This window comes from Apodemus sylvaticus, chromosome 1 (assembly GCF_947179515.1).
Source record: "Apodemus sylvaticus chromosome 1, mApoSyl1.1, whole genome shotgun sequence".
Classification (NCBI taxonomy): Eukaryota; Metazoa; Chordata; class Mammalia; order Rodentia; family Muridae; genus Apodemus; species Apodemus sylvaticus.
The window spans coordinates 121,983,003-122,055,091 of record NC_067472.1 but is presented as its reverse complement, the minus strand read 5'-3'; the positions used below and the strand labels follow the sequence as shown (position 1 = coordinate 122,055,091).

Here is a 72,089-nt window from a genome sequence, read left to right as displayed (position 1 = left end):
TTGGGACATAGCATGTACTTTGTCATCCCAGTCTCATTCACTACCCAAGGTATGATGTCTCTTGTGCCAGTCCTACTACCCTTCTTTATTTCTCCAGTGTCCCATCTGATATTTCAGGATTGTTTTAGGATTCTAGAAAATGCAAGCTAAAGATGATATGTTTTTATCCTTCTATGTATTGCTTATTTTTTTAGTATGATGATTTCTAGTTGCATTGATTTTTTTTTTACCAAGCAGCATAATTTCATTCTTTTTTGTGATTAAATAAAACTCCATTGTTCATATAAACCATCTTCTTTTCCATTAATTCATTGAATGATATCTAGGGTCATTCCATAAATTGCCTTCAGTGAATTGTGTGACATTGAGCACAATTAAGCAGTTATCTTTTTCATAAGTAAATATGAATGCATCCAGAAGTAGTATAGATGAGTTATGTGGTAGTTTGTTCATAGAATTTTTGAGGTACCTTCATATTGATTCCCATAGTAAACAAACTAAATGCACCCCAACTACTATTGTATACATTTCCTCATCTCTACATATCCTCTCCAGCATTTGTTCCTGTTTGTTAGATCCTGGAGAGAGAAAAATCCCAAGCCTTATAATGAATTGAAAACAATAATGAAAGGAGAGAAACTACACACTAGAAAAAGCGAGAAATTAATCTTCTTTCAACAAATGCAAAAGAAGAAAAAAACACCCAAACATAAAAATTACATCAAAAATAACAAGAAAAAAAACTATCATATTCCTTAATATCTCTTAACATCAATGGACTCTATTCCCCAATAAAAAGACATAGGCATGGGAAGGGAATATAAGGACAGAGAAAAAGGAGGGAGGTGATTGGAGAAGGGATGGAGAGAAGAAGGTTTATGGGACATATGGGAGGGGGAATCCGGAAAGGGGAAATCATTTGGAATGTAAACAAAGAATATAGAAAATAAAAATATTAAAAAAAAAGAAATAAATGCCTAAAAAAAAAAAAAAGACATAGGCTAACAGACTGGATATGTAAACAGGACCCAACATTTTGCTGCATACAGGAAAAATATCTTGGTGTCAAAGACAAGTAAAAGGCAGGAAAAATTTTTGCAAGCAAATGGTCCAAGGAAACAAGCTGAAGTAGCCATTCTAATATCCATTAAAATAGACTTTTAACCAAAAGTCATCAAAAAAGACACAGAAGCACACTTTATACACATCAAAGGAAAAATCTACTAAGAAAAACTCTCAATAATGAACAACTATGCTCCAATACAAGGGCACCCTCATTCATAAAAGTAAATTTGCTAAAGCTTAGAATGCAGATTGCACCTCACACAATAATTGTGGGTGACTTCAACAACCCACTCTACTCAGAGAAACACAAAATAAAAAGAGACAAAGGGAAACTTACAGAACTTTTTGAGCAAATGAATTTAATAGATATCTATAGAATATTTCATCCTAAATCAAAAGAATATATCTTCTCAGCACCTCATGGTACCATCTCCACAATTGACCATATAATTGGTCACAAAACAGACCTCAATAGATAGATATAAGAAGATTGAACTAATCCCATGACTTCTATCAGATCACAGTGGAGTAAGTGTGGTCTTCAATAGCAACAAAAACAACAGAAAACCCACATACACTTGGAAGCTGAACAGTGCTCAATGATACCTAGGTGAAGGAAGAAATAAGGAAAGAAATCAAAGATGTTTTAGAATTTAATGAAAATGAAAGTACAACATACCCAAATTAATGGGACACAATGAAAGCAATGCTAAGAGGAAAACTCATTGCTCTGAGTGCCTACAGAGAGAAGCTGGAGAGAACATGCACTAGTAACAGCACATCTGAAATCTCTAGAACAAAATAAGCTAATACACTTAAGAGAAAGCAGGAAATCATCAAACTCAGGACTGAAAACAACCAACTAGAAACAAAAAGAACTCTACAAAGGATCAACACAACCAGGAGCTGATTCTTTGAGAAAATCAACAAGATACAAGTTTTCAAATTAACAAAATCAGAAATGAAAAGGGAGATAAAACAAGAGAAACTGAGGAAATTAAAAAAAAGTATTAGATCCTACTACAAAGGCCTATACTCAACACAACTGAAAATTCAGGATGAAATGAACAATTTCCTTGACAGATACCAAATACCAAAGTTAAATCAGGATCAGATGGATCATCTAAGTGGTCCCATAACCCCTAAAGAAATAGAAGTGGTCAGTGACAGTCTGCCAACCTAAAAAAGTGAGGAACCAGATGGTTTTAGTGCAGAATTCTATCAGATCTTCAAAGAAGACCTAACACCAATGCTCCTCAAACTATTCCACAAAATAGAAACAAAAGGAAAACTACACAATTCATTATATGAATCCACAATTACACTGATACAAAAACCATACAAAGATCCCCAAAAGAAATAAAACTTCAGGCCAATTTCCCTTCTGACTATCAATGCAAAAATACTCAATAAAATTCTTGCCAACTGAATCCAAGAACACTTCAAAATGATCATTCACCATGATCAAGTAGGCTGCATCACAGGGATGTAGGAATGGTTCAATATATGGAAATCCATCAATGTAATCCACTACATAAACAAACTCAAAGGAAAAAACACATGGTCATTTAATTAGATGCTGAAAAAGAATTTGACAAAGTTCAGCATCCTTTCATGTTAAAAGTCTTAGAAAGAACAGTAATTCAAGGCTCATACCTTGATCTTCGGTATGTCAGCATTCATTGGAGACTAGCTCTCTCCAGGCAGTACTGGGTTGCAGAGACCTGTGATGTTAGGTGTGTCAGTAGTCTTGGGAGATTATTTCTTTCTGGTTGTGATTTGGGTGCTGACAGCTATGTCACAGTGTTAGGTCTGAGGCACAGATGCAAAACAGAAGGATTGCTTGTGAAGTTCCTATGCCCTGTGGGCTCTTGACAGATCTCTCTTTGGTCAGATATTGGAGCAATTGTGGTGTTCTTACCTGTACATAAGTGTAAGAGTACTTACTCCTGGATGACCAGCTCTCTCTGGATAGGATTTGTATATGGAGAGCTGTGGCACAGGGCTAGCTCTGGGGCACAGATATATTATTATTGTTGTTGTTGCTGCTGCTGTTGTTGTTATTAATATTATTATTATTATTATTATTATTATTATTATTATTATTTGACTACTTGTTGACTTGAAATACAAGCACAAAACTTTAACACATTATAATTCACTGTGGTCCCTCAAGTCTCATGGTTTTGTGAGGTATCTACCAGAGAAGGCCACTTGGACATGGCTTTAAGCTAATAACCTTATTATCTGACCTGTGACTATACTTTTTGCTCAGGAATCACTGTAGCTCCATGCCTTTCTCAAGGTGACCTTTTAAGCACAAACCACATATTCTGTATATATAATGGAAACCTATAATACTTCTGTATCCTAGTGAACCTATCTCCTTAGTTTCTTAATATTTTTGTCTCCCATTATAAAGATTGATGTGTCTATGGCAATTGAGATGTCTAAGCCTAATCCAACCAAGAGTATAATGTGGATACCTTCAGCTATCTTTATCATTGTTGATGTTTCATTTTGCTTTTGTAGTGTAAGATCCATATTATTTTTTTTACATTTGTTTTTATTTTATGGGTCTACCTGGGCAGAATATGTAATAAGATGCATAAAAGTTATTTGTCAGTTTAGAAAACACTCTCGAGGCACATTTAGTCAAGTCCTTAGTGGATTAGCAACCTTATGGGCCTATTAATAACTCTTATTTGCCAGAAGAGTTAAACCATAAGCTAGAAAAACTGTCATCAGAATAAGGGAAAGTGCTTAGGTTTAAGTTTTAAATATTAGACATGTTTTATCACATTTATAGTCCTCCAATGTTAATTTGGACTTTGACAGTCAATGGGTTGACAGTTTGGCTAGTTTCTCTCTCTATGCAGTACAGGACACAAGTATATAAGCATTAGAAACAATCCTGGATGATTTATGCTTTGGATTCATTAGGTTCATGAGGGAATGTAGTTTGTTGGTTTCTAGTTCAAGTAGTTATCATCTCTCAAGTATTTGGTCCATGAGAGTCGATCTTATGTGTTCGACTCTGATCTTATCTGTACTTACAACAAAGAATAAAACACAAGACTCAGGAGGAGGGTGAGATTCAGGAAATGAAAATGTCTGTGAGCTAAATAATCCTTGATTTGTACAAGTTCATAATCTTGGGGACAGTCAATTTGGAAATGGAATCTTTCTTTCTTTTTACCTAGGTGTGTTGAATCCATACTGAAATGTCAACTACCTTAATGGACATAAGATGATCCTTCACAAGTTGGTTTTGGTGGGATCAAACAAGGGGGAGCTGGCGATGGTCTTAGTTATTGGTTGAGTCTCTTTGATAGTCTGATGAATAGCCTTTATGGAAGACTGGAAGACTTACACTGACATAAGAAAGGAATGACTTTTTTTTTTAATTAATTATTCCATTTGTTTATATCTCAATGATACAGCCTTCCTGGTTACCCCTCTACGAGCACCCTATTCAAAACCTTCTTCTCCTCCCTCCCCTTTAGCTATATAAGGGTACTCCCGATACAACCCAGCCTCTCTCACCCCACCGCTCCAGCATCAAATCTCCACAAAACCAAGGGACTCCCCTACCGTTGATGTCAGAAAATGTCATTCTTGCTACCTTTGTCTTTGCAGCCAAGGATCCCTCCCTGTATTGTCCTTGGTTGATGATTTAGTTCCTAGGAGTACTGGGTGGTCATGCCTGCTGATGTTCTTCCTATGGGGAAGAACAATGCTTCTCAGCTCCTCCAGCACCACCAGGTTGCCTGTGTTCAATCTAATGGTTGGCTCCAAGCATCCACATCTGTTTTGGTCAGTTGTTGGCTGAACCTCCCAAAAAACAGTCATACCAGATCAAAGTTTTTAACCTGGAAATGTTCCTCTTCAAAAGAAGAACAGTGACAAAAATTGAAACAGAATCTGAAGGATGGGCCATCCAAGGACTTCCTACCTAGGAATCAATCCTGTCTGCAGACTCCAAAACATTGATGTTGTTGCGAAGAGGTGCTTGCTGACAGGAATCTGGTTTGTGGCCCCATCCCATGAACATGGATCATGCTATCCACTAGAGGTGGTCTGTACAGGTACTATCTCCCCTTCTCTACTCAAATCATCCCTGTTGGGTCCTGGAAGCCTCTCATTTCCCTGGAATTTGGGACCCTCCAGTGGGTGTCTCCAGTTACTTCTCCCCCTACTACATGATTTCCCGACCCACTGTACCTCTCTCCTGTCTACTCTGGGACCTGACACTGTTTATCCACTTATATCCACCCCTCCTCTCTTCTTCCCAATTCCATCCCTCCCTCAACCTCCCACCATCATACTGTTCCCCCTTCAATACAAAACTGAAGTATCCAGACCTTGGTCTTGTCTCTGAGCTATGAAAAATTAAAAAGGTTTTCCATCATCATCTCATAATGGGTAAATACATCCCTATATGAAGCACACCAGGCAGGAAGTAAATTAAAGGAAGGAGTTCTATCTAACCTTTACTAGACTTAATAAGAGTTTTTCCTCAGAATTCTGAGAATTATATAAACAATGAAATGTTTTACCTATTCCTAAATATTTAGTTCCTAATGGAGAAGTTTGGGCTATGAATATCAGGTCATTGTTGGACACAATTATACTGAGATGAAAGTGAGGAGACCAGATCCTGAAGAAGTTTTCAAGTTACGTTTGATGATTTTATTTTATGTTGTAACTGCTTCTGCACATCTTAAAGTGATTATAAAGGTTATCAAATATTTATATACTTCCTTGGCAGGCTGCACCTCAGTAAAGGTAGTTTCAACAAGATCTCTTAGGTGTTGAGCTTTCTTTCAGAACTCTGCATTGGTAATGGCTCTCTGTTTTGGATGGACTTAAGCACAAACCTAGCATCTGACTTAGATGTAGCATGTCAAGTTGTCCAGTCTATGTTTGTCATACCATACTTTTGTCTGAGCAAATCAGAAAGTTTTGTGGACCTCTGATGAGTAGTTTTGTAAGAATTTGCAGAGGTGACAGAGAAGGCAGCATTGTAATCTTTCTCCCCCTAGGATGTAGGTTTCAGATTCTTCTGAAGCATTAGGCAGTGATTCTTTAAAAGGAGTTCCTGGGTCCAGGAATATTTCATATTGTGCACTCCTTGAAGACCCTTGATTACTGTAGTTTTCTCCACTGTCTACTGCTATGAGACCCCATATATCTTCAAATATTTTTCTTGGAATTTCACTGTGGCCTCCAGAAATGTTGTGGGGCATCTACCAGAAAAGAATACTTGTACACAGATTTAAGCCAATAGACATTCTTCTTTGGTCAAACAGAGACACTATACTAGATATTCTGAATCCTAGTGTAGTGCTTACACATTTGGAGGTAGTATTTTAAGCAGAAATTCCATATTCTAGATGGACATATTTTAGTTAACAAGAACAGTTAGCCAGAAGCAGAACTACTGAATCCAAAAATCAAGGTTAGTAAATTTATTGACTTTCCCAGAAATAGGAATTTGATAGAATATTAGTTTTTATATTGGAAAGTGGTGGTGCCCACATGCTGAGTATTTTTTGTTGTTTTGTTTTGTTTTTTGTTTTTTGTTTGGCCTGATTGTTACTTACATCATGGAGGCAGTTGTGCTAAGGTCTAGAATCCTGTTACAATACTAAATACATTTTCCCATCTATAAATCCCCCAAATCTCAAAAATTTTAACAAGTTCCTAAGCCCAAAACGTCTCTTCAGAATTTCAAAATACTATTAAATATGAATACTTGTAAATTAAAAAAATACCAATTAAATGTCATATAAAATAACCATTACCATTCCAAAAGGGGAAAGAGGAACTAGCCTATGATAGACAAAATAAAACTCAGCACCCAAACAGGGAAAACATCAAACTAACGGGCTCCATGTCTATACCTAGAGCATTTAGTGGCATCCTTAGATTAAAAGGCTCAGAGTAAAAGGCTGGAAGACAATCTTACAAGCCAATGGTCACAGGAAATGAGCAGGAGTAGCCATTCTAATATCAGATAAAATTGACTTTCAACCTAAAGTCATCAAAAGAGACACAGAAGGACATTTCTTGCTGGTCAAAGGAAAAATCCACCAAGAAGAACTTCAAATTCTGAACATCTATGCGCCAAATGCAAGGGCACCCTCATTCGTAAAAGAAACCTTACTAAAGCTCAAAGCACACATTGCACCTAACACAATAATTGTGGGGGACTTCAACACTCCACTTTCCTCAATGGACCGATCGGGAAAACAGAAACTAAACAGGGACACAGTAAAACTAATTGAAGCTTTGGATCAATTGGATTTGACTGATATTTATAGAACATTTCACCCTAAAGCAAAAGAATATACCTTTTTCTCAGCACCTCATGGTACCTTCTCCAAAATCGACCATATAATTGGACACAAGGCAGACCTCAACAAATATAAGAAGATCGAACTAATCCCATGCCTCCTATCAGATCACTATGGAGTAAAAGTGATCTTCAATAGCAACAAAAACAACAGAAAACCCACATACACGTGGAAACTGAACAATATTCTACTCAATGATACCTTGGTCAAGGAAGAAATAAAGAAAGAAATTAAAGACTTTTTAGAACACAATGAAAATGAAAACACAACATACCCAAATCTATGGGACACAATGAAAGCAGTGCTAAGAGGAAAACTCATAGCCCTGAGTGCCTCCAAAAAGAAAATGGAGAGAGCACACATTACCAGCTTAATGACACACCTGAAAGCCCTGGAACAAAAAGAAGCTATTTCATTCAGGAGGAGTAGAAGGCAGGAAATCATCAAACTCAGGGCCGAAATCAACCAAGTAGAAACAAAGAGAGCCATACAAAAAATCAACAAAACCAGGAGCTGGTACTTTGAGAAAATCAACAAGATAGATAAACCCTTAGCCAGACTGACCAAAGGGCACAGAGAAAGTATCCAAATTAACAAACTTAGAAATGAAAAGGGAGATATAACAACGAAAACTGAGGAAATCCAAAAAATCATCAGATCCTACTACAAGAGCCTGTACTCAACACAACTGGAGAATCTGGAGGAAATGGACAATTTCCTTGACAGATACCAAATACCAAAATTAAATCAGGACCAACTAGACCATCTAAACAGTCCCATAATGTCTAAAGAAATAGAAGGAGTCATAGAAAGTCTTCCAACCAAAAAAAGCACAGGACCAGATGGTTTCAGTGCAGAATTCTATCAGACCTTCAAAGAAGAGTTAACACCAATACTCTTTAAACTGTTCCACAAAATAGAAACAGAAGGAACACTACCCAATTCCTTCTACGAAGCCCCAATTACGCTGATACCAAAGCCACACAAAGATCCTACCATGAAAGAGAACTTCAGACCAATTTCCCTTATGAACATCGATGCAAAAATACTCAATAAAATTCTTGCCAACCAAATCCAAGAACACATCAAAACGATCATCCACCATGATCAAGTTGGCTTTATCCCAGGAATGCAGGGTTGGTTCAATATATGGAAATCCATCAATGTAATCCACTACATAAACAAACTCAAAGAGCAAAACCACATGGTCATTTCATTGGATGCTGAAAAAGCATTTGACAAAATTCAGCATCCTTTCATGCTTAAAGTCTTGGAGAGAACAGGAATTCAAGGCCCATACCTAAACATAGTAAAAGCAATATACAGCAAACCGGTAGCCAGCATCAAACTAAATGGAGAGAAACTTGAAGCAATCCCACTGAAATCATGGACCAGACAAGGCTGCCCCCTTTCTCCTTATCTTTTCAATATTGTACTTGAGGTAATAGCTCGGGCAATTCGACAACATAAGGAGGTCAAAGGGATACAAATTGGAAAGGAAGAAGTCAAACTTTCATTATTTGCAGACGACATGATAGTCTACCTAAGTGACCCAAAAAACTCCACTAGAGAGCTCCTACAGCTGATAAACAACTTCAGGAAAGTGGCAGGTTATAAAATCAACACAAGCAAATCAGTGGCCTTCCTATACTCAAAGGATAAGCAGGCTGAGAAAGAAATTAGGGAAATGACCCCCTTTACAATAGCCACAAACAATATAAAGTATTTTGGGGTGACTCTTACCAAACATGTGAAAGATCTGTATGACAAGAACTTCAAGACTCTGAAGAAGGAAATGAAAGAAGACCTCAAAACATGGGAAAACCTCCCATGCTCATGGATCGGCAGGATCAATATAGTTAAAATGGCCATTTTGCCAAAAGCAATATACAGATTCAATGCAATACCCATCAAAATCCCAACTCAATTCTTCACAGAGTTAGAAAGAGCAATTATCAAATTCATCTGGAACAACAAAAAACCCAGGATAGCTAAAACTATTCTCAGCAACAAAAGAAAATCTGGGGGAATCAGTATCCCTGACCTCAAGCAATACTACAGAGCAATAGTGTTAAAAACTGCATGGTATTGGTACAGTGACAGGCAGGAGGATCAATGGAACAGGATTGAAGATCCAGAAATGAACCCACACACCTATGGCCACTTGATCCTCGACAAAGAGGCTGAAAACATCCAATGGAAAAAAGATAGCCTTTTCAACAAATGGTGCTGGTTCAACTGGAGGTCAGCATGCAGAAGAATGCGAATTGATCCATCCTTGTCTCCTTGTACTAAGCTCAAATCCAAATGGATCAAGGACCTCCACATAAAGCCAGACACTCTGAAGCTAATAGAAAAGAAACTGGGGAAGACCCTTGAGGACATCGGTACAGGGAGAAAGTTTCTGAACAGAACACCAATAGCGTATGCTCTAAGAGCAAGAATTGACAAATGGGACCTCATAAAATTACAAAGTTTCTGTAAGGCAAAGGACACCATCAAGAGGACAAATTGGCAACCAACAAATTGGGAAAAGATCTTCACCAATCCTACATCAGATAGAGGGCTAATATCCAATATATATAAAGAACTCAAGAAGTTATACTCCAGAAAACCGAACAACCCTATTAAAAAATGGGGTACAGAGTTAAACAAAGAATTCACACCTGAAGAACTTCGGATGGCGGAGAAGCATCTTAAAAAATGCTCAACTTCATTAGTCATTAGGGAAATGCAAATCAAAACAACCCTGAGATTTCATCTTACACCAGTCAGAATGGCTAAGATTAAAAATTCAGGAGACAGCAGGTGTTGGAGAGGGTGTGGAGAAAGAGGAACACTCCTCCACTGCTGGTGGGGCTGCAAATTGGTACAACCACTCTGGAAATCAGTCTGGTGGTTCCTCCAAAAACTGGGCACCTCACTTCCAGAAGATCCTGCTATACCACTCCTGGGCATATACCCAGAGGATTCCCCACCATGTAATAAGGATACATGCTCTACTATGTTCATAGCAGCCCTATTTATAATTGCCAGATGCTGGAAAGAACCCAGGTATCCCTCAACAGAAGAGTGGATACAAAAAATGTGGTATATCTACACAATGGAGTACTATTCAGCCATTAGAAACAATGAATTCATGAAATTCTTAGGCAAATGGATGGAGCTAGAGAACATCATACTAAGTGAGGTAACCCAGACTCAAAAGGTGAATCATGGTATGCACTCACTAATAAGTGGTTAGTAACCTAGAAAACTGGAATAACCAAAACATAATCCACACATCAAATGAGGTACAAGGAGAAAGGAGGACTGGCCCCTGGTTCTGGAGAGACTCAGTGAAACAGTATTCGGCAAAACCAGAACAGGGAAGTGGGAAGGGGTGGGTGGGAGGACAGGGAAAGAGAAGGGGACTTAAGGGACTTTCGGGGAGTGGGGGGCTAGAAAAGGGGAAATCATTTGAAATGTAAATAAATTATATCGAATAAAAAAAAAAGAAATCCATGAGGCTTGTAGGTTCCAGGACTCTATTCCAATAGTTGTAGCAACTATGGTCTCAATTAGGGTGGCTTCCCACTCTAGCCACAATATTCTTAGGCACATATCTCATCGTATTGGCATCTCCATTGTCCTAGAGTCTCCACTGTAACTTGAACTTTATCTTCACAGCTTCCTACAAAGACGTCCCAGTGTTACATTCATTAAAGGAATGCAATCCTGAGGCACATGCCTAACCTCATTGATGTTCATGAACTTTGTATTCTCTACTTGTGCCCAAACTCTGACATTTCATATGCCCATAAATTAAGTATTGAATGGGTGATATATTTGGTTTATTCTACCAACTTAAGATATAACTTGGCTTCATCTGCCATAGATAAAGTGGCTTCTAGGCAGCTTAATAATGGAACCTGGGAAAATGGAATATGGGAAAAAAGTCTCTATGAAGCTTTTTGGACCAGGGAAGCAGGAAGGACCAAGGACTTGCATTCTTAGTCCTATCACATTTTTAAAACAAATCTGAATGCTTATAAAATACCACAGTTGTTAAATAGGAATTGGTTTTCAAGATACTTTTTCTATTGTATCAGTGAAAAGTTTATAAGTTCCAATTACTTTTGCTTATTTTTTTAATGATACATTTTATTGATACATTTCAAATGATTTCCCCTTTTCTGGGTCCCCACTCCCCGCAAGTCCCATTCATATTCTTTCAGTGCACTCATTTCTCTACCACTTTAATATTACCCATTCTCCTCCTCCTCTCTCTCTCTCTCTCTCTCTCTCTCTCTCTCTCTCTCTCTCTCTCTCTCTCTCTCTCTCTCTCTCTCTCTTCAAATTTGCATCCCCACTAGAAACCTGAGAGAACATGGTAATAAGTAATCATATTCATCTTTAATTTTATACTTTACTGACTTTTTCTCTATCAAACAACTTCATCCATTCCTTTCAACTTAGTTCCACTCAAGTGTGCAGTACACATGGACACAGACAGATTCTCCTTCAGTTTGCAAAACATTTTGCTGCTAAAATTGCCCCCATCAAATGTCTGTGTTTCCTTCTAAAACTTTCTGCAATAGACATGTACTTTTCATATTTTCTCTTGGTATTCCTTGTCTTCTCAACTCCCACCTGTGTTGCCCATTAAGCTCTAATTACAGCATGTTAGACCTTTTCTGGTTCAAAATTGCAAACTCTCCCACATTCTTCCCACAAACCACTTCCAATATTCAAGCAATTACTACCAAAATGGATGTGCAAAGTGTAAAAGGGGAGGCCAGAAAATATATGATTATATTTTATTTCAAATTTAACCCAATAACAAAGTAAAGCAATGCTTTCTAAATCTTAAAAATGAAACAAAACAAGACAAATTCAGACCTCCCCCTGTGAAGAAAAACTGGTGACATATCATATATTCCCACCATCTCCTTGTATTCAGTCTTATTTCTTTCAAACTGTTCAAGTGTAACTGCTTTACTGGATTTATTGTAACTTCTAATCTTTCTGTTTAAATGGGGGTGTTAGATTCATAGATATTTTACTTCCCTATATCCAACATTGAAAGATCTATCTACATAAAAAGTCTATTATTGATACCTCTTATATTTTATGGGTATGGAGGCACAGTGTTGTGAAATATTTTGTATTTTTAAATTATTTGAGTATGCTTACTAATTTACATTTGAACATAATTTTTATAAATTTTCAAAAATGAAGAAAAGGAACTGAAATGCTTATGTTAATATAAACTTATGAATCTGAAAGGTGATATTTGTATTTGAATGTAGATATTTAAGAGAGCATGCAGCTATCAGTTTCTATGTAGTGATAATAGATGTTCAAAGTCTTTCATCTTTTTTCAATTTTTTGGAATCAAAATTTATGTTTTTTCTTGTTTTTTCTTTTGATTTCTAAAGAGCATAGTTATCATTGTGTTTATTTTTGGTCTCTTATAAATTACTATATCATCTTGAAGAGAAGAGAAAATGAGAGATTGAATATCTGCTTTGTGGTAAAGCAGGGTCCTCCAGAAGTGTCATGCCCAGTTTTCTGAGGAACTGCCAGAATGATTTCCAAAGTGGTTGTATCAGCTTGCAACTCCAGCAGCAGTGGAGGAGTGTTCCTTTTTCTCCACATCCTAGCCAGCACCAGTTTTCTCCTGAGTTTTTGAACTTAGCCATTCTGACTGATGTGAGGTGAAATCTCAGGTTTGTTTTGACTTGCATTTCCCAGATGACTAAGGATGTTGAACATTTCTTTAGGTGCTTTTCAGCTATCCGAATTTCCAGAGGACCCTACTATACCACTCCTGGGCATATACCCAGAGGATTCCCCAGCATGCAACAAAAACACATGCTCCACTATGTTCATAGCAGCCTTATTTATAATATCCAGAAGCTGGAAAGAACCCAGATGCCCCTCAATGCAGGAATGGATACCAAAAATGTGGTATATTTACGCAATGGAATAGTACTCAGCAATTAAAAACAATGCATTCATGAAATTTTTAGGCAAATAATTGGAACTGGAAAATATCATCTTAAGTGAGGTAAACCAATCACAAACGAATACACATAGAATGCAATCACTGATAAGTGGATATTAATTAGCCCAGAAGCCCTGAATACTCAAGACACAATTAGCATATCAAATGATTCCCAAGAAGAAGAAAGGAGAGGGCCCTGGTCCTGGAAAGGCTTGATCCAACCTTGTAGGGGAGTACCAGTACAGAAAAATGGGAGGGGGTCTGATTATGGAATGGGCGGAGGGAAGAGAGCTTATGAGACATATGGGGAGGGAGGAACAGGAAAGGGGAAAGCATTTGGAATGTAAACAAAGAATACAGAAAATAAAAAAAAGAATATCTGCTTTGTTTGAGTTGTGAAAACTACAGATGATTTTCGTTCCATTTATTTCATGCAGTGTTTCATTATTTCCATCTTCATCTCCACACTTTCAGCTGACTCAGGTGGCACATTGTCTGGTCCTTCAGCTTGTGTCTAATGCTGAACTTTAATTGGGTCCATTCTTAATGGTTCTATGGAGACCATTACCTATCTTAATTACATCTGGGCATTTTGTCCCAATTAAGAGCTGTGTTCTATGAGTCTTTGTACTCAGGAGGATGGCAATGACTTAGATAAATGAGAACTAGACTAGTGATTTTTTTTAAATGCAAGACTGGTATTTCGCTAAAATGAAGACTTGTACAATCCATTATAGATAGAAATATTTGACCAAATATCTCTAAGATTTTCATTTGGAAAACTGGACAGCACAGAGCTTCATTCTCACTTTTGAGTGAAGAACAACACTTGGGTAAGTGCTCTGAAAACATGGCTGTTACCTGCGCTGCCCCACTCATTTATTGGGGAATTCCCCAGCAACCCCTTGTTTCAGTTTGAAAGGTTTAAGAAGAAAAAGGAATTTGATCTACTAGTATGGACCATTTACTTAAAAATTCATATTTTCACCTGAGATACAACCAATAATTTCCTTAACAGAATGTGTGAAGGCAAAGCGTATTACTTTAAGAGAAAAGCAATCTTAGAAAAATCTTGTTATTTTATGAAAAATTCATTTTAAATGTGACAGAAATATCATGGAATGTGGTACACTACAGGGTCAAACATAAATTATAATAGCTGATCATTGTGCTTTTGTCCCACTTGATGAACACTTCATAAATACAAAATTCTTTTCATAATTCCATTCTTACAAAATGTCTACAAACTAATGTAAACAAATTTCAATTATTCATATTTTAAATTTCTTTCATAGTATACAATATTAATATATATGCAACATATGCATAAAGTAGATACATATTGCCTTGCATATAACACATAAATCATGTAAAACTGCTTTCTCAATATTTTAAAAGATTTCATTGCTTTAGTTTTTGAAATTATAATAAAAGTATGTTCTTTCTGAATCCTCTATCCTACCTCCAAAACATCTTATATACCTTCTTTATATTTTTCAATTTCATGATCTTTTATTCATTAATAGATGTTAAACACACACACACACACACACACACACACAAACCTTCCTAATACCTATGTATGGATGTTTTGCCGGCATGAATGTATACATATCTCCCTCATGTAATACCCTTAGTGCCCATAAAAGAATATTACATGCCCTAGAACTGGAGTTTTGAATGTTAGGAGCCTCCATGGGCATCCTGGAATCTGAACCCAGTACCTTTGCCTGACCAGTAAATATCCCTAACTACAGAGCTAGCTCACTATTCCATCTCCCAATGACTATAAAAATATTTTGGGAAGGTGACTGAATCATGAAGTCTTTCCTTAGTGTATTTTAATATTTTATTTTACTAAAAATATATATTTAGTATATGGAAATCACATACACTTTCCTTTTTAAAGAGCTAAATTATGCTTAATATATAAAGTGTACAAACCAGTTTTATAAATACCAATGAAGAGAATGTTCATTCTTATTAAACTCACATTTTAAAATTTCATTTCAACTATACAAGACTTTCAGCAGAAACTCAAAAATTTTTAACAATTTAAAATAAAAGTAATAAAATTTAAAGTAAATTGATAAAAATAATTTGTATATTCTATCTTTATTATTCATAAACACGAAGTAATCAGCTTTAAGAATGACTTAAAATCTATCATTAGATTTATCTATAAGTTTCAAAATTACATTTATTTGTTGAATGATAGCTTGTTTTAAATGTTTCTATTTTTGATTAAAAGAAGTGTTAGTATATTTTATTACCCATGGAGAATTCATTTTTTTTCTAGGCTTAAAAAGAGCTTGACATATTTCATTTAAAGTAGATTTTTTTTATGTTTCAATCAGTGTTTCCTCCATCATTTGCTACTGAACATGATATTGACACATTTATTTGTATATTTTTCAAGTTTTTAATAGTTTGAATAAAAAATGTTAAATGTACCTGTATTGTACCAATTCTAAAAGTATGCAAATATCGATATCCATTATTGAAAGAAACATTAAGATCATCATAATATAATAAATTTACAAACATATTTCTACAGGAATTAACATAGTACCAGCTTTTTTAAAAAACATGGAAATTTAATTTTGCCAATTAAACACTGTAATATTTGAATTTTATTAATGCTAACTGGTTTTAAGAGAGACCTAGTAAAAATATTATATTGGTTGTCTAATGCTAAGTAACTATTCCTGAAAACCTATATACAAGAAATAAACAAACATACTAAGAATAATTGTGTGCATACAAATAATTTATGCATGCAACAACTAGTTGAAAATATGGGCTAAGCATATGACGAAGAGTAGGAGAGTATTTTAGAGAGGGTTTGGGGAAAAATGTAATTATAATGTAATCAAAACTTTAGCAAAGAAACAATCAATAATAAGAAAGAAACTATCAAATAATAATGTTAGAGAAGAAACACAAAGAACATATTTTATAAAAATGTAAAACAAATATGCCAATATACAATAAGGATGCTTACCACGGCAAACAAATGATGGCTTTTATCCCTTGGGAATACCACATGTGCATTTATGCTCATACATTTTAGGAAAATTTTTCATATATTTTTCTTAGATTCTATTGGCATGTATCTTTTAACTATTTTCATTGTGATATTTACTTAAAATCTCTATTTTTATAATCAGATGTTCAGATGTTGAAAGCACAGATCTCTATAATTTTAAATCCTTTTGGTGCCTTTAATTTGGTAATGATATTCTACTCTAGTAATAGTTTTCTACCCTAAATTTTGTACTGTCATAGAGCAATTGTAAAGGATCTCCCAACCACAACAATATCATAAACTTACTCAGGCTCTTAGTGGCTACTTACCTCAGCTGGTGTTGAATAATTTCTTCATAGTTTTGGTACAAACTTCTCAAGCACCTAATGTAAAACCACTTTGTACATTCTTTCTGCTTACTATATAGTCATTATTATATAATAAGTTTATAAATGGAGTTTTAAAATCTTTGGATAGTTATTGAAAATTTACAATATTCATGCAGATGACACTTTCTAAAAGTAGCGCTGTTCAATATCCTGTAGGGTTTAAATACAATACTACCACACACTTTGTCCAAAATTGTATTGCAAAATCATCCTGACGTGCTATCATGGACCTTTGCGAAAGGATGCTCTTGGTAGGTGTTTCCCACCCTTTCTTTTCTGGAGCATGCTGCAGCTATAATTAAAATGTGGTGAATGATGCTTCCCGATTTGATCCCCACTGATTTATTGCAAATTGTCATTCAACTTGGATGCTACAGGTGCCTCAGAACATATCACGAGGTTTCTCCACATTTTCAAGGAAGTTCAGAATAAAACCTGTATTCATTACCTTTTATACTAAAACTAGAAATGCATTAAGTGATGTGTTCTTTAATTTAGATTTACATTTTTATCATACTGCTCATTTTACAACAATTCTTAATTAATTTGTGGTCATTTTAGACTATGATCTTGATGAATATCTGTTGAATACTGAATAGTACAAATATGATGATCTATTCAAAGACTCCATATTAATATATGTATTAGGAAGAATACTTTTTTCTCTTTGCATTTTACAAAATATTTTATTGCCATTATTAGATACAAAAATTATTCAAATAAGTATTACATTATTTAATGTTGAAGAGCTAACCTTACTAAATGGTGTTTTCTTTAATTTTTGTGAATTTCATTCTATTAGAATTTTGAAGTTTTTAAAATAAATTAGTCAAAACATGTAACTATATCAAGGAAAAAGAGTAACTGTCTCTATCTCATCACTTTCCACTGCTTCATTATGTCTATCTATTTCATAGCTGCATCATTCAAATGTATTTTTAATTTTTATTAGTTATTTTATTTATTTACATTTCAATAGTTATCCCCCTGGTCCTGCTTCTGTAAGGGTGCTTCCCCACCCACCCACCTACACATGCCTCACAGCACTAGCATTCTCCAACACTAGAGCATCAAAGCCAGTGCCAAGTATTTGTACTTCCACTGATGCCAGATAAGACCATCCTCTGCAAAATATGCACTTAGAGCTTGGGTCCCTGCATGTGTATTCTTTGGTAGGTGGTTTAGTCTGTGTCAGTTCTGTGGGTTCTGGTTGATTTATATTGTTGTTCTTCCTATGGGGTTGCAAAACCCTTCAGCTCCTTCAGTGCTTTCTGTAACTCCTCTATTGGGGTCCCCATATCAGTCCAATGGTTGGCTATGAACATCCACTTCTGTATATGTTAAGCTGTGGCAGAGCCTCTCAGGAGACCACTATATCAGGCTCCTCTCAGCAAGGATTTCTTGGCATTAGCAATAGTGGTAGGGTTTGGTGGCTGCATCTGAGATGGATCCCCAGGTGTGGTAGGCTCTGGGTGGCCTTTTATTCAGTCTCTGCTCCACTCTTTATCCCTATACTTCCTTTAGACAGGAGACATTCTGGGTTAAATTTTTTAAGAAGAGTAGATGGCACCATCCTTCAAAGGGGGTGCATGCATGACCTCTGGATATAGCCTGCACAGGTTCTCTCTCTCCTTTGTTTGGTATTTTAGTTAATGTCATCACTGCTTGGTACTGGGACTCTCCTGCTTTCCCGGCATTTGGGACTTTCTGTTGGCTAATCCCAGTTCACCATCCTTAATTGCCACCCACCTTTTTTCAACTTCCTGACCCTCTGTAAATCTTCCCAGATTCTTCCCACACCTAATTCTGCCCCCATTTTTTCCTGTCCCACTCCTTCCTTCCTTCCAAGTCCCCTCTCTACCTTCCATAAGTATTTTGTTCCCACTTCTAAACAGGATTGAAGTATCCAAACTTAAGTCTTCTTTCTTCTTTAGCTTCCTATCATCTGTCAGTTGTATCATAGGTATGTGGATGTAGAATTTTTCCCTAATATACACTTATCAGTGAGTACATACCATGTGTTTTCTTTTGTGAATGGATTACCTCACTCAGGATGATATTTTCTAGTTCCATCCATTTGCCTAAGAATTTCATGAAGTCACTGTTTTTAATAGCTGAGTCGTACTACATTGTTTAAATGTACCACTTTTCTTTATCCATTCCTCTGTTGAAGGATATCTGGTTTCTCTCCAGCTTTTAGATATTATAAAAAGGCTGCTTATTTTAAAAATGTTTTTCCAGCTTTTTACTCTGAGGTCTATTGATATTAAGAGTTATTAAAGATCAGTGATTGTTGTTTCCTGTTATTTTTGTTGTTAGAGATCAATTTATGTTTTTGTGGCTATCTTATTTTGTGTTAATTGAAAGATTAAATTTTTGCTTTTTTTCTTGAGTGTAGTTTCCTCTGTTTTGTTGGAGTTTTCCATGTATTATCCATTGTGAGGCTGGATTTTTGGAAATATATTATTTAAATTTGTTTTTGTCATGGAATATCTTGGTTTCACCATGTACACTAATTGAGAGTTTTGCTGGCTATTGTTGCCTGGGTTGGCATTTGTGTTCTCTTAGGGTTTGTATGGCATCTGCCCAGGATCTTCTGGCTTTTTGAGTCCCTGTTGAAAAGTCTGCTATAATTCTGAAAGCTCTGCCTTTATATGTTACTTGACCTTTTCATTTACTGCTTTTAATATTCTTTTTTTTTTGTTTTGTTTTGCGCATTTGGTATTTTGTTTATTATGTGATGTGAGGAAATTATTTTCTAGCACAATCTACTTGGAGTTCTGTAAGCTTCTTGTATGTTTATGGTTGTTTCTTTCTTTACATCAGGAAAGTTTTCTTCTATAATTTTTGAGGATGTTTACTAGACCTTTGAGTTGTGAGTCTTTACTCTCTTCTATGCCTATTTAATTCAGGATCTTGCTTTTCATTTCTCTTATAGTATCTAGGGCTTGCTGTGGTGGGGAATCAACTAGCCTTTGTTTTTGTTCATGTGTTTGTGCTTAACTCTTGTCATCTGGTTATCTGGTTAGTTGTTCTTGCTGTCTCTGACTGGAGGTTGTCTCTCCTGTGATCCTGTGAGCCTGTGCTCTTAGGTATGCCAGGATTCCTGGGATACACTCTCTCTCTGTGTGCTCTTAGGTGTGTCAACACTCCTGGGAGACTAATCTCTCTCTGAGCAGGATTGGGGTGCAGATAGTTGTGGCACAGGGTCAGCTCCTAATGTCGATTCGAATGGGAAGTTTCATGTGTCTGGCTTCTCCAAGGTTCCTAATTTTGTTTCTAATTATTTTTATCACATTTTATAACATGTATAATACATAATAAAATTTTATGCCATTAATTTTTTATAGAATCTTTCGTGGCTGCCATGAGGATTTGTTAAAAGTGCTACCTTATCTCATTAAGGTAATCTGAATTTACCTTTAATTTCATGCAGATTGTACTCTTAATACTAGCACTCCTATTCTTGATCATAAATTGTAGAACTTTGTATTTCTATACCATGCATTATTAAGGGAACTTGACAGTTGATCACTACTAGGAAAAACATGCAGGAGGAATCCATAGTGTACTGTGACATCTGCTATACTTGTGTCAAATTGGCAAAAACAAAGAAGCTATCATGCATTATATACTGCTTAGCTTCATGTACAATCTTGTTTTTGTTTAAAGATTCAGCTAGCAGAGCAATATTTCAAGTGTTACTGTGGATATATATTGATATACTATTCATATAAACAAGCAATACATTTTAAGAAATTGAAATCACATCTATAGTATGAGTAAATTTCTAGAAAATGCAAGGTTTTCCCAAAAAGAGAATATTCTTCTTCAACCATGTGATGTTACCTCTGTCCAGGTTTACAGGCTAATGGACTACTCTGAAAGTCTCACACACTCACTTCTACTTTGATCATATTTATTTCTCTTTCCCAAAATGTCTTTTATGTCCATGTGTCTCACATTCTCTCCTTTCTCTCATCCCTCTCAATGTAGATATACATGTATATGTATATATGAAATAATCATACAACATAAATGCACATATATTAATATATATATAAATAGTATTTTCTTATATTGGTTACTTTATTTACATTTTCTATAATATCTTCATTTTCAGTTTCCCATCCACAAATCCCCAATTCCTTTTCTCCAACCCCTGATTCTATAAAGGTGCTCCCCCGCCAACCTACCCACTCCCATCTCAACACCAAACCTTCCCCTATGCTAGGTCATTGATCTTCCCCAGGATCAAGGGGATCCCTTCCCACTGATGCCAGATAAGGCCTTCATCTGCTACATATACAGCTGGAGCCATGGGTCCCTCCACATGTACTCTGTGTTTGGTGGTTTACTCCCTGGAAATTTTTGGGTGTCTTGTTGGTTGACATTGCAGTTCTTTCTATGGGGTTGCAAACCCTTTCAGCTCCATCAGTTCTATCTCTAACTCCTCAATTAGTGTCCCAACACTGAGTCCAATGATTGTCTGTGAGCCTCCACATCACTTCTGTATTAGTAAGGCACTGGCAAAGCCTCTCAGGAGACAGTTATACCAGACTCCTGTAAGCAATCTCTTCTTGGCATCAGCAATAGTGTCTGGAATAGTGGCTGGAATGGGGCAATTTTTAGATGGCATTACCATCAGATTCTATTCGACTCTGTGTCCCTGTATTTCCTTTGATAGGAGGAAATCTACATTATTATTTTTAGTGGATAGGTTTCCCCATTCCTCAACTGGGAACTGTGTGCATCCACTGGATATTGTCTCTAGAGGTTTTATCTCCCCTTTGTTGGATATTTCAGCTAATGTCCTCACTTTAGGGTCCTGTAAGGCTCTTGGGTCCCTGGAATTTGAGAATTACTAGTAGCTATACACAGTTCCCCCTCATCCACTTCTACATACCTCCTTTCAAATTTCAGACCCTCTGTAATTCTTCCCCATCTCCTCACATATCTAAACCAGACCCCCTTTTTCTTCCCCCTCCATTCTTCTTCTCACATCACACTCTCCTTCTACTTCCTGTGATTATTTTCTTCGCCCTTCTGAGTAATGCTGTAGCATCCATAATTTGGTGTGGTCTTCCTTCTTCTTGGGTTTAGCATGATCTGTGAGTTGTATTGTTGGTATGCTGAGCCTTTTCCTTTTCTTTATCTTTTTTTTGGCTATTATCAACTTATCATTTAGTACATTCAATGTGTGTTCTTTTGTGACCAGCTTACTTCACTCAGGATTATATTTTTTAATTCCATGCATTTGCCTACAAATTTTATGAAGTCATTGTTTTTAATATCTGTGTAGTATTGCATTGTGTAAATGTATCACATTTTCTGTACCCTTTCATCTCTTGAGGAATATCTGGGTTATTACTAAGCTTCTGGGCATTATAAATACACCTGCTATAAACAAGTTGGAACATGTGTTCTTGTTGTATTTTGGAGCACCATTTGGGTATGTGCCCAGGAGCTATATAGCTTGGTCTTCAGGAAGAACTATTTGCAATTTTCTGAAGAACTGCCAGACTGATTTCCAGAGTGGTTGTGCTAACTTTCAATCTCACCTCAAATTTCTGAATACCTCAACACACCTGAAAAACAAGATTCAGATCTAAAATTCCATCTCATGAATATAATAGAGGACTTTAAGAAGGACATAAAAATTCACTTAAATAAATACAGGAGAACACAGGTAAGCAAGTAGAGGCCCTTAAAAAAAATAAATCTCTTAAAGAAATACAGAAAAAACACAATCGAATAGGTCATGGACTTGTACAAAAATTCCAGGATTTAAAAATGAAAATAGAAGCATTAAAGAAAACACAAAGTGAGACAACACTGGAAATGGAAAACCCAGGAAAAAGATCATGACTCACCAAAGCATCACCAAAAGAACACAAGAGATAGAGAGGATATAGATACAACAAAGAAAATATGAAAAGAAAAAAACTACTAACCCAAAACATTCAAGGAATCCATGAAAAGACCAAACCTAAGAAAAATAGGGGAAGATGAGAGTGACGACTCCCAACTCAAAGGTCAGTATACATAAAGAGTTTTAAAAATATATTCAATAGCTCTGAGTGCCTCCAAAAAGAAGCTAGAGAGAGCATACACTAGCAGTTTAACAGCATACCTGAATGCTTTACAACAGAAAGTAGCTAATACACCCAAGAGGAATAGAAGGATGGAAATCATCAAACTCAAAGCTAAAATCAACCAAGTTGAAATAAAAAGAACTATACAAAGAATCAACAAAAGCAGGAGCAGGTTCTTTGAAAATATCAACAGAATAGATAAAACATTAGACAGAATTACCAGAGGGCACAGAGAGTGTATTCAAATTGACAAAATCAGAAATCAAAAGGGAGAAATAACAAGAGAAACTGAGGAAATTAAAAAATTCATTAGATCCTACTACAATTGTCAACACAACTGGAAAATCTGGATGAAATGGACAATTTCCTAGACAGATAACAATTACCAAATTTTAATCTAGATCAGATAGACCATTTAAATGGTCCCATATCCCCTAAAGAAATAACAGGGGTCACTGACAGTCTCCCAACCCAAATAAGCACAGTAACAGATGGTTTTAGTGCAGAATTATATAATACATTCAAAGAAGTCCTAACACCAATACTCTTCAAACTGTTCCACAAAATAGAAACAGAAGGAACACTACCCAACTCATTCTATGAAGTCACAATTTCACTGATACCAAACCGCACAAAGATCCAAGAAACAAAGAGAACTTCAGACCAATTTCCCTTATGAATATCGATGTAAAAACACTCAATAAAATTCTTGCCAACAAAATCCAAGAAGCTATCAAAACAATCATTCACCATGATCATGTAGGCTTCATTCCAGGGATGCAGGGATGCTTCAATATATAGAAATCCATCAATGTAATCCACCAAATAAGTAAACTCAAAGAAAAAAAAAACATGTTCATTTCATTATATGCTGAAAAAGCATTTGACAAAATTCACCATCCTTTCATGTTAAAGGTCTTTGAAAGAACATGAATTCAAGGCCCATATCTAAACATAATAAAAGCAATATACCACAATCCAGTAGCCAACATCAAACTAAATGGAGAGAAACATGAAGCAATCCCACTAAAATCAGGGAATAGACAAGGCTGTCTTCTCTCTTCCTATTCATTCAATATAGTACTTTAAGTTCTAGCTAGAGCAATTAGACAATGAAAGGGTGTCAAAGTGATAAAAATTAGAAAATTAGAAGTCAAATTATCACTATTTGTAGATGATATGATAGGATACTTAAGTGCCCCAGAAAACTCCAACACAGAACTCCTAAAGCTGATAAATAACCTCACCAAGGTGGTTGGATATAAAACTAACTCAGGCAAATCAGTAGCGTTCCTATACTCAAAGTATAAACAGGTTGAGAAATAAATCCAGGAAATGGCTCCATTCACAATAGCCAAAAACAATGTAAAGTATCTTGGTGTGACTCTAACCAAACAACGGAAAGATCTGTATGAGAGGAACTTTAAGTCTTTGAAATAAGAAATTAAAGAACACCTCAGAAGATGAAAATTCTTCCATGCTTTTGGATGAGCAGGATTAATATAGTAAAAATGAGCATCTTGCCTAAACCATATACAGATTCATGCAATCCTCATCAAAATCCCAACTCAGTGCTTCATTAGTAAGAAAGAGCAATTCTCAAATTCATCTGGAATAACAAATAACCCAGGATAGCTAAAACTATTCTCAACAGAAAAAAGAACTTCTGGGGGATCATTATCCCTGACCTCAAGAAGTAGTACAGAGCAATAGTGCTTAAACGGCATGGTATTGGTACAGTGACGGGCAAGTAGATGAATGGAATAGAATTGAAGTTCCAGAAATGAACCCACACACCTATGGTAATTTGATCTTTGACAAAGTAGCTACAACCTTCCAATGGTACTGGGTCAACTGGCAGCTAGCACCAAATCAATCCATTCTTATCTCTATGTACTAACCTCAAGTCCAAGTGGATCAAGGACCTCCACATAAAACCAGAAACACTGAAATTAATAGAAAGGAAACTGTGGAAGAGCCTTGAGCCCATGAGCATAGAGGAATTTTTTCTGAACAGAATACCAATTGCTTTTGCTCTAAGATTAAGAATTGACAAATAAGAACTCATAAAATTACAAAGATTCTCTAAGGCAGAGGACACTGTCAAAGGGAGAAAATGGCAACTAACAAATTGGGAAAATATCTTCAGCAAACCTACATCCAACAGAGAGCTAATATCCAAGATATACAAAGAACTCAAGAAGTTAGACTCCAGAGAGCCAAATAACCCTATTAAAAAATTGGGTGCAGAGCTAAACAAAGAATTGTCACCCAAGGAATATTGAATGGCTAAGAAGCACCTAAAAATGTTTAAAATCCTTAGTCATCAGGGAAATTCAAATCAAGACAACCCTGAGTTTTCACCTCACACCAGTCAGAATGGCTAAGATCAAAAAACTCAGAAAACAGTTGCTGGCAAGGATGTGGAGAAAGAGGAACACTCCTCCACTGCTGGTGGTGTTGCAAGCTGGTAAGAACACTCTGGAAATCAGTCTGGCGATTCCTCAGAAAATTGGGTATGATAGTACTGGACGTCCCCGCTATACACTCATGGGTATTTACCCAGCAGATTTCCAAGGATACATGTTCATAGCAGCCCTATTTATAATAGCCAGAAGCTGGAAAGAACCCAGATGTCCCTCAACAGAGGAATGGATACAGAAAATGTGGTATATTTACACTATGCAATACTACTTGGCTATTAAAAACAATGAATACATGAACTTCTTAGGCAGGTGGGTGGAACTGGAGAATGTCCTCCTGAATGAGGTGACCCAATCACAAAAGGACATACATGGTATGTACACACTGATAAGTGGATATTTGCCAGAAGCCAAGAATACCCAAGAAACAATTTACATATCAAATGATGCCCAAGAATAAGGAAGGAGATGTCCCTGGTCCGGGAAAGGCTCAGTGCAGCAGTATAGGGGGAATACCAGGACAGGGAAACAGGAAGGCATTGATTGGGGAACAGGGGGAGGGAAGAGGACTTATGGGAATTTCAAGGAGGGGGGAATCCAGGAAAGGGGAAATCATTTGATTTTTTTTATTAGATATCATCTTCATTCACATTGACAATGGTAAAACCTTTCCCAATTTCCCCCGTCCCCAAAGAACTCCAACCCATCTTCTCACCCCCTGCCTCCACATACATGCACTCCTACCTCCACCCCCTCAGTCTTCCTTTGTTGGAGCCTCTATTGAGACTTTACCTGACCAAGGACCACTCCTCCCACTGATGCACAACAAGGCTTTCCTTTGCCACATTTTTGGCTGGAACCATGTATACCCCTTGGATGTTGGTTCAGTCCCTGGGAGTCTTGGGGCATCTGGGTGGCCAAAGTCATTGTTCCCTTTCTCAAAGGAACCAAAGTACCTTCACATACGTTCTCCTTCTTCTTGAGCATCCTGTGGTGGATGAATTGTAACTTGTTTATTTTGAGCTTTTGGGCTAATATTCACTTATTAGTGAGTGCATACTATATGTGTTCTTTTGTCATTGGGTTACATTGCTAAGGGTGACACTTTCTAGTTCCATCCATTTGACTAAGAATATCATGAATTAATTGTTTTTAATAGATGAATAGTACTCCATTGTGTATATATACCACAATTTCTGTATCCATTCCTCTGTTGAGGGACATGTGTGTTCTTTCCAGCTTCTGGCTATTATAAATATGGCAGCTAAGAACATAGTGGAGCATGTGTCCTTATTACATGTAGGAGCACTTTCTGGGTATATGTCCAGAAGGGGGTAAAGTTGGGTCCTCAAGTAGTACTATGTCTAATTTTCTGAGGAATTGCCAAACGGATTTCCAGAATGGTTTTACCCGCTTGCAATCCCACCAACAAAGGAGAAGTGTTCCTTTTTCCCCACATCCTCGCCAGCATCTACTGCCCCTGCATTTTCATCTTAGCCATTCTGACTGGTGTAAGGTGGAATCTCAGTGTTGTTTTGATTTGCATTTCCCTGATAACTATGAATGCTGAACATTTCTTTAGGTGCTTTGGAGCCATTCGAATTTCCTCTATTGAGAATTCCCTCTTTAGCTCTGTACCCCATTTTTAATAGGGTTATTTGATTCTCTGTGGACTAACTTCTTGATTTCTTTGTATAGATTCATTATTAGCTCTCTATCAGATGTAGGGTAAGTAAAGATCTTTTCCCAATTTGTTGGTTGCTATTTTGTCCTATTGACCATATCCTTTGCCTTACAGAAGCTTTGCAATTTTATGAGGCCCCATTTGTTGATTCTTGTTCTCAGAGCATAAGCCATTGGTGATCTGTTCAGGAAATTTGCCCCTGTGCTAATGTGTTCAAGATTCATCCTCACTTTCTCCTCTATAAATTTCATTGTGTCTGGTTTTAAGTGTAGATACTTAATCCACTTAGACTTGAACTATGTACAAGGAGATAAGAATGTGCCGATTTGCATTTTTTTCCATGAATACCTCAAGTTGATCCAGCACCATTTGTTTAAAATGCTGTCCTTGTTCCAGTGGATGTTTTTAGCACCTTTGTCAAATATCAAGTGACCATAGGTATGTGGCTTCTTTTCTGGGTCTTCAGTTCTGCTGCACTGACCTTCCTGCCTGTGAGCATACCAATACCAAACAGTTTTTATCACTATTTCCCTGTAGTAGAGCTGGAAATCAAGGATGGTGTTTCGCCCAGAAGATCTTTTGTTGCAGAGAATAATTTTTGCTATCCTGGGTTTTTTGTTATTCCAGATGAATTTGAGAATTGCTCTTTCTAGATCTATGAAGAATTGATTTGGTATTTTGATGGGGATTGCATTGAATCTGTAGATTGGTTTCGACAAGATGGCCATTTTTACAATATTGATCCTGACCATCCATGAACATGGGAAATCTTTCAATCTTCTGAGACCCTATTTGATTTCTTTCTTCAGAGGCTTAAAGTTCTTCTCATGTAGATCTTTCACATGCTTCCTTAGAGTTACATCTAGGTATGAAATGTTATTTGGGACTATTGTAAATGATAATTTCTTTCTCATCTTGTTTATCCTTTGAGTAGAGGAAAGCTACTGATTTGGTTGAGTTAAGTTTATATCCAGCCACTTTGCCGAAGTTGTTTCATCAGCTTTAGGCGTTCTCTGGTGGAAGTCTTGGGGTCGCTTAAGTATACTATCATATCATCTGCAAATAGTGATATTTTTGACTTCTTCCTTTCCAATTTGTATACCTTTGATCTCCTTTTGCTGCTTGATTGATCTGGTTAGGACTTTGTAGCCGCCTGCGGCCACATGTGAACCGGATCCCTGGAAGAGAATTCTGGGGGTGAACGGGAAGGGGACGAAAGAGAAATGAGTCAAGAGGACAGTTGCCCATAGAAACTGACTTTACTATTATTTAGCCAAAATTTATAGTCTTTAGAAAACCACCCTGCCCCCCAAATGGCCTTGAATTCCTTGGATCTTCTTCTCAGCAGGTTGCCTGCTTCCAGTCCAGCAGGTTTCTGCTGGTCGCCAGGTGAGACTGCCCTGAGGCAGCCTTGGTAGTTAAGGTGAAAGTGGCTGTATTGTTCCCAACAGAACAAGGGCCAGAGATAACACCAGGGGAAGGGTGAAGGCTCCAGGCCAGGACTGTTGCAGCTTGAATAGGCCAGAGATAACACCAGCAGAAGGGTGGAGGCTGCCAGCCATGAAGGTCACAGCTAAATGCTGTGAGGGAAGGACAGGACTTCAAGTACTATATTGTATAGAGGGAGAGAGTGGGCAGCCATGTCTGGTCCCTGATTTTAGTGGGATTGCCTCAAGTTTCTCTCCATTTAGTTTCATGTTGGCTACTAGTTTGCAGCATATTGCTTCCATTATGTTTAGGTATGGGTTTTGGATTCCACATCTCTCCATGACTTTTATCATAAAGGAATCTTGGATTTTGTCAAAAGTCTTTTCAGCATCGAATGAAATGACCATGTGTTTTTTTTTTTCCCCTTTAGTTTGTTTATGTAGTGGATTACATATATGGATTTCCATATACTGAACCATCACTGCATCCCTGGGATGAAGCCTACCTGATCGTGGTGAATTATAGTTTTGATGCATTCTTGGATTCTGATGGCCAGGATTATGTTCAGTATTTTTTTTTTTTTGCAACAATTTTCATAAGGGATATTGTTCTGAAGTTCTCTTTCCTTGTTTGGTCTTTGCTTGGTTTAGGTATAAGTGTTATTGTGGCTTCATAGATCAAGTTGGGTAGTGTTCCTTGAGTTTCTATTTTGTGGAAAAGTTTGAAGAGTATCAGTATATGGATATGGGTGCCCTTGTGTTCGGAGCATAAATGTTCAGAATTAAGAGTTCATTGTGGTAGACTTTTCCTTTGACCAGTATGAAGTGTCCCTCCTTATCTTTTTTGACAACTTTTGGTTGAAAGTCAATTTTATCCAATATAAGAATGGCCACCCCAGGTTGTTTCTTGGGACAATTTGCTTGGAAAATTTTTTTCCAACCTTTGACTCTTAAATAGTGACTGTCTTTGTCACTGAAGTGTTTCTTGTATGCAGCAAAACGTTGGGTCTTGTTTACATACCCAGTCTGTTAGTCTATGTCTTTTTATAGGGGAATTGAGACCATTGATATCAGTAGATACTAAGAAAAAGTAATTGTTACTTACTGTTATCTTCTTAGTTAAAGGTGAATTTCTGGTTATATAGCTATCTTCTATTGGAGTTGTTGAAAGATTACCTTATTGATTTTTCTATGGTGTTGTTTCCTGCCTTGTGTTGATATTTTCAGTCCATTATACTTTGCAGAGCTGGATTTGTGGAAAGATACTGTGTAAATTTGCTTTTGTGTGGAATGTCTTGTTTTCTCCATCTATGGTAATTGAAAATTTTGCTGGGTATAGTAATCTGAGTTGATATTTATGCTATCTTAAGGTCTGTTTGACATCTGCTCAGGCTCTTCTGGCTTTCATAGTCTCTGGTGAGAAGTCTTGTGTAATTTTGATAAGTCTGCCTTTATATGTTACTTCACATTTTTCTCTCATGCTTTCAATATTCTTTCTTTGTTTAGTGCATTTGATGATTTGATTATTATGTTAAAGTAGGGATTTCTGCTCTGGTCCAATCTGTTTGGAGTTCTGTAGGCTTCTTGTATGTTCCTTGTCATCTTTTTCTTTAGGTTAGGGAAGTTTTCTTGTAAAATTTTGTTGAAGATATTTACTGGCCATTTAAGATGTAAATCTTTGCTTTCTTCTATATCTATAATCCTTAGGTTTGATCTTCTCATTGTGACCATGTTTTGAGTTAAAAACTTTTTGCATTTTGCACTTCCTTTGACTGTTGAGTGAATGTTTTCTATGGAATCAACAACATCTGAGATTTTTTCTTCTATCTCTTGTATTCTGTTGCTGGTGCTTGCATATATGACTCCTGAATTCTTTTCAAGGTTTTCTATATTCAGAGATGTCTTACTTTGTGATTTCTTTATTGCTTCTATTTCCAGTTTTAGATCCTGAACATTTTTGTTCAGTTCCTTCACTTATTTGTTTGCTTTCTCCTAAAATTCTTAAGGAATTTTTGTGTTTCCCCTTTAAGGTCTTCTACCTGTTGACCCATGTTCTCCTCTGTTTGTTTTAGGGATATTTTGTGATTCCTCTTTATGGACTTCTGCATGTTGATCATGTTCTCCCATAATTCCCTCTGGGAATTTTGTATTGCCTCTTTACGTGCTTCTACCTTTTGACCAATTTTCTCCTATATTTCTTTAAGGGAATTTGGTGTTTCCTCTTTAAGGATTCCTACTTTTGGTCTGTATTCTCTTGTATTTCTTTAAGGGAATTTTGTGTATCTACCTGTTGATCCATTTTCTCCTTTATTTCTTTAAGGGAGTTATTTATATCCTTCTTGAAGTCCTCCATCAGCAATATAAGATGTGATTTTAAATCTAGCCTTTGCTTTTCTGATGTCATGGAGTATGCAGGATTTGCTGTTGTGGGAGAACTGGGCTCTGAGGTTGTCATGTTGCCTTGGTTTCTGTTGGTAATGATCTTGCATTTGCCTTTGGCCTTCTCATTATCTCTGGTGTTAGCTGGTCTTGCTGTCTTCATCTTTTCTGTACTTCAAGTCTGTGTTTCTATACTCCTGGTATTCTATTTCTGTCCAATGCACTGCTAACAGCTGATTCTCCAGGAAGTATCAGGTGATGGGGTGTTCCCTGTGCCAGACTTGGCAAGAGTTGAATGCCCTGCAGGCTGCTAGTCCTCAAATGATCTGCTACTAATGTATCTCAAATGTCCTGTTGATGCTTGAATACCCAGATTCTTCCTGCTCGAATGCCCTGCTGCTTCCAGTTCTCAAATGACCTACTCCAGCCAATTATGGAATGCCTTGCTCCTGTTTGCTCTCTAGAGAATATCAGGAAGTAGGATCCTATCTGTGCCAGAGGTGGGGCAAGTCTAACACATTGGGAGGAAAGAGTCATGATGGGGGAGAAGGGAGGGGTATAAAGGGCAGAAGGCGGGTGGTAATCAGGAGGTTGTTTGGTAATGAGTCCCAGAGCAGAGCAGCTCCAGGCCTCTAGGGGGTGGGAGGTGATACTTACCTAATGCCCTGCTCCTTTCCATTCTCTAGAGAGTATCAGGAAGTAGGCTCCTCTCCTTGACAGATATGGCACAGGTCTACCACATCTGACCTGGGAAATCATTTGAAATGTAAACAAAGAGTATATCGAATAAAAAATATATTAAAAATATGTTCCACAAGTTAAATGCCTCTTAGAAGAGGAATGTACCTTATTATATAGCTTTTTATTAAAAAAACTTAATATTTATTAAGATAATAGTATTCGTGTGACAGCTATTATTATGAACATTAATTCTAAGTGCTTAACATCATACTACACAGTTTGAGAGACAACCATATATATGTATATTAATAACTCAGTATATAGTGAAAGAGACCAGCTGTGCACTTGGAGGCTGGCTGGGAGGAGGCTGAGTGCACTGGTGAGTCCGGCCCTGCAGAGCAGAGGATCCAGTCCAGAGGCCTCTGGCAGGAGACTTACAGTCTCCACCTCTGGATCAGGAACTGCCTGTGCCACAGTGCCCTGTCTCCAGGCAGTGCAAGAGGCCAGCTGTGCTCCCGGAGGCCTGCTGGGAGGAGGCAGCATGCACTGGTGAGGATCCAGTCCCAAGGCCTCTGGCAGGAGCTTCCAGTCTCTGCCTCTGGATCAGGAACAACAGAGCCCAGACTCCAGGCAGTGCAGGAGGCCAGCTGTGCACCTGGAGGCTACCTAGGAAGAGGCAATTTGCACTGGTGAGTCCAGCATTGACAATAAGACCACTAACACCAGTGAGAACTATATGGCAAAAGGCAAACATAGGAACGTTACTAACAGAAATCAAGGCAATATGGCAACGTCTGAACCCAATTATCCTTTAACAGCATGTCTTGGATACCACAACACACGAGAAAAACAAGATTTCATTTTAAAATCACTGGTCATGATGCTGTTACAGGAACACATGAAGGACATAAATAAATCTCTTAAAGAAAGTCAGGAGAAAATGGAACAAAAGTTAGAAACCCTTACAAAGGAAACACAAAAATAATTGAAAGAATTTCAAGAGAATATGGGTCAAAAGATAGAAGACAATAAAAAGGAAATGCAAAAATCACTTAAAGAAATACAGGAGAACTTTGGTCAACAGGCTGAGGTCATAAAAGAGAAAACATAAAAATCTCTTAAAGAATTACAGGAAAACACAAACAAGCAAGTGAAGGAAGTGAGCAAAACCATCCAGGATCTAAAAACAGAAGTAGAACCAACTAAGGAATCTCAAAGTGAGACAACTTTGGAGATAGAAAACCTTTGGAGGAAATCAGAGGCCTTAGATGCAAATATCAACAACAGAATACAAGATAGAAAAAAGGATCTCAGATGCTGAAGAAACCATAGAAACCATGGACTCAACAGTTAAAGAAAATGCAAAATGCAAAAAGCTTGTAACCCAAAACATCCAGGAAATCCAGGACACAATGAGAAGACCAAACCTAAGGATTATAGGTATAGATGAGAGTGAAGATTTACCACTTAAAGGGCCAGCAAATATCTTCAATAAAATTAAGGAAGAAACCTTTCCTAACCTAAAGAGAGAGATGACCATGAATGTACGAGAAGCCTACAGAACTCCAAACAGACTGGACCAGAACAAAAATAACTATGGTCACATAATAATCAAAACCCAAAATTACTAAACAAAGAAAGAATATTAAAGGTAGTAAGAGAAAAAGAACAAGTAATATATAAAGGAAAATCTAGCAGAATCACACCAGACTTCTCACCAGAGACTATGAAAAGTAGAAGAATCTGGGCAGATCTCATGCAGACTCTAAGAGAACACAAATGCTAGCCAACACTACTATACCCAAAAAAACCCCTCTCAATCACCACAGAAGGAGAAACCAATATATTCCATGACAAAACCAAGTTTACCCAGTATCTTTCCACAAACCCAGCCCAACAAAGGATAATAGGAGGAAAACACCAATACAAGGAGGGAAACTTCACCCTGAAACAAGTAAGATAGTAACCTTCTTTCATCAAATCCAAAAGAAGACAACAAATCAAATATAAAAAATAATATCAAAAATGAGAGGATATAATAATCACTATTCCTTAATATCTCTTAACATCAATGGACTCAATTTCCCAATAAAAAGACATAGATTAACACCAATACTCTTCATAGACTGGATACATAAAAAGGACCCTACATTTTGCTGCTTACATGAAACACACCTCAGTGTCAAAGAAAAACACTACTTTAGAATAAAAGGCTGGAAGACAATTTTACAAGCAAATGGTCTCAGGAAACAAGCTGGAGTAGCCATTCTAATATAAGGTAAAATTGACTTTCAACTTAAAGTCATTAAAAGAGACACTGAGGCACACTTCTTGCTGGTCAAAGAAAAAATCCATCAAGAAGAACTCTCAATCCTGAACATCTATGCTCCAAATGCAAGGGCACCCTCATTCGTAAAAGAAACTTTACTAAAGCTCAAAGTACACATTTCACCTAACATAATAATTGTGGGTGACTTCAACACTGCACTGTCCTCAATGGACCAATCAGGAAAACAGAAACTGAACAGGGACACAGTGAAACTAATTGAAGCTTTGGACCAATTAGATTTACTATATATATATATATATATATATATATATATATATATATATATATATATTGAACATATCATCCTAAAGCAAAAGAATATACCTTTTTCTCAGCACCTCCTGTTACCTTCTCCAAAATTGAACATATAATTGGTCACAAGACAGACCTCAACAAAAATAAGAAGATCGACCTAATCCCATGCCTCCTATCAGATCACTATAGAGTAAAAGTGGTCGTCAATAGCAACAAAAACGAGAGAAAATCCACATACACGTGGAAACTGAACAATATTCTACTCAATGATACCTTGGTCAAGGAAGAAATAAAGAAAGAAATTAAAGACTTTTTAGAACTTAATGAAAATGAAGACACAACATACCCAAATCTATGGGATACAATGAAAACAGTGCTAAGAGGAAAACTCATAGCCCTGAGTGCCTCCAAAAAGAGAGTGGAGATAGCATACATTAGCATCTTAACAGCACAATTGAAAACTCTGGAACAAAAAGAAGCTAATTCACCCAGGAGGAATAGAAGGTGGAAAATCATCAAACTCAGCACTGAAATAAATCAAGTGGAAACAAAGAGACCCATACAAGGAATCAACAAAACCAGGAGCTGGTTCTTTGAGAAAATCTACAAGAAAGGCAAACCCTTAGCCAGACTAACCAAAGAGACAGTATCCAAATTAACAAAATTAGAAAGGAAAAGGGAGATATAACAGAAACTGAGGAAATTCAAACAATCATCAGATCCTAGTACAAAGGCCTATACTCAATACAACTGGAGAATCTGGAGGAAATGGATAGTTTCCTAGACAGATATCAAACACCAAAATTAAATCAGGATTAAATGGATCATCTAAACAATCCCAAAATCCCTAAAGAAATAATATGGGTCATAGTAAGTCTCCCACCCAGAAAAAGCATGGGACCAGATGGCTTCAGTGCAGAATTTATCAGACCTTCAAAGAAGAGTTAACACCAATATCCTTCAAACTATTCCACAAAATAGAGACATAAGGAAGACTACCCAATTCGTTCTACAAAGTCACAATTATGCTGATTCCAAAACCACACAAAGATCAAACAAAGAAAGAGAATTTCAGGCTAATTTCCCTTATGAATATCGATGCAAAAATACTCAATAAAATTCTTGCCAACTGAATCCAAGAACACATCAAAATGATCATCGACCATGATCAATTAGGCTTCATCCCAGGGATGCAGGGATGGTTCAATATATAGAAATCCATCAATGCTATCCACTACATAAAGAAACACAAAGAAAAAAAAACATGATCATTTCATTAGATGCTGAAAAAGCATTTGACAAAATTCAGCATAATTTCATGCTAAAAGTCTTGGAAAGAACAGGAATGCATGGCCCATACCTAAACATAGTTAAAGCAATATACAGCAAACCAGTAGCCAATATCAAACTAAATGAAGAGAATCCCATTAAATTCAGGGACTAGACAAGGCTGCCCTCTCTCTACAAATCTTTTCAATATAGGACTTGATGTTCTAGCTAGTGCAATTAGACAACATAAGGAGGTCAAAGGGATACAAACTGAAAAGGAAGAAGTCAAATTACCACTTTATGTAGATGTCATGATAGTATACTTTAGTGATCCAAAAAAACTCCACCAGAGAACTCCTACAGTTGACAAACAACTTCAGCATAGTGGCTGGTTATAAAATCAACTCAAGCAAATCAGTTGCCTTCCTTTACTCAAAGGATAAACAGGCTGAGAAAGTTGTAAGGGAAATGACACCCTCCACAATAGCCACAAATATTATAAATTATATTGGTGTGAGTCTAACCAAACAAGTGAAAGATCTATACAACAGGAACTTCAGGTCTCTGAAGTAGGAAATTGAAGAAGACCTCAGAAAATGGAAAAATCGTCCATGCTTTTCGATTGACAGGATTAATATAGTTAAATGGTCATCTTGCCAAACGCAATATACAGATTCAGCACAATCCCCATCAAAATTCCAAATCAGTTCTTCACAGAGTTAGAAAAAGCAATTCTAAAATTCATCTGGATTAAGAAAAAAAAACAGGACAGCTAAAACTATTCTCAACAGTAAAAGAACTTCTGGGGGAATCAGTATCCCAGACCTCAAGCAATACTATAGAGCAATAGTGCTAAAAACTGCCTGGTATTGGCACAGTGACAGGCAAGTGGACCAATGAAATAGAATTGAAGACCCAGAAATGAATACACACACCTATGGTCAGTTGATCTTCGACAAAGGAGCTGAACACATCCAGTGGACAAAATATAGTCTTTTCAACAAACGGTGCTGGTTCAACTGGAAGTCAACATGCAGAAGAATGTGAATTGATCCATTCTTGTCTCCTTGTACTAAGCTCAGCTCCAAGTGGATCAAGGACCTCCACATAAAACCAGACTCACTGAAACTAATAGAAAAGAAACTGGGGAAAACCCTTGAGGACATGGGCACAGGGGATAAGTTCCTGAACAGAAGATCAATAGCTTATGTTCTAAGATCAAGAATTGACAAATGGGACCTCATAAAATTACAAAGTTTCTGTAAGGTAAAGGACATGGTCAAAAGAACAAAACAGCAACCAACAAATTGGGAAAAGATCTTCACCAACCTTACATCTGATAAAGGACTAGTATCTAATATATACAAAGAACTCAACAAGTTAGGCCGCAGGGAACTAAATAACCCTATTAAAAAACGGGGTACAGATCTAAACAAAGAATTTTCACCTGAAGAAATTTGGATGGCCAAGAAGCACCTTAAGAAATGCTCAATATCATTAGTCATTAGGGAAATGAAAATCTAAACAACCCTGACACTTCACTTCACACCAGTCAGAATGGCTAAAGTTAAAAACTCAAGAGAAAGCAGGTGTTGGCAAGGATGTAGAGAAAGAGGAGCACACCTCCATTGATAGTGGGATTGCAAGTTGGTACAACCACTATGGAAATCAGTCTGGCGGTTCCTCAGAAAACTGGACTTGACACTTCCGGAGGACCCTGCTATACCTCTCCTGGGCATATACCCTAAGGATTCCTCAGCATGCAATAAGGACACATGCTCCATTATGTTCATAGCAAGCTTATTTATAATAGCCAGAACTGGACAAAACCCAGATGTTCCTCAATGGAGGAATGGATACAGAAATATGTGGTATATTTACACAATGGAATTCTACTCAGCAATTAAAAACAATTCATGAAATTTTTAAGCAAATGGCTAGAACTGGAAAATATCATCCTAAGTGAGGTAACCCAATCACAAATGAATACACATGGAATGAAATCACTGATAAGTGGGTATTAATTAGTTCAGAAGCTCTGATTACCCAAGGCACAATTAGCATAACAAATGACTCCCATGAAGAAGTAAGGAGCAGGTACTTATCCTGGAAAAGCTTGATCTACCATTGTAGGGGAGTACCTGGACAGAGAAATGGAGGGAGGTGATTGGAGAATGGGCAGAGAGAAGAAGGCTTATGGGGCATATTAGGAGGGAGGAACTGGGAAAAGGGGAAATCATTTGGAATATAAACAAAGAATATTGAAATATATATATATATATTAACTCAGTATAATAAAAACATATGCAAAGCAAGAAAAAGTTACTTGATTTTTCATATATAAAGGCTAGTTTTAGAGAACAAAAATAAATAGTTTCAAGAGCAATGCTAGTGATCCATCAAAAAGTAAAGTTATCCTCTGTTTCTGCTTTTCTCTTTCAGATAAACTTGTGCTTTGAGATGATGGCCAACTCCACCCTGGTGACTGAGTTTCTCCTGCAGGTTTTTGCTAAGACTTGGGAACTCAGGATTCTACTTAGTGTGCTCTTCCTGCTGGTATACCTAGGCAGCCTGTTGGGAAATCTTATTATCATCATTTCTATTACAATTGACCATACCCTGAACATACCCATGTACTTCTTTCTCAGGAACCTTTCCATTTTAGACATGGGATATGTATCTGTTACAGTGCCCAATGCTTGTATCAACTCTCTCACTGATCACAGGAACATTACTGTGGCTGGATGTGCAACACAGATATTTTTGTTCTTCTTTTGTGCATGTGTAGAGATTCAGTTTCTCACCATCATGGCTCAGGACCGCTATGTGGCCATCTGTAAGCCTCTCCTCTACCCTATGATTATGAACCATCAATTCTGTGTTCAGATAACACTGGCTTCCCTACTTAGCTCTCTTGTCCTCGCAAGTGTGCACACTTTCAAAACATTCCAGCTGTCCTTTTGTCACTCTAATGTAGTCCCTCAGTTCTTCTGTGATATCCCTCCTTTGCTGAGTCTTTCTTGCTCTGACACCTTTAACAACAAACTCTTACTTCTTCTGACTGCCATTGGGCTCAGTGGTAGCTGCTTTGCCTTCATTGCCATATCATACATTCACATATTATCAACTGTGTTGAAGGTTCCTGTCAAAGAAGAGAGAGGGAAAGCCTTTTCCACCTGTGTCCCTCACATTATTGTAGTGTCCGTGTTTTTTATTTCTGCTGCCTATGTTTATCTAAAACCTCCAGTAGTAACATTAGAAGTAGTTCAGGAGATGACACTGTCTGTGTTTTATACCGTTGTTCCTCCATTCTTAAATCCTATCATCTATAGTCTTAGAAATAAACAGATAAATAAGGCTGTGAAGAAAGTAATGTTAAGAATTACTTTAGTATTTGAATATAAAAGGAATGAGTACTTGTCAGAGTTTTCTAAAGGAAGAGACTAACAAAATGAAATGAAATATTTATGCACAAACACGCAGACACAAACACACACAGAAATACACATACACACACAAAAGATGTAGAATCAGATCTACTTGCTCAAACACTGAAGAAGCTCATAAAAGCACTAAAATGAAAGCAGTAGCACATATACACACATATACATGTCTTATAGAGAGATAACAGAAATACACATGGGGACACACACACCCACGCACATGATAAAACAATAAAAAGCTCTGACAAGAAGTACAAGGTAAGGAATCTCTAAGGATGCCTGTAAATTTGTTTTCTATTGACAATCTACAGATGGGCATGCATCCTTCTTTACAAGTTATTTGTTTGCCCAGTCAGACTCCCTTGGAGGAAACTAGTCTTATACTTTAAAGTGATTATTAGACATTGTTTCTAAGTTATAGATAGATGGTTGTGTCCACTTCTTATTTAGGATGTAGTATGTTTTATGGTGAGAACTATATAGAACAATGCATGCTAACTTACTCTCTGTGAGTTAATATGTGCAATAGATCATGTTGCTATAAAAGAGGTCATTTTATTTGCATCTTCTATCACCTCTGGCTCTTATACTATTTTTCTTCTAAAATATGACTTTCTGATACAAGAGAAACATGCTGTTTATGTTGATAGTTACATGATCTGTCACTTTTTGCATAATATCTGGCTGTTGGTTTAGGTATTTTCTCTCCTATGCTCCAGGAAGAAGTTTCTGATGATGGCTGAGCAAAACACAGATCTATACATGAAGTAGATTTTCATTAGGAGTCATTTTATTGATTACATTTTTCAATTATAGTTTAATTTAAAAAATTATAACAGTAATATTTGGTTTTATCCTATGACCCAGAGCTATCTAGTTGCAGGTTCTTAGTTAGCCAGGCAATGGGGAATATGGAGTCCATCTCATGGAGATGTCTTTATGTCAAATTAGACATTAGTTGTTACTCTTACAAATTTTGGGTTGCCATAACACTAGTAAATATTACAGCTGGGACACTATTTCATACCAAAATATTTGTGGCTATGTTGTTGTTTACATTTCTGCTTTGCTTACATGGAAGGTAACAAATACACTATAATGTAGAAATTATGGCATTTTGTAGGCAACATCTTAACATTTCCATATTCAATGAGATAAACTGTAGGTTTTTCTTCAAAAAGATGAAATCCTGCTGTTATTTATGGAGAAAAAAAGTAGTGTCTTTGCAGAGGCTTTGAAGGTTTGGGAGTATTCATTGGACCATTTTGTCTAAGATTCACTTTGATATAAGCCAGTCATTGCACTGGCAGTATAATTTGATGACAACAGATGGCCATTTGGGAATCTGTCTCTCCCATTAATTGGTCCCCTATGATTTTTTTTTTAGATTGCTTTATTGTGTATAAACATTATAAGAATATTCTATTGAATTACATTTCTGTAATACTCTTCCAAAGATCCTCATTTTTAGCTGTGTCACCCCATAAACCCTATCTGTTCCTCTCTTTCTCAATCACCCCATTTAATCCTCCCATTCCATTCCTCCAATCCATCTGTAACTATTTGTTCGATATCCTTTTTCTAATGTTCTCTGCCTGTCATCACCTACTCCCTTACCATATACCTAACTTGTATGGTTCTCTGGATTGTACCTGGGTTATTACTGATGAATTTAGGCTAACATTAACATATAAGATAATAAAAATCCAGATTAGTCCTTCTGGATCTGGGCTACTCCAGTCAGGAATATTATTTTAAGTACCAAGCATTTACCTGTATCATGTCATTATTTTATTTTAAGATTTTATTTTTTTATTTTTCTTTCATACAATACGTTTCAACTGCATCCTCACCTTATCCAAATTTTTCAATTTTTCCCCTAGACCAACCTATTCTTCATTTCCCTTGAAAAAAGAGCAAGTCTCTCTGTGATTTTAATTGAAGTTGCCATAATATGATGAAATCAGACTAGGTATATCAAGCCTGGATGAGGCAACATAAAAGGAGGAAAAAGATACCACAAACAGTCAAAAGAGTCAGGGACATCCACCTTCCCATAGTTAGGAAATATTTTTTTTTTATTTTCTATATTCTTTGTTTACCTTCCAAATGATTTCCCCTTTTCCGGATTCCCCCCTCCCCATATGTCTCATAAACATTCTTCTCTCCATCCATTCTCCAATTACCTCCCTCCTTTTTCTCTGTCCTTATATTCCCCTCCAATGCTAGATCAATCCTTTCCAGGATCAGGACCCTCTCCATACTTCTTCATGGGAGTCCTTCGTTATGCGATTTGTGCCTTGGGTATTCAGGGCTTCTGGGTTAATTAATATCCACTAATCAGAGATTGCATTCCATGTGTATTCTTTTGTGACTGGGCTACCTCACTTAGGATGATATTTTCCAGATCAAACCATTTGCCTAAAAATTTTGTGAATTCATTGTTTCTAATTGCTGAGTAGTATTCCATTGTGTAAATATACCACATTTTCTGTATCCATTCCTCCTTTGAGTTCTTTCCAGCTTCTGGCTATTATAAATAAGGCTGCTATGAACATAATGGAGCATGTGTCTTTATTGCATGCCGGTGGAATCCTTTGGGTATATGCCCAGGAGAGGTATAGCAGGGTCCTCTGGAAGTGTCATGTCCAGTTTTCTGAGGAACCACTAGACTGATTTCCAGAGTGGTTGTACCATCTTACAGCCCTACCAGCAGTGGAGGAGTGTTCCTCTTTCTCCACATCCTCGCCAACACCTGCTGTCTCTTGAGCTTTTGACCTTAGCCATTCTGACTGGTGTAAGGTGAAATATCAGTGTTGTTTTGATTTGCATTTCCCTAATGACTAATGATGTTGAGCACTTCTTAAGGTGCCTCTCGGCCATACGAATTTCTTCCGGTGAAAATTCTTTGTTTAGATCTGTACCCCATTTTTAATAGGGTTATTTGTTTCCCTGGGGTCTAACTTCTTGAGTTCTTTGTATATATTGGATATTAGCCCTCTATCAGATGTAGGGTTGGTGAATATCCTTTCCCAATTTGATGGTTTCCGTTTTGTCCTTTTAACAGTGTCCTTTGCCTTACAGAAACTTTGTAATGTTATGAGGTCACATTTATCAATTCTTGATCTTAGAGCATAAGCTATTGGTGATCTCTTCAGGAACTTTCCCCCTGTGCCCATGTCCTCAAGGGTCTTCCCCAGTTTCTTTTCTATTAGTTTCAGTGTGTCTGGTTTTATATGAAGGTCCTTGATCCACATGGAGTGAAGTTTAGTACATGGAGATAAGAATGAATCAATTCGCATTCTTCTGCATGCTGACCTCCAGTTGAACCAGCACCATTTGTTGAAAAGGCTATCTTTTTTCCACTGGATGTTTTCAGCTCCTTTGTCAAAGATCAAGTGACCATAGGTGTGTGAGTTCATTTCTGGATCTTCAATTCTATTCCATTGGTCCACTTGTCTGTCACTGTGCCAATACCATGTAGTTTTTAACACTATTTGCTCTGAAGTATTGCTTGAAGTCAGGGATACTGATTCCCCCAGAATTTCTTTTGTTGTTGAGAATAGTTTTAGCTATCCTGGATTTCTTGTTATTCCAGATGAATTTGAGAATTGCTTTTTCTAACTCTGTGAAGAACTGAGTTGGGATTTTGATGGAGATTGCATTGAATCTGTAGATCGCTTTTGGCAAGATGGCCATTTTAACTATATTAATCCTGCCAATCCAAGAGCATGGCAGATTTTTCCATTTTCTGAGGTCTTTTATTTCCTTCCTCAGAGACCTGAAGTTCTTGTCATATAGATCTTTCACTTGTTTGGTTAGAGTCACACCAAGATACTTTATATTGTTTGTGGCTATTGTGAAGGGTGTCATTTCCCTAACTTCTTTCTCAGCCTGCTTTTCTTTTGACTATAGGAAGGCAACTGATTTGCTTGAGTTGATTTTCTAACCAGCCGCTTTGCTGAAGTTGTTTATCAGCTGGAGGAGTTCCCTGGTGGAGGTTTTCAGGTCACTTAAGTAGAATATCATGTCATTTGCAAATAGTGATAATTTGACTTCTTCCTTTCCAATTTGTATCCCCTTGACCTCCTTATGTTGTCTAATTGCTCTAGCTAGAACTTCAAGTACTACATTGAAAAGATATGGAGAGAGAGGACAGCCTTGTCTAGTCCCTGATTATAGTGGGATTGTTTCACATTTCTCTCCATTTAGGTTGATGTTGGCTACCGGTTTGTTGTATATTGCTTTAACTATGTTTAGGTATGGGCCTTGAATTCCTGTTATTTCCAAGACTTTTAGCGTGAAAGGATGCTGAATTTTGTCAAATGCTTTTTCTGCATCTAATGAGATGATCATATGGTTTTTTTCTTAGAGTTTGTTTACATAGTGGATAGCATTGATGGATTTCTTTATATTGAACCATTCCTGCATCTCTGGGATGAAGCCTACTTGATCATGGTGGATGATCATTTTGATGTGTTTTTGTATTCGGTTGGCAAGAATTTCATTAAGTATTTTTGCATCAATATTCATAAGAGAAATTGGCGTGAAGTTCTCTTTCTTTGTTGGATCTTTGTGTGGTTTTGGTATCAGTGTAATTGTGGCTTCATAGAATGAGTTGGGCAGAGTTCCTTCTGTTTCTATTTTGTGAAATAGTTTGAAGAGTATTGGTGTTAGGTCCTCTATGAAGGTCTGATAGAATTCTGCACTGAAGCCATCTGGTCTTGTTCTTTTTTTTGGTTGGGAGAATTTCTATGACCCTTTTTATTTCTTCGGGTGTTATGGGACTGTTTAGATGATCCATTTGATCCTGATTTAGATTTGGTGTCAGATATCAGTCTAGGAAACTGTCCATTTCCTCAAGATTATCCAGTGGTGTTGAGCATAGGCTTTTGTAGTAGGATCTAATGGTTTTTTTTTTTTTGAATTTCCTCAGTTTCTGTTGTTATTTCTCCCTTTTCCTTTCTAAGTTTGTTAATCTGGATACTGTCTTTGTGCCCTTTGATTAGTCTGGCTAAGGGTTTATCTATCTTGTTGATTTTCTCAAAGAACCATCTCCTGGTTTTGTTGATTCTTTGTATGGATCTCTTTGTTTCTACATCATTGATTTTGGCCCTGAGTTTGATGAATTCCTGCCTTCTACTCCTGATGGGTGAAATAGCTTCTTTTTGTTCCAGGGCTTTCAGTTGTGTCATTAAGCTATTAGTGTATGCTCTCTCCATTTTCTTTTTGGAGGCACTCAGGGCTATGAGTTTTCCTCTTAGCACTGCTTTCATTGTGTCCCATAGATTTGGTTATGTTGTATCTTAATTTTCATTAAGTTCTAAAAAGTACTTAATTTCTTTCTTTATTTCTTCCATGACAAAGGTTTCATTCAGTAGAATATTGTTCAGTTTCCACGTGTATGTGGGTTTTCTGTTGTTTTTGTTGCTATTGAAGACGACTTTTACTCCATAGTGATCTGGTAGGAGGCATAGGATTAGTTCGATCTTCTTATATTTGTTGAGGTCTGTCTTGTGACCAATTATATGAGAAAAAGATATATTCTTTTGCTTTAGGATAGAATGATATATATATATATATATATATATATATATATATATATATATTAAATCTAATTGGTCCAAAGCTTCAATTAGTTTCTCTGTGTCCCTGTTCAGTTTCTGTTTTCCTGATCAGTCCATTGAAGAAAGTGCAGTGTTGAAGTCACCCACAATTATTGTGTTAGGTTCAATGTGTGCTTCGAGCTTTAATAAAGTTTCTTTTATGAATGAGGGTGTCCTTGATTTGGAGAATAGATGTTCAGTATTGAGAGATCTTCTTGTTGTATTTTTCCTTTGAGCAGCAAGAAGTGTCCCTCAGAGTCTCTTTTGTTGATTTTGGGTTGAAAGTCAATTTTATCTGATATTAGAATGGCTACTCCAGCTTGTTTCCTGAGACCATTTGCTTGTAAAATTGTCTTCCAGCCTTTTACTCTAAGGTAGTATTTGCCTTTGACCCCGAGGTATGTTGCCTGTATGCAGCAAAATGTAGGGTCCTGTTCATGTATCCAGTCAGTTAGTCTATGTCTTTATATTGGGGCATTGAGTCCATTGATGGTAAGAGATATTAAGGAAAGGTGATTATTACTTCCTGTCATTTTTGATGTTATTTTTTAAATTTGATTGGTTAACTTCTTTTGGGTTTGATGAAAGGTTACTATCTTGCTTTGTCCAGGGTGAAGTTTCCCTCTTTGTATTGCTGTTTTCCTCCTATTATCCTTTGTAGGGCTGGGTTTGTGGACAGATATTGGTTAAACTTGGTTTTGTCATGCAATATCTTAGTTTCTCCATCTATGGTGATTGAGAGTTTTGCTGGGCATAGTAGTTTTGGCTGGCATTTGTGTTCTCTTAGAGTCTGCATGAGATCTGCCCAGGACCTTGTAGCTTTTATGGTCTCTGGTTAGATGACTGGTGTGATTCTGATAGGTCTTCCATTATATGTTACTTGGCCTTTTTCTCTTACTGCCTTTAATATTCTTTCTTTGTTTAGTACATTTGGGGTTTTGATTATTATGTGATGGGAGGTATTTCTGTCCTTGTCCAGTCTGTTTGGAGTTCTGTAGGCTTCTTATATATTCATGGGCATCTCTCTCTTTAGGTTAGGGAAGTTTACTTCCATAATTTTATTGAAGATATTTGCTGGCCCTTTCAGTTGTAAATCTTCACTTTCATCTATGTCTATAATCCTTAGATTTGGTCTTCTCATTGTGTCCTGGATTTCCTGGATGTTTTGGGTTACAAGCTTTTTGCATTTTGCCTTGTCTTTAACTGTTGTGTCCATGGTTTCTATGGTATCTTCAGCATCTGAGATTCTTTCTTCTATTTTTTGTATTCTGTTGTTGATATTTGCATCTATACCCCCTGATTTCTTACCAAGGCTTTCTATCTCCAAAGTTGTCTCCCTTTGAGATTTCTTAGTTGTTTTTACTTCTGATTTTAGATCCTGAATGGTTTTGTTTAGCTCCTTCACTTGCTTGTTTGTGCTTTCCTGTAATTCTTTTAAGAGATTTTTGTGTTTCCTCTTTCATGACCTCAGCCTGTTGACCAAAGTTCTCCTGTATTTCTTTAAGTGATTTTTGCATTTCCTCCTTATTGGCTTTTATATTTTCCTGAATTTCTTTCAATGATTTTTGTGTTTCCCTTGTAAGGACTTCTAACTTTTGATCCACTTTCTCCTGAATTTCTTTAAGCATGTCCTTCATGTGTTCCTGTACCAGCATCATGAGCAGTGATTTTAAATGCAAATCTTGTTTTTCTGGTGTGATGGGGTATCTAGGACATGCTGTTAAAGGAGAATTGGGTACAGATGCTGCTATATTGCCTTGATTTCTGTTAGTGATGTTTCTACTGTGTTTGCCTTTTGCCATCTAGTTCTCACTGGTGTTAGTTGGTCTTATCAATGCTGGACTCACCAGTGCAAGATGCCTCTTCCCAGGTGGCCTCTGGTGCACAGCTGACCTCCTGCACTGCCTGGAGACAGGGTGCTACGGCCCAGGCTGTTCAGATCCCAAAGCAGACACCGGAAGGCTCCTGCCAGGGCCTGCTGGACTTGCCAGAGCACTCTGACTCCTCCCAGCTGGCCTCCCAGGTGCCCCTCTGGCCTCTTGCAGGACCAGGAGAAGTGGAGTTGCAGCCCAGGCTGTTCTGGATCCTGAAGCGGAGATCTGAAGGCTCCCGCCAGAGGCCTCAGGACTCATGAAATATTTTTAACAGTTGACTAATATCCCATTATGTAAACGTACCACATTTTTCTTATGTTAACATTCTTCAGTTTTATGAGTATTTATGAAAGGGTTGAAATCATAAAACAAGAAAAAAGAAAAAAAATTTTCATTACATCTTCACAAATAAGTCACAATTGACTTTTACCTAATGAATGAAAAAAACGGCTATGATTAATGAATCCATTTACATAGTTTTAATAGTGCTTTGGAGATGCTATGAAATAAAAGATTATGGATATAAAATCAATAAAATCTCTATCAAAACCACAAGGGCTAAGTATTGTGCTGTGTACTATTTGTGTATGAAATATGAGGGGCAAAATTCATGAGGATAAATTTTTGAATTTTTCCTCAATTAATTTGTCAGTCTGCTCAGTTATTAACTGAGATTACCTGTTATTAACCTTAGAAATGATGATCTCATGTTTAGGAATAGCAATTAATCATTGCCTAAGGACTTAGTATTTACCTTACTATTTTGTCAGAAACTTTAAATATGCACATGTATCCAGTATGAATACTATTCACAAATTGTAAAATGATTATAGCAAAAATAATAGTTTATTAAATTACTTTTGTTCCAACTCCAGAAGTGAAAATACTAAATATTTGGTAACTGTTCTGATTTAAAATAACATATATGCAATAGTTTTATTTGTTTGCTATTACTTATAACATTTTTGAAGAAAAATTTGTTTTACTTTTATTATATGTGTATTGATATTTTGCCTGTATGTTTACCTATATTGCATATACATTCACTGCCTTCAGAGGCAAGAAGTCATTGAGAATTCTGATACTGGAATTACATGGAGACTGTTGTTCAGTTCCACATGGGCACTGAAATATGAAATAGGTCTCCAACAAGAGCATCACATGCACTTAACTGATAGAATTCCCTCCAGATCCAGCATTTAGATTTTGCATTTTCCTTTCATAAATAAAACAAAGGTTCACAATTACTTTTTAAATTCACAGAAATTCTCAGTATTTGCTTTATTTTTCTATATAATTTGGTCATTCTGTGTGTGTGTGTGTGTGTGTGTGTGTGTGTGTGTGTGTGTGTGTAGGTGTTGGGGCATAGTGGTTCTCTAGGCTTTGATTTTTCAAAGTGTACTTTAGGAAGGGTACTTACATGCTTGAATCTCTTAACTTCCCTTTTAGCTTACCTCCAGCCAGAGATAGTGGAAACAGACAGATAATAGAGCAAAGGGGGATGTGGAATTGTTTAGACATTGTTCTTTTTGGCAATTCCAGTCTTTGCTGTCAAGATATCAAATGTTTATTTCTCCTGATCAACAGCAGTAGATCAGTACACTCATAAACAACATTGATGAATCAACAACTGCAGTTTGATCCAAAAGAAGCTATGATGCTCTGATAATCAGTCTATGGCCACAAGAGTGGCAAGAACATGACCAGATGGTTTTTCCTGACATTTCTTTCTATGAAGTCATGACAAACACTAAAAAGCAAAGAGTGGCAAGCCAAACCAATTCCATACAGAACAGTTTACTGTCTGTTGCTTATACTTATACTCTTTGCAAACATCACATACCCATTTCTGAGGCCACTCCCAGAAAACACCACATGTCTCTTCTCAGTGAAATATCCTCCTTCATGTCTGTTTCAGCAAACCATCCTCTCATAAGATAATTTCCTGAAAAAATCACATGACAAAATACAGCCTCAAAAGAAGTTACATTTCATGTCCTCTATTCTAGTTAGGAAATTGTTTTTCTGTAACATTGTCAATTTATACAAAATAGAAACAATTTAAGAGTCATATAACTAAAACTTTACATCACATTTTAAACAGTGTATGTACATGACAGTCAAACAATAATTAAAAAAACCTTAAATTTCTATCAAATATACAATAACTAAGCAAAAATGTTCTTGAGGCAAACCTGGGTTCTTTCAAATTTCTGACTTATGACTAGAGTAGCAATGAGTGTGCTTCATCAAGTGTCTCTGTAGTAAGATGAAGCAACATTTGATATACATTACAGAATGATAGAGGTGGATCTTCAGGTAGATTTCCATTTTCCCAAGGAACTATTGCATTGATTTTCATAATAGTTGTACATTTGCATACCCACCAGAAATTGATTTGACTTTTATTTACCTGATAATGAATTGTGTTACACATTTTATTAATAAATGATTCTCAACAATTTGGTTTCCTTTTTGTGAATTCTGTGTTAGAGATCTTTGTCTTCTTTCTGTACACTTTCTTGAGTTTTTAATATTTTGAATATAATCCCCTCCTGGATATGGAGTTGTGAGAAATCTTTTTCCTGTCAATAGGCTTCAAGTTTGTTTGAATGAATAATAATGTAGTACAAAGCCCAACCAACTATTTTTTTGAAGAAACTCCATTTTTTTTTTTTTTGTGAGGACAGGGGCTGAACTCTATTATCAGGGAGAAAAATCACAAAGTACACCTTAGCAAACATCCTATGGAAACCCACCCACCTTAGCAACAAACAGTAATGGTACTGTAGCAGGACTAATGTACAGATGGATAAAATAAGACAGGCTGCATAGATAGCCTGAACAATTGTCAAGTAGTTCTGCCCTCTGTTAGAATCCTGTAGATTACACCAGAAATGCAGATTTAAAAATATTAACTTGCTTACCTATATGGAAATTTCTCAAGTTTTTCTAACCACAATGAAAACCTTGAACCACTAGACTCAGGGCTCTCACTCTGACCTGCTGGGATGTGGATCTTGGAAGACCATCCTCTAGAGCTCAAAATTAAGATGCTTATGTGGTTTTCATAGAAATTGACTCCTTGGTAGTCTTTGTGTATATGAAATTTGGACATAACAGTAGAAGTTTCTTAGTTTCATGAGGAACAATGTAATAATTGTTGATCTTAGATCATGTTCTAATGGTGTTCTGTTAAGAAATTCTGTTCTTTTACTGTGGAGAACTCTGATGCCACATTTAGGATATTGTCACATCCTCTCCAGCATCTGCTGTCCCCTGAGTTTTTCATCTTAGCCATTCTGACTAGTGTAAGGTGGAATCTCAGTGTTGTTTTGATTTACATTTCCCTGATTACTAAGGATACTGAACATTTCTTTAGGTGCTTTAGAGCCATTCAAATTTTCTCAGTTGAGAATTCCATCTTTAGCTCTGTACCCCATTTTTAATAGGATTATTTGACTCTCTGGAGACTAAATTCTTCAGTTCTTTGTATACATTGGCTATTAACCCTCTGTGGGAGTTAGGATTAGTAAAGATCTATTCCCAATTAGTTGGTTGTCGTTTTGTCCTATTGACCATATCCTTTGGCTTACAGAAGACTTGCAGTTTTATGAGGTTCCATTTGTTGATTCTTGTTCTTAAAGCATAAGCCATTGGTGGTCTGTTCAGGAAATTTTCCCCTGTGCCCATGTGTTCAAGATTCATCACCACTTTCTCCTCTATAAGCTTCATTGTGTCTGATTTTAAGTGTTGATCCTTGATCCACTTGGCCTTGAGCTTTGTACAAGGAGATAAGAATGGGTTGATTTGCATTTTTCTGCATGCAGACCTCAAATTGATCCCGCACCATTTGTTAAAAAAGCTGTCCTATTTCCAGTGAATATTTTTAGCTTCTTTGTAAAATATCAAGTGACCATACCTCTGTGGGTTCTTTTCTGTGTCTTCAATTCCATTCCATTGATCTTCCTGCCTGTCTGTATACCAATACTGAACAGTTTCTATCACTATTTCTCTGTAATAGAACCTGAGGTGAGGGATCGTGATTCTCCCCAGAAGAACTTTTGTTGTGGAGAATAATTTTGCTATCCTGGGTTTTTTTTTTTTGTTATTCCAGATGAATTTGAGAATTGCTCTTTCTAGATCTATGAAGAATTGATTTGGGATTTTGATGGGGATTGTATTGAATTTGTAGATTGCTTTCAGCAAAATGGCCATTTTTACTATATTGATCCTGTCATTATATAAACATGGGAAATCTTTCCATCTTCGGAGACCTTCTTCAATTTCTTTCTTCAGAGCTTTGAAGTTCTTATCATACAGATCTTTCACTTGCTTATTAAGTGTCACACCTATGTATGAAATATCATTTGGGACTATTGTGAAGGGTGTCATTTCCCTAATTTCTTTCTCATCTTGTTTATCCTTTGATTAGAGGAAGGCTACTGATTTGGTTGAGTTAATTTTATAACCAGCCACTTTGCTGAAGTTGTTTATCAGCTTTAGGAGTTCTCTGGTGGCAGTCTTGGGGTCCCTTAAGTATACAATCATATTGTCTGCAAATAGTGATAATTTGACATCTTCCTTCCCAACATGTATCCCTTTAACCTCCTTATGTTGTCTAATTACTCTGGCTATAACTTCAAGTACGATATTGAATACATAGGGAGAGACTGGACAGCCTTGTCTGGTCCCCAATTTTAGTGGGTTTGCTTCAATTTTCTCTCCATTTAACTTGATGTTGGCTACTGGTTTGCAGTATATTGCTTTCACTATGTTTAGGCATTGGACTTGTATTCACAATCTCTCCAAGACTTTTATTATGAAAGGATGCTGGATTTTGTCAAAAGGCTTGTCAGCATATAATATTGACCATGTGTTTTTTTTTTCCTTTAGTTTGTTTATGTAGTGGATTACATTGATAGATTTCTGTATATTGAACCATCCCTGCATCCCTGGGATGAAGCATACCTGACCGTGGTGAATTATAGTTTTGATTCATTATTGGATTCAGTTGGCCAGGATTTTGCCCAGTATTTTTGCATTGATGTTCATGAGGGAGATTGGTCTGAAGTTCTCCTTCCTTGTTTGGTTTAGGCAAAATGCAAAAAGCTTGTATCCCAGAACATCCAGGAAATCCAGGACACAATGAGTAGACCAAACCTAAGGATTATAGGAATAGATGAGAGTGAAGATTTACAACTGAAAGGGCCAGCAAATATCTTCAATAAAATTATTGAAGTAAACTTCCCTAACCTAAAGAGAAAGATGCCCATGGATATACAAGAAGCCTACAGAACTCCAAACAGACTGGACCAGAACAGAAATACTTCCTGTCACATAATAATCAAAACACCAAATGTACTAAACAAAGAAAGAATATTAAAGGCAGTAAGAGAAAAAGGCCAAGTAACATATAAAGGAAGACCTATCAGAATCACAGCAGACTTTTCACCTGAGACTATGAAGGCTAGAAGATCCTGGGCAGATCTCATGCAGACTATAAGAGAACACAAATGCCAGCCAAAACTACTATACCCAGCAAAACTCTCAATCACAGTAGATGGAGAAACTAAGATATTCTATGACAAAACCAAGTTTACCCAATATCTATCCCCAAACCCAGCCCTACAAAGGATAACAGGAGGAAAACACCAATACAAGGAGGGAAACTTCACCCTGGAAAAAGCAAGATAGTAACCTTTCATCAAACCCAAAAGAAGTTAACCAATCAAATTTAAAAAATAACATCAAAATGACAGGAAGTAACAATCACTATTCCTTAATATCTCTTAACATCAATGGACTCAATGCCCCAATAAAAAGACATAGACTAACTGACTGGATACGTAAACAGGACCGTACATTTTGCTGCTTACAGGAAACACACCTCAGGGTCAAAGACAAATACTACTTTAGAGTAAAATGCTGGAAGACAATTTTACAAGCAAATGGTCTCAGGAAACAAGCTGGAGTAGCCATTTTCATATCAGATATAATTGACTTTCAACCCAAAGTCATCAAAAGAGACTCTGAGGGACACTTCTTGCTGGTCAAAGGAAAAATACAGCAAGAAGATCTCTCAATCCTGAACATCTATGCTCCAAATGCAAGGGCACCGTCTTTCGTAAAAGAAACTTTATTAAATCTCAAAGCACATATTGCACCTAACACAATAATTGTGGGTGACTTCAACACTGCACTTTCCTCAATGGACCGATTAGGAAAACAGAAACTAAACAGAGACACAATGAAACTAATTGAAGCATTGGACCAATTAGATTTAACACACACACACACACACACACACACACACACACACACATATATATATATAACATTCTATCCTAAAGCAAAAAATTATACCTTTTTCTCAGCACCTCATGGTACCTTCTCTAAAATCGACCATATAATTGGTCACAAGACAGACCTCAACAGATATAAGAAGATCGAACTAATCCCATGCCTCCTACCAGATCACTATGGAGTAAAAGTGGTCTTCAATAGCAACAAAAACAACAGAAAACCAACATACACGTGGAAACTGAACAATATTCTACTCAATGATACCTTGGTCAAGGAAGAAATAAAGAAAGAATTTAAAGACTTTTTAGAACTTAATGAAAATGAAGACACAACATACCAAAATCTATGGGACACAATGAAAGCAGTGCTAAGAGGAAAACGCATAGCCCTGAGTGCCTCCAAAAAGAAAATGGAGAGAGCATACATTACCAGCTTAATGACACATCTGAAAGCCCTGGGAAAAAAAAGAAGCTATTTCACCCAGGAGGAGTAGAAGGCAGGAAATCATCAAACTCAGGGCCGAAATCAATCAAGTAGAAACAAAGAGAACCATAAAAAGTATCAACAAAACCAGGAGCTGGTTCTTTGAGAAAATCAACAAGATAGATAAACCCTTAGCCAGACTGTCCAAAGGGCACAAACTTAGAAATGAAAAGGGAGATATAACAACGGAAACTGAGGAAATCCAAAAAATCATCAGATCCTACTACAAGAGCCTGTACTCAACACAACTGGAGAATCTGGAGGAAATGGACAATCTCCTATACAGATACCAAATACCAAAATTAAATCAGGACCAAATAGATCATCTGAACAGTACCATAATGCCTAAAGAAATAGAAGGAGTCATAGAAAGTCTTCCAACCAAAAAAAGCACAGGACCAGATGGTTTCAGTGCAGAATTCTATCAGACCTTCAAAGAAGAGTTAACACCAATACTCTTCAAACTATTCCAAAAAATAGAAACAGAAGGAACACTACCCAATTCCTTCTAAGAAGCCACAATTACACTGAAACCAAAACCACACAAAGATCCAACAAAGAAAAAGAACTTCAGACCAATTTCCCTTATGAATATGGATGCAAAAATACTCAATAAAATTCTTGCCAACCGAATCCAAGGACACATCAAAACAATCATCGACCATGATCAAGTAGGCTTTATCCTGGGAATGTAGGGTTGGTTCAATATATGGAAATCCATCAATGCAATCCACTACATTAACAACCCAAAGAAAAAAACCACATGGTCATTTCACTGGATGCTGAAAAAGCATTTGACAAAATTCAGCATTCTTTCATGCTTAAAGTCTTGGAAAGAACAGGAATTCAAGGTCCATACCTAAACATAGTAAAAGCAATATACAGCAAACCTGTAGCCAGCATCAAACTAAATGGAGAGAAACTTGAAGCAATCCCACTAAAATCAGGGACTAGACAGGGCTGCCCCCTTTCTCCTTATCTTTTCAATTTGTACTTGAGGTTCTAGCTCGGGCAATTCGACAACATAAGGAGGTCAAAGGGATACAAATTGGAAAGGAAGAAGTCAAATTATCATTATTTGCAGATGACATGATAGTCTACCTAAGTGACCTAAAAAACTCCACTAGAGAACTCCTACAGCTGATAAACAACTTCAGCAAAGTGGCAAGTTGTAAAATCAACTCAAGCAAATCAGTGGCCTTCCTATACTCAAAGGATAAGCAGGCTGAGAAAGAAATTAAGGAAATGACTCCCTTCACTATAGCTACAAACAGTATAAAGTATCTTTGACTCTTACCAAAAATGTGAAAGATCTGTATGACAAGAACTTCAAGACTCTGAAGAAGGAAATGGAAGAAGACCTCAAAAAATGGGAAAACCTCCCATGCTCATGGATCAGCAGGATCAATATAGTTAAAATGGCCATTTTGCCAAAAGCAATATACAGATTCAATGCAATACCCATCAAAATCGCAACTCAATTCTTCACAGAGTTAGAAAGAGCAATTATCAAATTCATCTGGAATAACAAAAAAACACAGGATAGCTAAAACAATTCTCAGCAACAAAAGAAAGTCTGGGGGAATCAGTATCCCTGACCTCAAGCAATACTACAGAGCAATAGAGTTAAAAAAGTGCATGGTATTGGTACCTTGACAGGCAGGAGGATCAATGGAATAGGATTGAAGATCCAGAAATGAACCCACACACCTATGGCCACTTGATCCTCGACTAAGAGGCTGAAAACATCCAATGGAAAAAAAATAGCCTTTTCAACAAATGGTGCTGGTTCAACTGGAGGTCACCATGCAAAAGAATGTGAATTGATCCATCCTTGTTTCCTTGTACTAAGGTCAAATCCAAATGTATCAAGGACCTCCACATAAAGCCAGATACTCTGAAGCTAATAGAAAAGAAACTGTGGAAGACCCTTGAGGATATCTGTACAGGGAGAAAGTTTCTGAACAAAACACCAATAGCGTATGCTCTAAGATCAAGAATTGACAAATGGGACCTCGTAAAATTACAAAGTTTCTGTAAGGCAAAGGACACTGTCAAAAGGACAAATCGGCAACCAACAAATTGGGAAAAGATCTTCACCAATCCTACATCAGATAGAGCGCTAATATCCAATATATATAAAGAACTCAAGAAGTTAGACTCCAGAAAACCTAACAACCCTATTAAAAATGGGGTACAGAGTTAAACAAAGAATTCTCACCTGAAGAACTTCGGATGGCGGAGAAGCATCTTAAAAAATGCTCAACTTCATTAGTCATTAGGGAAATGCAAATCAAAACAACCCTAAGATTCCACCTTACACCAGTCAGAATGGCTAAGATTAAAAATTCAGGAGACAGCAGGTGGTGGAGAGGGTGTGGAGAAAGAGGAACACTCCTCTACTGCTGGTGGGGTTGCAAATTGGTACAACCACTCTGGAAATTAGTCTGGCGGTTGCTCCGAAATCTGGGCACCTCACTTCCAGAAGATCCTGCTATACCACTCCTGGGCATATACCCAGAGGATTCCCCACCATGTAATAAGGATACATGCTCTACTATGTTCATAGCAGCCCTATTTATAATTGCCAGATGCTGGAAAGAACCCAGGTATCCCTCAACAGAAGAGTGGATGCAAAAATTGTGGTATATCTACACAATGGTGTACTATTCAGCCATTAGAAACAATGAATTCATGAAATTATTAGGCAAATGGATGGAGCTAGAGAACATCATACTAATTGAGGTAACCCAGACTCAAAAGGTGAATCATGGTATGCACTCACTAAGAAGTGGATATTAACCTAGAAAACTGGAGTACCCAAAACATAATCCACACATCAAATGAGGTACACAAAGAAAGGAGGAGTGGCCCCTTGTTCTGGATAGACTCAGTGAAGCAGTATTCGGCAAAACCAGAACGGGGAAGTGGGAAGGGGTGGGTGGGAGGACAGGGGGAGAGAAGGGGGCTTACAGGACTTTCAGGGAGTGGGGGGCTAGAAAAGGGGAAATCATTTGAAATGTAAATAAAAAATATATCGAATAAAAAAAAAAGAAAATATTAAGATGTAAAAAGAATATTTAAATTCATGGAGCATCCCTAAAGTTCTATAGTTATTTAGGTTCATGGAAAAGATTTGCACAATTTTTATTTTTTTATTTAATAACTGTCAGATGTATTAGTTCTGAATAAGGTAGTGTTTGGTTTTTCTAGTATGGAATTTACTTCTGCTGTTCTCTTGGGCGTAGTCAATCTTCCATTTGAGTTTTGCTTCTAATATCCTCTGCAGGGTTGGATTTGTGGATTGATACTATTTCAGTTTGGTTTTGTCATGGAATATCTGTTTTTTCCATTAATGGTGATTGAAAGTTTTGCTTGGTATAATATTCTGTGCTGGCATCTGTGGTCTTTTAGGGTCTTTAAAATAATTGCCTAAGCCTTTTGGTACTTTAGAGTCTTTGTTGAGAGACTGGGTATATTTCTAATATATCTGCACTTATCTGATATGTCTTGCCCTTTTCCCCTTGAATCTTTTAATATTTTTTTCTTCCATACATTTAACATTTTGATAGTTTTGAATATTATCAGGCAAAAAAATATTCTTTTGTGCTCTGATCTATTTTATGTTCTAGGAGATACTTGTATGTTTATGTTAACATACAGCTCTTTAGTTTTGGGAATTTTCTTTTCTGATACTGTTGATATATATATATATATATATATATATATATATATATATATACATATATTATTGGCCTGTAAGCTAAAAGTCTTCTTCTATTCTTCTATTCTTAGTTTTGGACTTTACATAATGTCCCAGATAATCTGGATGATTTTTCTCAGGAACTTTTTTAGATTAACCATTTTATTTCACAGATGAATCTATTTCTTTATTATATCTTCAACTCCTCAGATTCTTTCTTCTACCTTTTTATTTTGTTGATAATGCTTATATTTGTAGTTTTTGTTTCCTTACCTAGATATCCTTTTTTAAAATTCCTTCAGTTTGTGTTTCCTTTATTACTTCTATTTCAATTTTTATGCCTTTAACTTATTCCTTCACTTGTTTCTCCCTCCTGCCCAGCTTTCATTGAATTCTTTAAGGAATTTATTAAGAACTCAGCAGTAATTTTGGAATTGTGTTGTCTCAAATTGCATTATTTAGGCTTTTAAATTTATTTCCATGCCCAGTGTGGCCCTGGTATAGACAGAGTAACATGGTTTCTGCCCCTGGGACAAGACCCCCGTGTGAGCTCTCACTTGTGTTAATGGCTGCTACGGGTGTAATTCTTCTTTGTGTTATAATGTACATTTTTTCACACTCCACTCAGGAATGTCCTCTCTGCTAATCTTAGTGACTTCACAATAATCTAAGACAGCACAAGTCCAGGAGGGAAAGGTGTGCCTAATGTCTCAGTAAAATGGTAAACCCCGGGAACTTCAGGACATCCCTTCAGGCAAAGGAAAAGAGCTCTAAATAAATGAGTTCAATATATATATATACATACACATATATGTGTGTGTATATATGTAGGTAGGTAGGTAGAAATTATATATATATAATTTCTCTGCTTTGCAAAACATAAAGATATAGTATGAATTATGAGTGACTTCATGAATCTAAAAGAACAAAGACAGCTTACACTGTGAGCCACTTTGTCAGAAAGATACAAAAGCAGGCAGATCCCTAAATTCAAGGTAAGCATATGACAGAGTAAGGAGGTGAAGCACAAATATAGTAGAAATGGTAATTTCTAGTATAATTAGTATTTAGCAAAGCCAAACAGATCTCTGATTCTTTAGCAATTCTACAAAAAATGTATTCCTATTGTCTCTTAATAATTGAAGTAATGACTCATCAATATGTCAAATAAAAGACTGGAATTGTATTCTGAAGGAGATAATGTATCCAAAGAATTTTTTTGGATAAAAAGGGAGCACTGCTTGAAGAACAGACAGAGGAACAAACACAGAAGAGACAGAAACATACAGGCAGTGAGATAGACAAATGGGGAGACAGTCATACAGACAGACAGGCAGAGACAGAAACACACAGATAGACAGGCACACTCTCACATACACATACAAGGAAGCAGAACATTGATATAGAAATCTCTTAGAATAACCAGCAAGTGGAATACATAAAAAGAACTCTCCAGAGAGATAGCAGAACATAGAGGGAAGCAAAATGTAAAAGCTGTTTTAAGCAGAACACAGGTCATCAGCTTGGATCAAGGATTTGATTTTGAGGAAAATCATTTGCCACTCCCATATGCCTTTTCTGTCAGAACCACTTTCCATGCTGAGGCTGGTTCTGGTTGTTACCCTAGCTGATCTTTTCCTTCTATAATATGCTTTCTGATTTTGTGTTATGTATGCTTTATGATGAGTGAGAGACTGGGAGGAAAGAGCAGACTGTGATTGAAAGGTGTGTATATTGTAACCTGTTTATTTTGTTTTATTCTGTTCTTTGTCTGTTTGCTCTCTAAGGAGAGAAAGAAATAAAGGATGTTTTGTATTGATAGGAAGGTACGGGGGGCTATTGTAGGAAATTAGGGAGGGGATAATGAGATTAGAATGTATTGGTCATTGCTGGTCTAGATACACCATTGCCCTGTGTAAGAAGGACTTAAATGAATTAGTGGCAACCCGTGCCAATATAAGGGTAAATCTAAAGGCCAAGCTGCCTTCAGAAGTTCTATATGGACCAATTGCTGACCTCCTTTCCTCCTTCCACTACCTTGGAGCTTCAGGTATGTTTGTGAATGTCAGCCTGGATTAATTCATAGGAGCTTAACATAACTATCCTCCATACTGCAGCTGAGCAAAACAGATAGGAAACCCACAGCCAAGCCTTAGAAGGAACTCAACACGTCTAGGGGAAAGTTGGGGAAGTATTGAGAAACCCAGAGGTGTTAGGTACCCCATAAGAAGACCCACCAAGTCGATTAATCTGGTAACTTGGATGTTTCCTGAGACTGAACCACCAACAAAAGAACACATAGATGTTCTGGACTTACTCCTCTCCAAACTACCCCCAACAAGCATATGTAGCAGATGCCTACCCTGGTATTCATGAGGGTACCCCAACAATTGTGGTGGACACTTACCATGACTCTCTTTGCATGCCTGTGCATCCTGCTCCCCTAGCTGGGTTGTCTTGTCTGGCCTCAGTGGGAGAAGATGTGGCTAGTTCTGTATTGAATTGAGGTATCAGGGTGGGTTGGTTAACCAGGAAGGACCTCTGCCTACTCAGAGGTGACATAGAGGAGTTTTAGGGACCCAAGTGTGGGTGAGACTGGGAGGAAAGAGGGTGGTGTGATTATGTTAAGGAGTTAATCAGAAATGAAAATAAAAGGATAGAAATAAAATAATATTGTGCATAAAATAATTTTTGGTACTTATCTGAATTGGCACCACATCCCAAGTCCCTGATAGATATTTTCCAGAGGCCCCACCCAGAGAGGCATTATTTCCAGGTCCCCAACAGGCGATGTTGGCCACCATACCTGGAGCATGCAAGACTCAAGGCTAGCAAGGACCTAAGTAGTGATCATGAACAGGTGAGCATCTAGGGTGTCCATGCCTGAAAGCATGTCTTAGGAGATGAAGGAAAGAGGCTGGCTCAAAGGTAATAAATGAAAGAAATTCTCCACAATGAGTTCAAGTCCATCATTCCACACTATGTTCTTTTCCTTAATGAGGGGTGAAGTAAGATTCACACCCACCACTCCCACCTGCCCTTCCCAGAGGTCAATATGCTCAATCAAAATGCTGAGCATTTGGGGAGCACGCTGCAGGAAGCAGCAGCACAGTGATGAGGCATGAAGTAAAAATAGCAGTACTTGAAGGAGTTATAATTGTACAAGCAGTCAGAGGCTTACCAGGTCTGCAAGAAGATCCAAGTAAGCAAATCAAAGAAAGAGGAATCCTTCTCTGAGTTCCTGAACACCCTCATGAATGGGTATCAGATTGTGGACTGTAATGGTTTTACTATCTATGATGTACCCATCTTCACTGACGAGCTTTTGTACGAAAACAAAACACATGAGGCTGAGCTGAGGTTTCTGAGAAAGACCCAAGTATGAATATTTAAATCATACTTAGAAGGGAAAACAATATGATCACCAGATGCAGAGGAAAGGAGGGATCTGGGTGAGAAGGTGGAGGAGGAGGGAAAGGATGACATGACCAGGTATGGAGGAACACAGAAGAGAGGACTAGAGGGCCAGCAGAATGGTTGATTTATTCAGATCTGTTGTAATTGGTAGCTACTGGGAGAGGTAGAGTAGGATTTTGAGGAATATTTCTCCAGGGAGCCTCCCTGTGATCTGATAAGCTATACACATATAGACAGCCATAAGTGAACTCTGAGGTGTTAAGAAAAAAAGAACAAAAGAATACATGAGTTAGGAAGAAATCAAGTAAGATAGGAAGGAAGCCGAAGAGGAAAAAATGGGGTTTAAATTTCACCAAAACAAAGAGTAAGAATATAAGAAACTCTCAGTAATCCTCACTGAAAACACAAAAGAGTATTCAGGGTACCAAAAGTTGCAGGACATAAATGAAATTATGCACATATTGTGTTTTTAATTGTATATTTGACAAATATATGTTAATGGATACAGCTTTTGAATAGAAAGGGGAAAGAGAAATTTTTTTAAAAGCATATAAACACAGTTTATTTACATGTATATTCATGTACACATAAGAATAACGTAAGAAGGATAGTGACTATACTACTCACAGTCTTAGTCTCTATCCACAAGAAAACAGGAATAAGTAATTAGATAGAACCGACTGACAAATAGACAGAATAGAACAGTTTGACAATGATTATAAAAAAACAAACATGGAGAATAAAAGTTGTAATTTAAAATGTTACTGATGAATCGATTTACTTAGATCACTCCCTCCAGGAAAAAAAAAGTCAGTGAAAATAAAAAACTGAAATATTAAAATGTCAGACAATAAAAATATAAGAATATATCAACTCAGTTTAAAATTTTCTTAGAATTTCACAAATGATAACTATGCTGAATGAATATATATAAATAATATTAATTTTTACAACTTGTATGATATAGTTCAGTTGTTTTGATCTGAGTTTCAATGTGACTATCCTATGTTGAGAAGGAACCTAGCAAATGAGTGGAATTTTTGTTCTGGGAAGATGCAGACTTGGAGTTTCCCTAATCTATTTACGAAATGTTACTAATGTTTGTGATTCCTGTAAAAGTGGCTCTAAATAGCAAGGAGAAAAAATAAGCCATCTAGCTATATAACCACATTGGGAATGATATTGCTGTCCTGTTTTATTTTGAGTCTTTACTTAGAGTTGAAATAATAGATGCTGTAACATCTGTTAAAACAGAAACTATATGATAATTTTATCATGATATTTCACATGCTTTCCTCATCTATATCATGTGTTTTTTGTAAAATACCAGATAATTTATTTTTATATTTATTCTATTGTAAGTGAACCAAATAAGATATCAAATGACCCGATATGATATCTTACCATGAAATATGATCAATACTTTTAGAAAGGTATATTCTCAAAATCAGGACACATTTTAATTAATTATGCCATTTATTCACTCACTTTGCATACCAATATCAGCATCCATCTCTTCCCACTGCCCCCTCAAACGGAACTGCTCCACTCAGTCCATCCTCCCTTCTTTTCTGAGAAGGGGATACTCCTCTTGGGTATCATTCCACTATAGCACATAAAATCACAGCAGGCCTAGGTATTTCCTCTCTCATTGACTTCAGAGTAGGCAGCTCAGTTAGCAGGTCAGGATTCCTTCACAGAGAGGCAACAAATTCAAGGAATCTTGACAATCTCAGCATTACCCTGAGTGTTTATCTACTCAGGACAAACTAAAAGTATCTACACTTTTCTTTATAATGTCAGAATTACAAAACTTTCTTGTACATTGTAAAACAATATAACACTGAAAGTTAATGTTAAGTGTTAATTAAAGTAAGTTTCTTGAGTAGATATTTTGCTGCAACCTCCTCAGAGTACACTTGACATCAGTGTTCTTCAGTCTGTAAATCATAGGATAAGTGCTGCAAGTAACATAGTGTGTAGCACAGAAAACAGCCTGTCTGTGATTGATGGTGCATTTGATAATGGCCTCAAAAAGAAAAAGCAAACTGTAGCAATAAAAGAGCAAAAATCATGAGGTGAGAGGACACACTTTCCAAATGATTTGGATTGACCTGTAATAGTAGGAATCATCAACACAGTTGGAAAAAATATAAAAGATGAAACAATACATGCCTGAAAACACCAAGTATTATACAATAGGAATTCATTAGCAATTGAGGAATGTCACAGAGAAACTGTGGAATCACATTGGAGCCATAGAAAGGCATGATAAATATGCCAGCTCTACATACTCTCCATGTGTACCCCAGTGGAATACAAAACTACCACCATCATCAAACAGTTTCTCCTCATAATGGCCTCATAGTGCAAGGGGACATATTGCAACACTTTAGTCATATGACATGGCCAGTAAGACAAATACTTCCACAGTTGCAGATGAAGTAATTAAAACACCTGGAAGGTGGCATGGAAGTAGACCTTGTACTGGAGAGGAAGGTGAGATTTCCTCATCTGGATTGGCAGGCAGCAGGAAATAAATAGCCAATCTTCTTCCAACAGTGGCACACCTACTCCTTTAAGGACCTAACTCATAAGAGTGCCACTCCCTGTGAGTGTATGAGGGCAAGTTTTATTCCATTCACAACAATTCACTGATGTCCCCCATAGGCTTGTAGCCATATCATAATGCAAAATGCATCTCATCCATTATTGCTGCCATGAAAATAGGTGACTAAACCTCTGAAGTAAGCCAATCCCAATTAAATGTTTTTGTTTATGATGGTTGAAAAGATGATGGTGTCACTTCACAGCAATAGAATCCTATGACTCTGGATAGTGGTGACTGGCACTACTTGAAAAGATTTATTTAGTATGTTGCTGCCTTGTGAAAGAAAGTGTCTGAATAAGGACATGTTTTGAGATTTCAAATCACTGAAGGTCTCTCTTTCTACTTTCTGAGAATCCAGATATAGAACTTTCAACTATTTCTCAGCCACCATGTTTGTTTGCATGCTCCCATGTTCAACATATGATAACTGACTAAACATCCGAAAGTACAAGCAAGTCCCAAACTGTGTATCTGTATGTGTGTGTGTGTGTATGTGTGTGTGTATATGTGTGTTTGTGTGTGTGTGTGTGTATATATATATATATATATATATATATATATATATATATATATATATATGTGTGTGTGTGTGTGTGTGTGTGTGTGTGTGTTTGTGTGTGAACACTTCTATGTGCCTGGAAGGCACAACCCAGAATAGAAATGGAGTTTTTGTCACAAAGACCATTAGGATTGGACCAGAAATAAAAAAGTAATTCAACAGGAAAAAATTCTTCAGGACAATGTACACTGATCTATGAAGCTGCAAGTGGGATTAAAGTGATGATGATAATATTAATTTTTAGGGCTTCAAGGTAAATCAGTTAGATAAAGATCCCACATAATCTCTGTATCTCAGGGATAACAGAGAAATCAGAAGAATCAATCTCATTGCTGCAGTGATAGTCGGCATGCTAGATTCTCTTCACAGTCTGCCAGCAATTATGAGTAATAATTCATAGTGTCCCAAATACCTACACTGATATAGAGAAATGCTCAGTAGAAAAGCTCAAGAAACAAGCTAAAGCACTACTACATTTATATAAAAATGCCCTTTCTTTCTCTCTCCCTCCCTCTCATTTGCTTCCCCTCTTCCTTCTATGCATTCTCTATCTGTCTCTCTCCACTCTCTGTTCTTGCTCACTGTCTGCTAACACTCCTCTCCCTACCAACCCTGTCTCTTTCTCAGGCTCAAATTTTCCTTAAGGTACTATACATATAATGTAAGTTTTCTAAAATTGAGTTATGAAACCTTAACTTAACATTATTTTAAAGTAATGTGATTAGCATATCAGTTTGTGAAATAAATTTTTCTTGTTTTATTTCTAGGATATTTTCATAAAAAGTATAGAAACATTTCAATGTTTCTATTTGGTCTTCTTTTCATTTACATACTAATGAAATGTCCTTTTACGGATATTGCTGATATTAAAGTTAACTTAGAAACTACTTTGAAAGTTTGGATAATAGAAGCATTGTAAACAATTAAAAAGATAGGTATAAAAGGAACTTTGATATGACCTTTACCTTATTTACCCATGCATCTAAGGAGCATTTCACACTATATCATGTACAAATAATATTAATCAATAATCATAAACAAATGAATTCAAAAGAAAGGTAAAATGCAAAAACAATTTTAAAAATGTAAGTGTTTTATTTCATCCTGTACACTAAACCTTGTGCTTGTGTGATAAGGCTATGAACAGTGGCTTCCAAACTTCTTAATTTGCAATACTTTAAATATGTTTCTCACATTGTGGTAACTTCCATCCATAAAATTTTCATTACTACTTTATAATTGTAAATATGCTACTGTTATGAATTGCTATGTTAATAATTTTAAATATAGAAGCTTGCCAAAGTGGTTAGAACCCAAACGTTAATAACCATTGGCTATAAGTTTGGGCAGCAGAAGTTTGTCCTATTGACTGAATATTTGTGTGACCTCCTTTCTTAACAGGTTTCTTCAATAAATTTTAGTAGAGTATAGCAAGGATTTAGATACTTAAAACCACTGCAGATACCCAATGCAAAGCTAAAGATAAGATAAAATCTGAACATATATGCCATTATTTTGTTTGTGTTTGATTGTCTTAAACTTTTTAATAATATTTTGTACAACTCAGAGGACAATCATGGTGTCTAATTCAACCCATCTCGTAATTATCTCCTTCCAAGGCCAAAGAAAAGGCAAATTTCCTAAGATATTTACAATCTTATTACTGCTGTATTTTGCATCATCTATTATAGGCTACAGGTGATCACTAAGAAGTCTTTATTTTTATTTTTATCTTTATTTTTTTGGATAAGCATTGTTTTAATAGTGGAAGTTTGTAGTCAGATGATTCACTGATGAGGCTGACCACATGAGAAGACATGATCACAAACTATGGAACAAATTTCCCCTCTTCCAAATGATATACCTGACATGTAAATACACTGAAAATTAAATAAAGGTAACTTATCTTGACAATATTTCTCATTATAATAACTAAGTATTGACTCTTTAAGTACAGTCAACTGCCACCATGACATTGCTAATAATCAGAACTGAGTGAAAAATCAACCAGACCACAGTCGGAGCCAGAATATTCAATGATGCTGATTCCTGTGCTCTTCCTCTGTTCAATCTTGGCATTCTTGTTAGTACTTCTGGAGACATTTCTTTCCAATTTTATTTATTAAATTTCTCTCCAACCATCTGCTGTTATGTTTCCTGTTGGATTTATATAGATATTAACTTTGTGTTTCTCATTTGATTTATGTGGAGATTAACTATTTTTAATTTGCTGTTAATTTCTAGAGCTGTGATATCTTTGCTATATGAATTTTAAAGTAACTCCAACAACATATTACATCTTTTTCTGGACTATTTTTCTTTAATGTTGAAAATTCACTTCTTACATATGTTCAGTGTTACAACTGTATTGTTGGTTACTAGGTTCAAAGGATTTTGCTCAATTTTACTTAAAAACAAATTTCTCCCTGTGTGTACACACCTGCTCACAAGACTGTGTATTTCTACAAAATAAAAAGTATTGCAAAGAATATTTATGCATCTTATTCTCCACTGGAAGCATCAAAGATATCCATAGACACATATTCTACTGACAAAAAAAAATGGTCTTCATATGAGATGGTGTGGGGGCATAAAATTCCTTGGTATGGAGGTTAATTAGTCAATTGTTTCGGGTTATAAGCTTCCCACCAAAATTCAAAGGAAGAATATATAAGACAAAGATCTCTGCAGATGGCATTTTATAAATGTCCCTCAAATGAAACAGGATATTTTCATAGAAACAGTGTACATAAGAAGAATATCTGGTAGAAGGATAAGTTCCAGGAATTTTGCTAGGCTATTTCAACCATATGCATAAAGAAAATCATCAAAAATATCAGGGTAAATAAATCACTGTTAAATTGCACTGCTTTTATTACCACTCCTAAATTTTTCCATATCTATAATATTTTAAAAATTGTTTTAGATAGTGTATTTTAACATTTATCAATACAATTTTGAAATTTGAACCTTAAAACAATTCAGATTCTTCATCTTTCTAACAAAGAGTTGCTCTTAAGATATATGTAGAAAAATTCTCTAGCAGGTAGTCTTGAGGAAGGGAATGTTTACACATTTAATTAAAGTTTAATTTAGCAGAAGATCACCTGAAATAGCAATAGAATATGTAGCCTTACTTGGAACCAGAAATTATAACACATAGTTGAATCTTTAGGGTTGTAAGAAAACTTGAAGCTCAGAGCTAAATTGCAATCCTTTCATATCAGGACAATGCAAATATAAGTAGTGAGGAACATATTTTACATTTTATAATCTTTCATGTGGATTCACTTGAAATTTACATAGTCACAATGTCTCTAACAGATTTTTTTTAAAGTCATATGGCTATTCCCTTGGTGTCCCCAGTCAGGGATCTTTCTAAATAGTCTTATGAAGAGTCCATGCTTATCAAGATTGCTTTTTTATTATTGGTACTTTCTAGAGAGATCTGACAGCTCCAGGTATGCAGACATAGCCTGAGGCTAACATCACTTGGGTGTCAGCCTGTCAGGCTTTTACCTGTACCCCTGGCCTGGGCATTTCTGTGAGCCGTCTGTGTGCCAACCCTGTCAGGGGTCGTTTGCCCTGCAGACTGACCTGTACTTGGAGGAGTGCTCAACCATCCTGGCTCCCGGAAACCATGGAAATATAGCAGAGAGTGCCAGGTAGGCAGACATAGCCTGAGGTTAACATCTCTTGAGTCTTAGACTGTCAGGCTTTTGCCTACACCCAGGGCCTGGTCAGCTCTGCAGGCCATCTGTGTGCCAATAATGTTACTGGTCATTTGCCCTGCAGAGTGATCAGCACTTGGACAAGGTCCCCACAGCATCTGACATCTTCAGTCCCTGACCGAGCAGACAGGCAAGACCAAGTTCACGGGGACAACCCGACTATAGCATTGCTTGGGGTAAGACACAGCAGGGCTCCAAGGGCACCGAAGAGGAGCGCAGCACATCAGCAATCTGTGACAGGGAAAACCCAGTTATTCGGCGGTGCAGAAATAGCCGTACACGCTCTCAGGAGGTTCAAGTACCAGCCAGTGACAAGACCAACTAATGCCAGAGATAACCAGATAGAAAAAAGCTAATGTAGGAACATTACTAATAGAAACCAAGGCAATAAGGCAACATCTGAACCCAATTCTCCAACAACAACAAATCTTGGATACCACAAACACACCAGAAAAACAAGATTTGGAGTTAAAATCACTGGTTATGATAATGTTAGAGGAACCGAAAAAGGACATAAATAAATCTCTTAAAAAATACTAGGGAACTTGAATAAGTTAGAAGCCCTTATAATGGAAACACAAATATCACATAAAGAAATTCAGGAGAATATGTGTCAGCAGATAGAAGTCAATAAAGAGGAAACACAAAAATCACTTAAAGAAATGCAGGGGAAATTGAGCCAACAGGCAGAAATCATGAAAGAGGAAACACAAAAATCTCTTAAAGCATGATAGGAAAACACAAACAAACAAATGAAGGAACTGAGGAAAACCATCCAGGATCTAAAAACAGAAGTAGAAACAACTAACAAATCACAAAGGGAGAAAACTTTGGAGATAGAAAACCTTGGGAAGAAATCAGGGGCATAGATGCAAATATCAACTACAGAATGCAAGAGATAGAAGAAAGAATCTCAAATGTTAAAGATACCATAGAAAGCATTGACTCAACAGTCAAAGAAAATGCAAAATGCAAAAAGCTTGTAACCCTAAACATCCAGGAAATCCAGAACACACTGAGAAGTCCAAACCTAAGGATTATAGGTATAGATGAGAGTGCAGACTGACAATTTAAAGGGCCAGCAAATATCTTCAACAAAATCATGGAAGAAAACTTCCCTAACCTAAAGAGGGAGATACCCATGAATATACAAGAAGCCTACAGAACTCCAAACAGACTGCACCAGAACAGAGATACTTCCCATCACATAATAAGCACAATTCCAAATCTACTAAACAAAGGAAGAATATTAAAGGCAGTAAGAGAAAAAAGCCAAGTAATATATAAAGGTAGCCCTATCAGAATTACACGAGACTTCTCACCAGAGACCATGAAAGCTTGAAGATCCTGGAAAGATCTCATGCAGACTCTAAGAGAACACAAATCTCAGCCAAGACTACTATACCTACCCACACTCTCAATCACCATAGATGGAGAAACCAATATATTCCATGACAAAACCAAATTTACCCAATATCTTTCCACAAACACGGCCATATAAAGGATAATAGGTGGAAAACACCAATACAAGGAGGGAAACTACACTCTGGAAAAAACAAGATAGTAACCTTCTTTCATCAAACCCAAAAGAAGATAACCACTCAAATATGAAAATAACAATAAAAATGACAGGAAGTAATAATCACTATTCCTTAATATCTCTTAACATCAATGGACTCAATTCCCCAATCAAAACACATAGAATAACAGACTGGATACGTAAACAGGACCCTACATTTTGCTGCATACAGGAAACACACTTCAGTGTCAAAGACAAACACTACCTTAGAGTAAAAGGCGGGAAGACAATCTTACAAGCAAATGGTCTCAGGAAACAATCCGGAGTAGCCATTCTAATATCAGATAAAATTGATTTTCAACCTTTTTCAGTCATCAAAAGAGGACACTTCTTGCTGGTCAAAGGAAAAACACACCAAGAAGAACTCTCAATTCTGAACATCTATGTTCCAAATGCAAGGGCACCCTCATTCGTAAAATAAACTACTAAAGCTCAAAGGACACATTGCAGATAACACAATAATTGAGAGTAGTTTCAACACTCCACTATCCTCAATGGACCAATCAGGAAAACAGAAACTAAACAGGGACACAGTGAAACAAATTGCATTTAATATATATATATATATATATATATATATATATATATATATATATATAATTTCATCCTAAAGCAAAAGAATATACCTTTTTCTCAGCACCTCATGGTACCTTCTCCAAAATCGATCATATAATTGGTCACAAGACAGACCTCAACAAATATAAGAAGATGGAATTAATCCCATGCCTTCTATCAGATCACTATGCACTATGGAGTAAGAGTGGTCTTCAATAGCAACAAAAACAACAGAAAGTCCACATACACATGGAAACTGAACAATACTTTATTCAATGATACCTTGGCCAAAGAAGAAATAAATAAATAAATCAAAGACTATTTAGAATTTAATGAAAACGAAAGCACAACATACCCAAATCTATGGGACACAATGAAAGCAGTGCTAAGAGGAAAACTCATAGACCTGAGTGACTCCAAAAAGAAACTGGAGACAGCATACATTAGAAGCTTAACAGCATACCTGAAAACTCTGGAACAAAAAGAAGCTAATTCACCCAGGAGGAAAAGAAGATTGGAAATCATCAAACTCAGGGCTGAAATAAATCAAGTGGAAACAAAGAGACCCATACAAGGAATCAACAAAACCAGGAGCTGGTTCTTTGAGAAAATCAACAAGAAAGATAAACCGTTAGCCAGACTAACCAAAGAGACAGTATCCAAATTAACAAAATTAGAAAGGAAAAGGGAGATATAACAACAGAAACTGAGGAAATTCAAAACATCATCAGATCCTATTGCAAAAGTCTATACTCAACACAACTGGAGAATCTGGAGAAAATGAACAATTTCCTAGACAGATACCAAATACCAAAATTAAATCAGGATCAAATAGATCATAAACAATCCCATAACCCCTAAAGAAATAGAGGAGTTCATAGAAAGTCTTAAACCAAAAAATGCACAGGATCAGATGGTTTTAGTGCAGAATTCTATCAGACCTTCAAAGAATATCTAACACCAATACTCTTCAAACTATCCCACAAAATAGAAACAGAAGGAACACTGCCCAACTCGTTCTATGAAGCCACAATTATGCTGATACCAAAACCACACAAAGATCCAAGAAAGAAAGAGTACTTCAGACCAATTTCCCTTATGAACATCAATGCAAAAATACTCAATAAAATTCTTGCCAACCCAGAGGAATGCCTTGTTGGCCATCAGTGGGAGGAGTGGTCTTTTGTCAGGTAAAGGTTCAATAGAGGCCACAACAAAGAAAAACAAATGGAGAAGAGGAAGTTGGGGGGGGGAGGTGGGACTGTGTCGGGTAGAGGGGCATATGCATGGTGGCAAGGGGTGAGAGGTGGGGTAGGGAATCATTGGTAAAGGGGGCTTTTGGGAGGGGGAAATTGGAAAAGGTCTTACCATTGGCAATGTAAATGAAGAAGATACTCAATAAAAATAAATTAAAAAATAATCTTGCCAACCAAATCCAAGAACACATCAAAATGGTCATTTACCATGATCAAGTAGGTTTCATCCCAGGGATGCTGGGACGGTTCAATATATGGAAATCCATCAATGCAATCCACTACATAAACATCCTCAAAGGAAAAAAAAAAACTACATGGTCATTTCATTAGATGCTGAAAAAGCATTTGACAAAATTCAGCATCCTTTCATGCTAGAAGTCTTGGAAACAAAAGGAATTCAATGCCCATACCTAAACATAGCAAAAGCAATATACAGCAAACCAGTACCCAACACCAAACTAAGTGGAGAGAAACATGAAGCAATCCCACCAAAATCAGGGACTAGACAAGGCTGCCCCCTCTCTCCGTATATTTTCAATATAGTACTTGAGGATCTAGCTAGAGTAATTAGACACATAAGGAGGTCAACGGGATACAAATTGGAAATGAAGAAGTCAAACTATCACTATTGGCAAATGATATGATAGTATACTTAAGTGACCCAAAAACTCCACCAGAGAATTCCTACAGCTGATAATCAACTTCAGCAAAATGGCTGGATATAAAATTAACTCAAGCAAATCAGTAGCCTTCCTATATTCACAGAATAAACAGGCTGAGAAAGAAATTAGCGAAATGACACCCTTCACCATAGCCACAAACAAAATAAAGTATCTTATCTAACCAAACAAGTCAAAGATCTGTATGACTGGAACTTCAAGTCTTTTAAGAAAGTAATCAAAGAAGACCTCAGAAGATGGAAAAAGTTTCCATGCTCTTGGATTGGAAGGATTAATATAGTACAAATGGCCATCTTGCCAAAAGCAATCTACAGATGCGATGCAATCCCTATCAAAATCCCAACTCAATTCTTCATAGACTTAGAAAGAGAAATTATCAAATTCATCTAGAATAACAGAAAACCCAGGACAGCTAGAACTGTCCTCAACAGTAATAGAACTTCTGGGGGAATCAGTATCCCTCACCTCAAGCAGTACTACAGAGCAATTGTGTTAAAAACTGCATGGTATTTGTACAGTGACAGATCAATGGAATAGAATTGAAGACCTGAAAATGAATCCACACAATTATGGTCACCTGATCTTTGACAAAGGAGCTACAACCATCCAGTGGGGAAAAAGATAGCCTTTTTAACAAATTTTGCTGCTTAAACTGGAGGTCAGCCTGCAAAGGAATGCAAATTGATGCATTCTTTTACCGTTGTACTATGTTCAAGTACAAGTGGATTAAGAACCTCCACATAAAACCAGACACAATGAAACTTATAGAAAAGAAACTGGGACCCTTGAGGACATGGGTACGGGGGAAAATTTCTTCAACAGAACAGCAATAGCTTATGCTCTAAGATCAAGAATTGACAAATTGGACTTCATAAAACTGCAAAGTTTCTGTAAGGCAAAGGATATTGTCAAAA

General features: G+C 36.8%; 1 protein-coding gene across 1 annotated transcript; it reads left to right on the top strand.

Moving 5' to 3' along the window:
* Positions 1-37,832: 37,832 nt before the first annotated feature.
* On the top strand, positions 37,833-38,819 carry LOC127681601 (olfactory receptor 14C36-like). The gene has a single exon (XM_052178020.1). The coding sequence runs from the start codon at positions 37,833-37,835 to the stop codon at positions 38,817-38,819; it is 987 nt and encodes a 328-aa protein (XP_052033980.1).
* Positions 38,820-72,089: the final 33,270 nt, after the last annotated feature.

Bases quoted from the DNA above. Each gene is read 5' to 3' on its own strand.
- LOC127681601 (XM_052178020.1), top strand. From the start codon at position 37,833: ATGATGGCCAACTCCACCCTGGTGACTGAGTTTCTCCTGCAGGTTTTT.